Below are 72,089 nucleotides of genomic sequence, written 5' to 3' on the forward strand. Positions count from 1 at the left end.
ATCCAATGTAAACAAAACTGGACATCCAGGAAGAGAACCAAGACCAGAGAGAAACCATGCCAATAATAACCTATGTCATGTCCTTCTACACTCACCTCTAGATGTAAAATATGCAAGTGTGATATCTTTCATAAAACCCCAACCAAGAAACCTTATCAACACCCAAACCATACCATATAACTAATCATGGATGTAAGCCTCTCACAAGAAGATCAAACCCATAAACCATTCCTAATCCAAGGAATATGCCCAATATAAAACCATCTCCTAAACTCAACTAGCATAAAAAAAAATGCAAATGAAAATAACCAATGCTAAACCATCTCTCAAATGAACCCTCTAGAACTAACTCATGTACTTTAGCTCAAGATCCATATCCATGAAAGACAAGCATAAACATAATGGACCTGAGAGAAACAATGGGCTATACCTATTAATTAGAAAACCATCGAGTAGATCAAGAGTGGGGAATGAGAATGCTTATCAAGATATCCAAGTATCCAACCAAGAATCATCTAAGAAAAATCTCCTCTCAAGTCCATATCAGGTCAATGCCCCTTGGACTTCCTGTTGAAACCAAATAACTGTCCCAATAAATACTTCTCTAATGCAAGAGAAATTAGCATCACCACCATCTTTAAGTATCCATGAGTACCTATAACCAATCAATCCATACCAACTCCAAATCAACATAGAAATATCACAAAGTATTTAGCTTATCAATGTACTTAATACCAAAAAAAAAAACCAAGATCAATGTCAAAGTTCCAACCATGGCCTTAGGAATATAAACATGAAAACATGATCTAACCATCTCAATCAAAGAGATAACATGATCCATATGAACATACTATAACATTTCAAAACTCTAAATGTGTATCAAGAGTATATCGTGACATAAAAATGAAACCATTCTAACACCAAGGATAATATGTCAAATGAAAGCATAAGCCACACCTTTACCAAGAACCCCATTAGTCCTCAAGATCCAACCATCTCCATAGACCATAAAAAAACCATCTCCACATACCATGAAGAACCATCTCCACACACCATGAAGATAACCAAGAACTCCATGAGTCCTCAAGATCTAACCATCTTCACACACCATGAAGATAACAAGTGCACCATGCAAATGTCAAAGATATTTTGACAGTAATAGGATCCAAGACAAACTTGCAACATCTGCAAACACTCAATAAATATATCAATAGAAACAACTCCCACTAAATCATGGTACCAAGTCACCTATGGAATCATAAAATCCATCTCCTACATGAAAATACTCTAGGTCTACACATAACCAAAGTGTTAGTACTAAGTGAAACCAAGATCTCCAAACTAGGAAGGTACAAACTAAACCAAGAACTAATCCTGCATTGTCACTTCATCACTGTCAGAAGCTCCCACTAAACTATGTATCCAAGCTATCCATGACATCATGCTGAAAAATCCATCATCTAACCATGAGAATCAACCAAGGCATCAAACCATCAAAAAACTCAAAGTGCACATCATGAGCTTGTCAAAAGAAACCAAATAACCATGATCCTCAACCAAGAAGATATACCACCATAACCAAATCAGGAATCCAAACCAATGAACATTAAGGATGTACCTATATATCCAATCATGTCATGCCAAAATCCATGGCACCATGGTCACATCCATGAACTAGGCAACTAACTCTCAAAGTCTCCAACCTGTCAGCATAAAATAGTCAACAACAATCCTCCACCATGATTGTACTTGGTAACATCTCATCCCTTCTACATGAACACAAATAAATTAGAAAATCATGTGACTTAGGGCATATAAAATCCAAATCGAAGTCACCAACATGAATATGCATCAATAATCAAAGATCAATGGGCAAAGACAACCCATAACTAAGATATAAATGCAACCTATAAGTATAGACCGCTTACAACACTGCACAACTTGTAGACCCAACAAGTCATCATACATATCCAAACCAAACACTGATAGCCATATCATCATGAGGCCAATCTAAAATATGAATTGAGTATACAATGACATCAAATCTTAAATCTTTAAAATATACAATGTCATAAACTCACAAAGCTACCATAGTCAATAAATACCATAAAATTTTTAAATTAATATATTACCAAATAAATCATGCCAAACCTACACCAAATCTAAGCCAATGTGTAGAACTCTCCAAGAGCTTTCTGTTGACAACTCAAAGTCCAACATCTGACTCTGTATGCCCAAGTTATGCCCTAATTTGTTCTCAAAATAAACAACATCTAACTTTTGGTGTCTTAAAACCTAACAAAATATCAAAATAATAGATTCAAACCTACACCAAGTTGTAGTGCTCTGAATTATCTTTGCAACACCTATAAGAAGTTTAAAATCCAATATCATGAGAGAAAGTTATGGCCATTTTACTAAGATATCCTTTTTACCATTTTCATTGTGATTTTTTTTTGTGACAAAAATTTTGACAGGATTAAATTTGATGGCCATCACAGGTTGAAACTAAAAAAACTCTTTCATTTCCACTGAACATGGCCAAACTAGGGCATATTATATATCAAAATTTATGGAAACATTGGCCCAGATCCAATGGTGAGGTCTATTTTTACCCATGAGGTCATTTATGCAAGCTCCCCCTAAAACCCTCATTTAAATGAAACATTCAAAAAACTCTTTTTTCCAACAATTTCACATGCCCAAAATCTACCAACATCCCATAATAATAGCGAACCGAAAACCCCTCAGATCTGCAATAAACAACTCATATATCTTGCCCTTTCTTTTATTCTCTCGTGTATTCTCATGGATTCAATCTAGGGTTACAAAAACACAACCATAGCTCTAATACCACTTGTAAGCAAACCTGCAACAAAGAATATAACCGCTTCCACATAATCCATAATATATCTAAAATAAATATGCAATTAAAATCCACATGTAAGAGAATAGACAACATACCCACAAAAATGTGACCCAAGATATACCATAGGAAACCCTCATTGAGGGAAAATCCTAGCCTCCAAAAGCATCCATCACCATGTATTATTCAACAAAAATAACATTACAATATAACCATGGAAGCCTTCAATGCCATAGCCACAACCAAACAATCTATGTCAACAAGCATGAATACACACATCCCACGCCATGCTTCCAACCTTCACAAATGCTCCCTTGGCTAACCTATCAAGTCTTGTCCCACTTGACTCTTACTTTTTTTTTCATTCTTCCTTCATACACAACAACTACCCTTGTGGCTTCTTATTTAGTAGAACATCCCACAAAACCACCAAGTGGTATTACATAAATCATGTGCTACCTAACCCAGTGACCCCACATTTAATATTAAAAATTTAATTATTTTCCCCAATATCAAATAATTATATCAAATATCATCACAATGTTACAATACAATTCATGAAGTATATCCCATGGGAATATTTACATGTTGCACATCCATCTAGGTGCAACATTACATAATAAAATAAAATAATACAATGTGTGCAACACCCATTATCTCAACAAGAATATGGTTCTTACATCATAAGTTTAACAACTTGAGAACATATCAGAGGCAATAGAGCTATATAGGCTAGATAAGGCTATAGATAATGAAAAGCTAGATCTAGAATTGGCCATTGGACAACTCAAGAAAGAAAAGGAGAAACTCTCTCAATCATTGAAAAGATGGAAAGATTTTGCAGTACAAATGAATGAAAATCTCTACATTGAAGAAAGAATTGAAGACATATGTCTAGAAAGAAATTCATATGAATTTGATGAAGCAATCAAAGACCTATTAGAGAATAATTCAAAATTTCAAGAAGAAGTCAAAACACTAAAAATAGAGCAAGAAATACAATTAGTTAGATTATGTGAAGTCATGGAAGAAAAAGAAAAAACCAAAGAAGTGATAGAAGAAAAGGATAATGAAATTCAACAACTATCCCTTTAGCAAGAAAACTTTAAATTGATCAACTAACTAATGGAAATGAAGAGATTATGAATCTAAGATCAAAGAATGAAAGACTACAGAAGGATCTTAGCATTGAAAAGAAAACCAACGAAAGAATAACAAAATCTCATAAGAGCATGAATCAATTGAATGAACAAAGTCAATATAGACACAAAGGAAAAGTTGGAATAGGATATATAGAAGAAGGTGAATCATCTTAGCAAGGACCTCAAAAGAATAAAAGGCCTACTTGTAATCATTGCGGTAAGATTAGTCATACATCAAACAAATGTTGGAGCAATGGCAAATCAAAATTCAATGGAAAGTGTTATAGTTGCAAAAAGTATAGTCATAGAGCAAGTGAATGCATAGAGAAACCTAATTTTGAAGGAAAATGTCACAATCACAAGAAACAAGGACACAAATCTTCAAAACGCAAAACCAAGAAGTGGAACCTAGCTATACAAATTGTGAAAGCAATATTTGGATAGGATTACAATACATGGTGTAGATGTCACTACTATGGTGAATTTGGGCACATTGGAGAAAATTGTATGAAACATCACATGAGGAAAAGTGATACTACAAAAAGATGTTTCATTTGTATAGAACTTGGACATCTTTCCAAGAATTGTATGAACATAGGTAGAATTGAGGATGAAAAGAAAGCCAAAGACGACAACATTAGAAAGAAAATGAGGTCGCAATGGGTACGAAAATCTCCAAAGAATGTAAAATAAAATCATGAAGTGAATGACACCCAAGTCAATGAGTTGGGTGGCTCAACCATTTCAACTTAGTTCCCTATGGAGATCACTAGAACTGTGATTCAAAATAGTCATCTAACATTAGTTCCAACCAACAAGCCAAAGGATCCAAATCAACATTCAAGATGCACAAGGATCAATGAGCATGATGGAAACAAGGACACCTTACCGATAAAGGTCGTGTCACAAGACCTTACTGAGCAAGGTCAGGTCACAAGACCTTACCGAGCAAGGTTGTGTTGCATATTATTTTAGGTTGTAGAAACATAGTTGGTAGTTCCTACTGAGTGATGGTGACTCTACCAAGCTATGAATGTCTTTCAAGTATTAAAGACTAAACTGAGTGGAGTACAACTTGTCACTGAGTGAGTGTGAAGTATGAAGTAGTAATGATGATCAAATTAAAAAATTTGTTAAAAGGAAGAAATTAATTATATCATTTCATCACGGATTTTATAGAGCACAAAGTGAAGAGCGAATTCAGATCCCTTGAGAAATTTGAGTATTTTTTATTGAAAATTTCTCACATTTCATAAACCCTACTGAGCAATGGCATCATCAAGTAGAAAAATCAAGAAAGGTTATGAAATGTTGGTTCATGGAGTTGACTGCAAGGCACCTACTTTCAAGTTGAGTGTAGTGATTGTAGAGGCACTCGACCCAGCTAGTGCACAGTCTCAACTTCTACCCAAGGTATTACCCTTGCATGACATCTATTCATTTTTCCACTATTCTATTCAAGAAATTGGAACCCTAGAAATTAATGAGGTGTTCAATAAATTATGTGTGGATGGTGTATTGTAACTCGCTCATCAACATTTGGAAACTAAGGATTGGATGCATATTTCACTTTTGCCAAGCGGCTTTCAAGTCAAATGGATTATACTTATCCTAAGCCATGTTCACAATGGGAAATTATGGTTAGACCAACGCATTTAGGTTACAAAGAAAATGATTCACAAAATCACTGGGCTACTAATGTTAAACAAAGAAATGATGACCAATACCCTAGATCAGGCTAAACTAACCAAAAGGACTCTTGTCAAAAGGGATGGAAGAGGCATGAAGCTTAATGACATGATATACATGGAGTTCAAATTTAGAATACATGTGATTTATCACAAAATATATAGCTCTAGTTGATTGAACAATGTATCAGGTGAAGTTGATCTTGCATACAAGGTGGTGAAGAATAATCTATCCTTCGACCTTCCTGAATTGTTGTTGAACCAATTCAACAAGAACATGGAGCACATCAGAGTGTCAAAGAAAAACCATTGTATGTTTTGTTCTCTTTTGACATGTCTATTATTTTACATTAGAAAGTTCTTCCCTTCAAAATGTTCTATAGTATGGAGGAAGGATGTTCTAGTTATTCTATATCAAATCAATAAATATATAGTAGAAATGGGTGAGAATTTTGATAGCATCATGGATAATTATTTTGAAACATTCAAAGAATTCAAGATACCTAGAAATATTTTGGAAGACTATGAGAAAGATATCTATTTCATGGTTAACTGTGACAAAGTATATATTTAGGCAGTCAAATCTAGAGTGGCATGGGTTAAGCCTCTAGACCATGGGGTCAACATTGAAGATACCAAGGATATCATTGAAGCTCTATTGAAGGATATCTATTAATATTCCATAAGCCATCAAAAGATGCATATAAAATTGTAAGAATAGTTTATGCGTGAACTATCAAGTTTGACCACCTATTTGGCTCCCCCTCTCCTTTGGTGATTCATGGTAAGGTAGACATCTTACTAGGGGAGGTAATCACTTTTTCCTTTCTTTCTTTTTCTCTTTTATGCTAATAGGATTGGATCATGAAGATATGTTATTTATAGTATTTCTCTTGTCTTTCTTATGTAATCACTTATGTTTTTATGATATCTTTCCAAATATGATATTAGTGTGAGAAATATTTCTTAGCAAGGTTTCTTATGCTAGTTGATTTGGGTGTGTTTGTACTAACCCTTTTATGTTGTTGTTTTGATTTTCTTTTTGCACTCTTGTGCATGTATGTTGAGTTAGAATCCTTAGCCTATGGGCTTATGTCCTTAGTTAAGTGTTATTTTATCTCATCATGAATCCACTTGGATCTCTTCTTTCTTGTCTTCCTTTACCAAGAGTTTTCATCGAGTCCATACTCTTGCTAAAGTGGGGGCTTATCATCTTAAAATAGAAACACTTACATGTTAAGAGCATTTAGACCTCTGAGCAAGTGGCCTGGGGTCATGTAAAGCACCTTGAATGGGTTTTTGCATGGATTTGGATATTTTCTCCCCATTCTGCTTCTCTTTCTCTATTTCTAACCTATTTTTGACAAACTACTTTGTCAAACGAAGGACTTTGGCCTTTGGGTCAAGGATGACCTTTTGGATCAAGGTCAACCTTGACCCTAACCTAGGTCATGGATGACCTCAAAGTTGACTTAGGGCAAGGTCAACCTTGTCCCTAACCCTAGGTCCCATTTTTAGATTGTAGGAGTTTTAGGATCTTGAGCTTCGAAAAGTTTCTTTTTCCACTTTCGGGTTAGCTATTTCAATTTTCAAAATGGTAGACTCTTAAATTAAATTTAATCTAGGTCTATTCCTAGGGGTTAAGGTTAAATGGGATTTAATTCTCTTATGTCAGCCTTCTCTAGGAGTTTGTGCCCTAGATCTCTATATAACGAAGCCTTCTTTTCTCGTTTTGACATCTACCTTTTTGGACAAAAAATACCTACTTTTCAAGATTAAACAAGAATTCTAATTTCTAGCATTCAAGTTCTCCATTGAAGATTAAGGATTGAAGCATTCAAGCCTTTGAAGGGATTTGGTTCAAGCATTCAAGATTCATCTTTCAAAACCCTAGATCTAGCCATCATGATGATGTGACCTTCCTTTAATATCCTTTTTGAATCTTCAAGAATTATTCATACTTCTTTCAAAGTGGATTCTAAGCATATAATCATGGAGGTTTTGATTTACATTTGTGAATGTTATGTTCAAGCTTTCATATCAATATACTTGTTTACATTTCAAATATAATTGCATATATATTGAATATCATAGCTTCATTGTTAGATTTACTTCTACTACTTGCTAGAATTATCTATTTCAATTCCATTATTAAGGTTCCAAACTGGGGTTTGATTGAGGTAAACCCCTCATCCAAACAACAAAACCATTTTTCTTGTAGATACATGTGTGGAACAATGAATTAGAGAGAAGATTTAGATACCCTTTTCATCAAACTTGTGAGATCCACAAATAGAAATTTTGTCAGAGCAATATAGGTCAAGGTCAACTTTTTAGGGTACAATTGTGCCTTGGGCTAAAATTGTGCCTTGCCAACAGGGTCAAGGTCGACCTCCCTTCAAAAGGACAAAATATTTTTGGGTTTTATTTGTCTCGAAATTTCCAATTTGGAATAGGTTACAGGTTTTCTAGAAAGTACATATAGATAACAAAAAACAACATTTTTATATATCTAAGGTGAGTATTTGTCTTTTATCTATTTTATGATTTCAGCACATACCCCCTCAAAATAGAAAGAAGATTATATTATAACCCCCTCTTTCCCCCTATTTTTCATAACTTGACCCATTTCTGCATTGAAAACCTTTTTGTGTTTAATCAATTTGGATCATTCCTTTTGAAAATTAGGGTTGGGAAGAGGATTTCCATTTTCTTTCTATTCATTTTGGTGAACCCAACATGCTTACCCTCCTCTCTTTTGTGGAATAAGATGCCCTATTGTGCTTTGTGGTGTTATATTTATTTTCATTCATTAGGTCTTTTCTTGCATTAAGATTAGATTTAGTTTATGCTATTGCATTTTAATATTTAAAAATACAAAAAAATTTATTGCATTTTGTTTACTATGAATATGATGAAGATGCTTTGGTGTGTGGTTATGGCATTTATTACCCTTCTTGTAGCATCTCTTTACCATAATCATGATGTTTATGATAACATTATTCATTTGATTATGTTCATGATCTTTCATTCTATTCTTGCTTATGCCTTTGTGAATTTAACTGATACTACTCTTTATATATGTAAAACTTTCATTTAAGATTCATGTGGTAGACTTATTGTTCTTTTGGATTATGTGAAGGATCCGGTAGATGATACACCATCTCCTAATCTCCCTAATCTAAATCCTATTATCCCTAATGTAATGCCTTATTCTCCATCTCATATCCTTATTTCTTCTCAAATTTTTGAGGAGGTTCAAGCTATACTTCAAGATATAGATGTGTAAGACTTCTTTGATTTACCTTCTCCTTTGATTCATGATGACATTAAAGGAAAGAGTAAAGACACTTCTTTAAAACCTATTATTCTATCTTATACATTTTTTTCTCATAAGCATGATAAACAATCACCTCTTGTAGAAGATTTACATGATATTTACACTACATGATATACAATGATCACTAAACAAGGTTATAAAGGTTTAGGGCTTGGAGTTAATGAGAATGGTATTAAGTATCCAGTTCATATACCATTTGAACTAGATTTACATGGTGTTGGTTATTCAAACTCTCAAATTATAGAAGGCGACGTTCATCATCATCCTCATCATAAACTTCTTCCTCCACATACTTTAGATAACTTTGATATTCATCAAGAGTTGGCTAAACAGGTGTATGTTGAATTAATGAATTCCAAAAAAGAAATATTTATACCTATACCAAAATATGCCTTATCTAAGTACAAATATTCTTTTCATTATCATAATACATATGTACTTTTTGATTATAGACATTTTAAATTGTATGTTCGTGACCAAGATGCTTTAGGAATTATATCTCATTCTCGTATTGTTTTATGATTCCTTCATAATTTTGATATAGGGGATTCCCCTCCTATTTATATAATATAAATTTCTTTTCCTCTTGTCTTTAGACTTGGGGGCAAGAGTTGTATTTTCACCCAGTCCCTTAAGATCCATTAGGCTTTTAGCATATTTTGTGCCTTGAGCTCAATCGGTATTCTTTCTCTTCTATCTCTCTATAGTTTTGTATTATGTTTTTAATCATTCATAGAGTCTATTCAAGATATATTTTCTATGATGTTTGATTTGCAAAGGTCTTCCTTTTCTTTCTCCTTGGGGAGCAAGATTCTTCCTTCTTTCTCTTTATGTAGGGAATTGCTTTCCTTAGCTTAGTGGTACTTATTTATATTGTTATATTATTTCTTCATATTGACAGATGTTTTGACCACAAATTATCTTTTTATATGAGAGGTGTCTGTCCTAGGTCATCACATCTTCTTTAAGTTGAAAATTATATTCTTTATAAATTCTTACCCATATCTTGGTGTTAGATTTGTTTTCCTCATTCCAAAGATTCCTTTTCCTTTTTCTTGAAGGGGGCTTGATGATTCTATATTTGTTTTCATTTGATTTGAAAGATGATATTTTATCTAAAAACACTCCTCTATGGTGAGGGTCTTGTTGATAAAACCTTTTTCTTTGAGGATCCCTTTTCCATAAATGACATATTCTTTTCATGATTATCACTATCATGTCTAGTAGACAACCATGATAAGGAGGGGGGCATATATAGGGTCTCCTTTGTATTATAGTTTTTATTTTATATGCTAAATCTTGGAAGGTAATGCACATAAGTTGCTAAATCCTAAAGAGACATGTATTTTCCATTATATATATATATATATATATATATATATATGCTAAATCTCAGAGGGTAACACACATAAGTTACTAAATCCTGAGAAGGCACACATTTCATATTCATAGTGATACAAGTAGGTGGATCTATGAATATTCCAGAAGTCGAGAGAAGACACATTTACAATTGAAAGCAAATTTTATGGGTGAACTATTAGGTTTGGCCACCTATTTGGCTCCCCCTCTCCTTTGGTGATTCATGGTAAGGTGAGCATCTTACTGGGGGAGGTAATCACTTTTTCCTTTCTTTCTTTTTCGCTTTCATGCTAGTAGGACTAGATCATGAAGCTATGTTATTTAAAGTATTTCTCTTGTCTTTCTTATGTAATTACTTATGTTTTTATGATAGCTGTCCAAATATGATATTAGTTTGAGGAATATTTCTTAGCAAGGTTTCTTGTGCTAGTTAATTTGGGTGTGTTTATACTAACCCTTTTATGTTGTTGTTTTTATTTTCTTTTTGAACTCTTATGCATGTATGTTGAGTTAGAATCCTTATTCTAGGGGCTTATTTCCTTAGTTAAGTGTTATTTTATCTTGTTATGAATCCACTTGGGTCTCTTCTTTCTTCTCTTCCTTTACCAAGAGTTTGCATTGAGTCCATACTCTTACTAAAGTGGGGGCTTAATGCAACATCTTAAAATGGAAGAACTTCCATGTTAAGATCATTTAGCCCTTTGAGTAAGTGGTTTGGGGTCATGTCAAGTTCCTTGAATGGGTTTTTGCATGGATTTTGATCTATTCCCCCTATTCTGCTTCTCTTTCTCTATTTCTAGCCTATTTTTGACAAACTACTCTATGAAACTGAGGACTTTGGCTTTTGGGTCAAGGATGACCTTTTGGGTCAAGGTTAACCTCAACCTTGACCTAGTCCATGGATGACCTCAAAACTAACCTAGGGTAGGTTCAACCTCATCCCTGACCAAAGGTCCCATTTTGAGATTCTGGGAGTTTTGGGATCTCGAGCTTTGGAAAGTTTCTTTTCCCACTTCTAGGTCGTCTGTTTCAAGTTTTAGAATGGTAAACTCTTAAATTAAATTTAATCTAGGCCTATTCCTAGGGGTTAAGGTTAAATAGGATTTAATGCTCCTATATTTGTATTCTCTATATAACAAAGCCTTCTTCACTCATTTTGATATCTACCTTTTTGGACATCCACTTATTATGCAAGAAAGAACCTAAGAGTGCATATAAATGATTACTATCTATGAGGAACTACCTACTTTTCAAGATTAAATAAGAATTATATTATTCAAGCATTCAAGTTCTCCATTGAAGATCAATGATTGAAGCATTCAAACCTTTGAAGGGATTTGGTTCAAGCATTCAAGATTTATCATTCGAAACCCTAGATCTAGCTATCATGATGGTGTGATCTTTCTTCAAGATCCTTTATTTATCTTCAAGGTTTATTAATACCTCTTTGAAGGTGGATTCTAAGAATACAATCATGGAGGTTTTGATTTACATTTTTTAGTGTTATGTTCAAGCTTTCATATCAATATACTTGTTTACATTTTAAATACAATTTCATATCTATTGAATATCATAGCTTTGTTGTTAGATTTACTTTTGCTACTTGATAGCATTCTCTATTTCAATTCCATTATTAAGGTTGATTCCAAACTAGGGTTTGATTGAGGTAAACCCCTCATCCAAACAACGAAACCATTTTTGTTGTAGATATATGTTTGGAATAGTGAATTAGAGAGCACATTCATATACCCTTTTCGTCGAACTTGTGAGATCCGCAAAGAAAATTATTTGTTAGAGTAGTGTAGATAAAGGTTGACTTTTCAAGGTATAATTGTGCCCTAATGTAAGATTGTGACTGTGAATAGGGTCAAGGTCAACCTCCCTTAAAAAAGATAAAAGATTTATGGGTTTTCTCCATCGAGACATTTCAAATTTGGAACAAGTTAAAGATTTTCCAAAAACTACATACAGACATCAGAAAATAACATTTTTATATATCCAAGGTGAATATTTGTCTTTTATCTATTTTATGATTTTGGAACACACCTACTCAAAATAGAAAGAATATAATATTATAGCCCCCTCTTTCCCCCTATTTTTCATCACTTGATCCATTTCTGCATTGAACACCTTCTTGTGTTTAATCAATTTGGATCATTCCTTTTGAAAATTAGGGTTTGGAAGAGGGTTTCCATTTTCTTTCTATTCACTACTAAGCTATTCAATGGAAGTGAAGAAGATAATAATGTTAACTGAACTATGTTATGTTAACAAGTTCTATTGTATCTATCGAGCTCACAATGTTAACAATGTGAATCTAGTGTCGATTGAACCATGTAGTATCAACTGAGTGATTTAGAAACTACCATATTTCTTAGTGTTCACTGAGTCATATAGTGCTAACCAAGTTTGAGCTACTTGGAAGTGATTAGTATGGACCAATCTTCAAGTTCAACTGAGTGCCAAAGATTTTTGAGTATTGACAGTATTTTCCATGTATCAGAACATCACCAAGTTTTTCTTCAAAACCTGAGGTACACTAGTTGGGCCAACATTGTGAATTATGATGAAATTGGTATTGTAGCCAACTCTAGTAAGTTATTATTTGGATTAGTATATATGTAATGCATTGTGTCATATCCAAATAGGTATGTAAAGAAAAATATGAGCAAGAGTGCAAATTGAAGAAGGCTCCAATAAGTATAAGAGACAAGATAGACTTATCTATCATAGTTAGGTAAACATTGTACTAAAATGAATCTCATTCAAAAAATCAGAGTTATAGATTAGAGATTAGCCACTGGTTCATCCTAACAGGTGCATCAGTCAAATCCTTTAATAGGGTAGACTTAACAATATTTTTCTAAATCTCTTAACCGAGTGCATACTTCATTATATGTTTGTAAATCCTTTAACAAGGTGGACCTCACTATCCTTATTGCTCCTAATAGGGAAGATCACTAGGAGTGGTCAATTGTAAGCCTTAATAGGTTAACTTTATACTGCAATACTGTAAGGAAACTTAGGTGTGGAAACAACTTCCTACACTAATCCCTTAAGGAAAGTATTGTGCAAATTCCTATTAATTCCTTAGAATTTCAGATTCAATATTATGTAAACAATAATATTGCAGTCAACCATGAATATAGAAAACAAATAGAGAAAGAAAACACATAAACAAAAGATATGTCGATGGGGAAAAACCTTTTGGTAAAACAACCCTACCCCTCCAAAACTTACACAATGTATTATCTTCAACACAAAGGTTACAACACACTTGCAATGCAAGTTCTTTCAAGACATGGAAGACAAATCTAGTCACAATAAAACACTACCAACAGTGCACTTTTTACTCTCTGCTATCTACAACCCTAAAGTCACTTATATCATGTGCTTTCCATTTTAGGGAAACTTCCAAAGAAGAACCATATTAGGGTTTTTACCATTCTCCAGAAAAGTAGGAACCTAAATTTTTTCGAGCTGATGCCCCAAACCCCATGCACTAGATGGAGACTTGAGTGCACATTACTCAATGATTAATTGTTAGATGTCTTTACATCTTCATGTATCATCGTATCTTCCAAATATAGCTCTTACGCATCATAGGAATCTATCATAACCATTTTAGTCATGATCTGCTTACATAAAATTCAAGATGCTGACACAAGCAAGTGGAGTGACACATCAACATGCCAACTAGACATATACAATCAAACTTAATTACATTATTTGCAAAAAATACATTTACAAAACAAATAATAATAATAGAAATTATCCAACGTTGAGACACCCTATTCCTAACAAATACTAAAGCTTGTGGGTATCATCCCCACCCTAGTTTTACTTTCTATTTGGAAGTTTTTTGGGTCACCATATCTTGTATCAAAGTGTTATGAATGTTTTATTACTTTCATTATTTCATGCATGCAATTAGATCAAAATATTATAGAAGTAAGATAAAATTTTATTGGTTCTTGATTCACCCCTCCTCTCTTAGTAACCTTGCCTACCTTATATTTTCAGCACATCTAACATGGGTACATTTAGGAATGTCCTCATTGCCTCCTACATAAAATGAATCCAATATTAAAAAATTCCCCCTGAAAAGTAATAGTTCAAGTGAAATAAACACATGAAAAATGAGAGAGAAAAAGAGGAATCTACTTACCAATAGGTGTTTCCATCGCATATGTGGCCATGCTATGTGTTGCTGACATTGCAATCGACATTACCTATGTGGTTTTGTTCCTCATAGTAGGAAATGGACTAAACATAGGATCAATACTAGGCGCTAAAAAATAAGATTGTTAGAGAATAAAAAAAATGGGCAACCATGGACAAGATTGTTAGAGCTATTAAAATATTTATTGTTTGAGAAAAATACAAGTGTAGGATAGCACATGCGATGTACTTGAAGCACCTAAAGTATCTTCATCTAGGGCATGGCCCTTTAAAATATTCTGCATCCTCTATAAAAATAACATATATGCATTTTATTTAATGACATAAATAAAAGAGTATACTATAAAAACCATTATTTAACTTTTCTTATAATTAAAAACTACGTTAATACTTAGTATATAAGTCTAAACTAGGTGCATGAAATCATCCTCTCTAAACTAGGTGAATTTGAGGAGTCTGAGGTTGAATTGATGCCAATTGAGTTAATTCTCTTGATAGTGCACACATGACCTTTTGTAGTGTAGCCACAGGATCAATGAATAATGTAAAGTCAACAATGAATGGATCTTGCTCATCCTACAACTCCTCATAAACTAATTGTTCCTTTCCCATTTCCTAATCAACACTTGTTTTTGAGAATAATATTATTAGCACTATATTTAAAATCAATCCAAAATAGTAGTAAAGAATAAAATATAATAAAAAAATGAATTAACATATTTCTTGTATCTAATTTGTACAAAAACAATGAGTTTTTCCTATTGGAAAGAGGAAGTCCCTTGAGATTCATTATCACCATGCATATCATGTGGCTGTTGATCCTTACTATAGCCTTGTATTTCAAAAAAATAGTATTGAGATATGTTAAAACACATGTTATTATTCTAAGTTAGCAAAAAATGAAAATTAATGGTGTGTTGGATTCATTGATTCGAGTTGATTTTAAATGTGTGTAGTACATACCATCTCACCCATGATAGTGGCTTTGTCTGTATCTATGCGATCCAAATTTTAATCAATAAGAATCTCTTCATCTCCACATATTGAATTACCACACATAGAAATATTTTATTTCCATCACATGCCTCAAATATACAATTGGGTTGCTTCTTAGTTGATGTAGGTCGTGTATTATTTATAAAACTTGCAATATTCCATGATGCTTTTTTCTTTCTGGCAATGTATATAGCTACTATTTTACTTTGTTCACTGAATTTTTGTTGTATATAATTTTCTGTGATTGCATACCTACACATACATTTTTTATCTAACAATCTGCATCCAACTACTATAATCATACCAAGGTCTGATAGACTCCATCAATTCAAAAACCTTCTTGTAAGAGACCTTTATTCCATCTATGGAAAATAGGCCCAAAACATGTAATGGGGATGTTGCTATGCAATATAACCTCTCTAACACAAAAATTAGTATTTATTGGAGGAAATTCATTGAGGACCCATTTTTAATGTAGATTTTTGTACCTAAAGGGCACATAAAAGTCATCTTCACTCTCATTATCATAAGAACATGACCCCTCTTGAGCAAGGAAAAATGTCATGCACTTATTGGATTTCTTTCTAATGTTTTGACCTCGAGTCGATCTCCTTGGTTTAGACATACTAAATGTCTCACTCTCTTCTTCCATTCCTACATTTTCCTCAGTTGAGGAAGATAAATTTGACAAATACCTATTTGTTGGTACATGCACTCCATGAAATGAGAGAGATAGGTGGTAATGAGAGATATTTTTCAAATAGTAAAATACATTAATCTCTATGGGGTGTACTTCCTTATACCTGATGATGGATGAGACTGTGTGGGATGCTTGTGAAAGGGCTTTAGGTTTTTGCATATATAAATAAGTTGTCTTATATTAGCTAAAAAATTCATGATACATATACTCAAAATTACATTGAATATTAGCATCACATATGAATTATAAACATTAAAAGGTACATGACAAGTTAATCAGATCAATCATTGATCTATCAAGAACTCAATATTGAATAGCATAGGTATTGATCACATAACTATACATTTAATTCATGTCATTGATAATCAAATTGTTAGAAATGATAGTTCACCAAGATAACTGGGGGGGTCCGGTGAATCAGTTATCCAATAATTATCAACCTTAAATAATCTTAACCATTCAATCAAAGTAAACAACAAACATACTTAAATGCACATACACAATTACACTAAATATGTTAACTAGGGAAACCCTTGATCAGAGGGAAAACCTCGATGGGAATGATGTCCATAAGATGATGCACTAATATAAATATTCCTTGTTAGAGGATGGACCCTATTAGGAGTCTATTACAACATTTAGTACATAGGGTCCTTATTAGCTGAATTTGAATCCCTATTAAGAGATTCCAACCCTATTATGAGTTGTTCCAACCCTGTTAGGAGTTGTAGTAGGTAGAAGGACCCACTTTTCAAATAGCTTCCAAAGAAAAACCACTGAACTCACTATCCAACTGATCTTTCAACTATTCCTTGTAGAATAATTGTCTATACTATACTTTAACCTCTTTCCTTTCTCCTATCAATTAGACCAATCATTGTCAAATCTTGTAGACTAGGTCATGAACCTTAGATCCAAATATTGAACCTTGGATCCTATAATAAAGACTTGGCAATGAAGTTTTCTCCAACTTTGCTTTGCTCTTCTTATCTTCACATTTCTCTCTTCATGCTTCTTCCAATCATTCCTTCCTCTCATACATGATAAAGGAAAATGTCCTTCCTTAATACCAAATTGATAAAACAATGCCCTGAGTCAGCTATTACACCTTCTCAATTAATTATTATAGGACCTCATTAAGAACACATTACACTTAGCGATACCAATAATCTTACACCTTGTAACTTGAATAAATTTCTATATGTGTGATATTATGATGAGTGAGCTTAGCTATGTCATCTCTAAAATATCTTCTTCACATCTTTAACTTTAGCTTCCTAGAATAACAAATCTGCTAAGAGATATAACAAGTTTACTAGAACATGCTTCTATAGACACTATCTCAAAATAGTCTCCATTGAAACTTGCATAACTTCTTCCAAACTTAATATCTTAGGCTTTTGAGGTTAGCTATATATACTAGATATTACAAGCTAGAGTTTTCATTGCACCAAAAAATTGATTTGTCAATGTTTGATACAACCACTAGACTTATAGAACATAGGACATGGTTAAGCCATGTCATGAATCTTGAAGGGGAACATTTGTGGTTAGTCCAAAACTCTTACCTTTAGCATTACGTGATCATATTCAAACCTATGACCAATCTTTGATACCACTTGTTACAAGTTAGAGTTGTCGTTGCACCAAAAGATTGACCTATCAATGCCTAATACAACCACTAGACTTATAGAACATAGGAGGTGGTTAAGACATGTCACGAATGTTGAAGGGGAATATTGGTGGTTAGTCCAAAAATAGACACTTAGTAGTATCTCCCTTTAAACCTTCTTTGTGGAAATTCTCAACTAACTATCTATACCGACTTGATCTTTACCACTGTTCTTCTATCAAATACCATAGAAAACTGGTATGTTGACATTAATGAAAAATAATATCATGAATGTAACATATCATCATGATAATGATCTAATCATTTTTCTACAATACTCCCCCATATAAGTATTTTCAACATTCATGCTTCCAACCATCTCCCCCTTTGGCATTGATTACAACATAGATAAAAAAATCTAGCTCCAAGAATACCAACAATAAAAGATTGTTATCATTTTTTTTCAAATCCTCTTCATCAATCATTTGAAATAGAAAAGATAGGTTTTTTTTTGCAAAATTTGATCTTTCTAATTGATCCCAACCACTCCAAGTTAATGCTAGTTTTTAAACAACACAAAGGACACTCCTCCCACCATCTGATCACCCTTTTTGAGGAGTTTTAGCATTAATTAGCACTATTCTCATCACTTTAGAGTTTTCTCTAGTTAGGGTATCCATGATTTTTATGCCTCTGCAAGTGTACCAAATCAAATCTATTGTTTGGATCATCTTGATTATTCTCTAGTCACTTAATGATAGTGGTTGTGGAGTAACTTCAGTTAGAAATATCTGAGTTATGCCTAAGCTATAAAGGCATATTTTGTAATCCTTATAAGGGTTGATCTTTCTATGATTCTCTAGCATTGTTCTATGCATACTACTATAATTTCTCATGCCTCTAAGCCATTGTAATCCTCTGTTGAGTCTCTTTTAGCCATTAACACATTGTGCAAGATTTCTTTTCCTTTGGCTAATGTTCTTGTCTCTATTTTGCATTTGCATGATTGTATCTACTTTTGGCATTTGAATGATATTAAGTGAAGTATCTTCCCATATCATTCTTTTGTTGTCTAATCTACATGTGGTTGTTGAATTAAGAAAAGTTTGAATCTATATTCTTTAAGCTTATAACTGGGTAACTATGCATTCATGGGTAGATGTAAGGTCAAACACTCTATTTTGGTGCATCAACCCTTAGGTTAGAGTAGGTAGATTTTCTTTCATGCATTCCTTCTCCCTTTTCCTCTTCAAGAGTAGTTAGGTTCACCTTGATAGTAAAGGAAGTTGACCTTCTTCGGAGACTCAACCTCACAGTTTAAGTCCCATTGCTTAGAGGTTGTTTCCATGTTTCACAAGGTTGTCCTTAGGTAAAAAATTTGGACAAGGGTGCTTTGTGACAATAGTAACCTACAAGTTTACATAATTGTATGATCTAATAAATGCATGCATGATGAATTTTTTTATGGATATGGGTCCACTAAGTTGTGAAAAGTTTTATTTGTATATCTGGACCTTGGATAACTAGTTCACCCCCCCTCTTAGTTATTCTAAAAAATTCCAACATCTAGCTCAACCCCCCCCCCCGCCCCAACCTCCAAAGGTACACTAGGCATTGAGGCTTGCCCCATTTGACATAACCACCTAGAGTTTGAGATAGACTAACTATTCTAAAGGGGCCAAGTTATCTCATAAAGAGGCCACCATTAACATCTATAAAAAAGTTACAGATCTTGCTTTTTCAAAAGGGAATATTGATTTTAATTTTTATATGTAAGACTTATTGAATGTTGATTTAGTGTATTGATTATTAGAGTACTAGTAATCTCTAATGTTTTTGATTGAATATAAATATGAAAGTTAAAATTAATTGAAGATGCATTTTTACTTTTATCTTGGAAATTTTGAATATTGAAAATTCAAGCAAAAGTGAGCCAAGGTAAATGGCTATCTATTATATCAATAATAAGTGTAGTCTTAGCTCTCTTATCTATGCACATCCTACTTGAGAAAATAACACATAGGTTCTATGTAATTTTTTATTCTTATCCATTTAAATATAATCTATTTAATTATTTTGGAACATTTAGTTGTGTTTTGAATCCTCTTAATTGATATTATTCTAGGCTTCAATTATAATATGTAATTATGTAAAGTAACTAAAATGTGAAAGAATGCAAAGTTGAGAAGTGTAGGGCTTCAAAAATGCAATTGGTTCTTTTTTGGGCTCCTAAAAAACAATAACTTTAGTGTAAAATAGTAACTATGCAAATGTCCCAAAAAATTGATTCTTTTAGTTTGTTATTGAACTTGTACATTTCAACCTTTTTTTTAATTTACTATATGAATCTCCTTTCTTTAAAAAAAAATTACTCCCATCAATGAACACTATCTACAAATTGTACTTTTCTTTTTATGGATCAACTAGTAATATCATTTGGCAAACCACTTCAAAATTTGGGGCCAAATTGCGATAATAATTTGCAATGGGAGTGTAATTTGTGTGTGATTTTCATTTTTTTTAAAAGTGTCCACAATGTCATCACAATATCAATGGGAATGTCATTATTGTGGCACCCGCATGATTATAAACAAAAAAAGAATGGTCATTTGTCATTTTCCCAAATCTAGCTCTGCGCATGAATAGGAGCTAGGGAAATTCTCTTTTCCAGTTTCCTTTTCCCCTTGCCAAAAGGAAAATAGAGCTGATTAAATAAGAATATTTACTAGCATTCAACCTATAATCAAGCTAGGTAAATCACATTCCATGAGACCACATTTCTGTTAGGTTTTCTTTGCTTAAAAAAGTTAGCTAGTCGGGCATTTTTTTTGTATGAGAAAAGGCATTCTTGAAAAACCCATTTATTTTCATTATTTTTTTGTAAATGGATTGGCAGTGGAAGAATTGAAACAAACTATTTTTTGTATTGTATCTCTTGTTAAGTTATTGAATGCTTAATGTGTGAGTGTATCTCTTCTATCTATTTCACATTTGAAAGAGCGATGCTTAGAAAAAAAACTCCTTGGCCATCCCTCTCAATAAAAAAAGGTATTTTAGGTTGGTTATAATAATCATGTATTTTCCCTAACTTTCAAATCAATGATTCCTCAAAGAAGAATAATGGTGACTTTCTGATGCAAACATATTGGGAAACAATGTAGATGATGGATATTAACTGAAAAATTTACACACTTTTTTGTGTGATTAGGTGAGTGGATTGATCAATGAATTCAATGCATGAAAAAATTGGGTAGTTTGGATCACCTCGTGTTTTGGGACCACTATAAGATATTCAATTCCATTCATTCAAAAGCATCTCCAAAATGAAAACAATGCCTTAAACTTAAATATTATTAGATCCTTTTCATACATGCATCATATGCTTATCAAACATGAACCATTGATGTATGCATCTCTTCCACTCGCCCTACTATGGTTATAAGAGAAACTAGAATGATGTCAATAAGGAAACTTTTTTTACACTTGCATATGCATTTGTATTTGTGATCTATACCTCCCCATAATTATATGCTTATGGTGGACAATGAATGGAACAACTTGAATTGCTTAATTATGTTTAAGTGAATAGATGAAAATTAAGTGCATTATCAACATGTCATTGCTTGATTGTATTTTGATTTTTTTTACCTTTTATACAACTCTATCAACTTGAATGATAGAAAATGTTCTTTCTTTACTCTTCAACATTGTTGATACTTTTAATTATTTTTGAATAGATAAATAGGTATTATAGGGACCTTGAAACCCAAAAGTAGCTACAAACCAAGGCTAATAATAAGCAATAAATCCCAGCCAGATAAAATGAGTCTAAAGGCTGAAAATAAGCACAAGGCCCAGCCAACAAAAAGGGCTAGAAAAGATAGTCTATTGCAGAACTAAGAAAAAGCCAAAACAAAAAGCCAATAGAACAACAAAAGTACAAAAGATAGAACTAGAGGACTACTCTTCATTCTTCTTCTTAAAATCCTACATGGTCTGGGTGGCCTCATAAATCTTTTGGTTCTCCTTGGCCTTCTACTCCTAGACTTTCTTTGTTTCCTTGTCCAAACTAGTAAAGGTAAAGTCAGTAGCCATATCATCCTCAAACCTAGCTCTTTCTCTATGCATTCCTTCCTTGTGTACCAGTAGGCCTCTATATTTGATCACACCAGTTAAAGAAAGCATATTGTCATTGATCGAATTGAGGAGAGAGATCATCTAACTCGCTAGATTGTGATTGTAGTTTTCAAGATTCTTTATTCTCCTCTCTACTAGATTGGCTCTATCACTCTGATCCTCCTAGTTCTCATTTTTAGTTTTCCTATTGTTGCCCTCCAATTGACACACCTTCTCTCTGACCTCTTCTAGCTCATGTAATAGCCACTTGATTGATCTAAAATTATCAATCATTTTGTTATGAGCATTTTTTAGAAGGTTCATTCCTATCTCCCTTGTATTATCAGAGATGGCCACAATAGCTGGATCAATGAGCTCTTCTAGCTTGGGATCTTCTTGATTCTCCACTAGAATCTGAGGGTTCATCACTTCTCTATAAATTCCCAATGTCAAAGTCCTAACATTGAAGTTCCTCCAAGATTTTCTCCTATTTTTAACAAGCACTTCCCCCTCTTTAGCACTGGAATTATCCATTCCCTTCTCCTTGGAATGAGATTGAGGGTGGGGGTGAACAGGGGAAAGGGGGAGAATCGAAACATTCGGTTCCTAATTCAAAACCCTTGCTATATCCACATTATCCCTCTTCTATTTTTTCCCAGCATGGTCCTCTATAATCTCCTCTTCCATCTCCTTGTCTTCATCCTCAGAGCCCATGTCCTTGTTGATACTTGTAATTGTTTATTTACCATTGTTGCTAATGATATTTCTTACCTCTATTATTTTTATTCTTTGTGATCAATCACTGCAAGGAAACATACAAACTAAGGTTCATTTTTCTCCATTTTCTAGATGTTGTGATCTACTTATATGCTGATTTGATTATGATTTTCCCAGTGTGATTTTTATGTATCCTCCTTGGCCTAGATGGCCATTGAACATTATATAGTATGAAACTTTGTCAATCCATAATTTGTTATCTTAATTGAACTTTTTAGTTGTGTTTCCTGTGAGACTAACATTGTTTATCCTCAGTGTGATAATAGTTAGATGTGTTGTCCATTTTCCTAAGGCCCCATCTACAAAATCATGCATATCATTCACCTTTGTAAGTATTTTTTTGAAAGTTTCAATTTTGTTATACCTTTCTTTAGCAAGAATTCAAATTGTTAGTTATAATGCTGAAATAGTGAAAACAGACCAAACAAAGCTAATTAAGATGCAAAGATGATCTAATAGATTGTCATATATTCCTAGTTTATAATAAAAGATTTAGGTGATGTTCTAATACTAAATTCTTATGTTTCATTCTAGAATACTTCTATTGCTAAAATGAAAATGGATAAAACTATGTGTCAATCAGCATAAGGGTTATCATCTTTTCAAATTTTGGGAGTTCTGTATACACATCTTCTTTTAACATAATAAATGTGGTTTGGGGGATATTTCCATATTGTGAGGTCGCCCTTTTGAATAACCTTCTCTCAACATAGATGCTTTGCAATAGCTTCATTTGTATCTTACTCTGCTTTCAAGTCCTCTAGAGTTTTTGTCCAACCCTTGTAATATGTTTCCCAATATATAGGAGGACCAGATAAAATCCAATAGCCACTAGACTTCAACACCCTATCCATTTCCAGTAAGTAAATGCCATATGGTGGGAAAAAGTATAGGTTTATCAAAGAAAAATATATTATTCATAGTTATCTGTCTCCCACTATGTATGATTGAACTGTGTAACATAACTATTTGCATGACTTCACCTAGATAGCTTAGAAAAACAAATTTCATCCATTACTAAAGCTATATTTAAGAAACAAGTTGGATTGATATTATTACCATAGTCTTTCCATGGAATAAGAAAATGATCTTGTTTTATATGGCATCCTATTAGAAGACATAATACCAATCATTTTTGAAACATCATGTTGTAGAGAAAATTGTACTTGTGCTTCATCTGTATCTCTTGACGCAAATGACATTATTAAAATGGTTTTCTTTAGTAGGTGCACACCCCAACTAGTAACCTAAAAATGATTATGAAAGAGAGTCACTTTCCATTTCTGGTATTTATTATGTGCAATCAAATGAGTAGGCAATTTCAATTTCATTTAATTTATACAAAATCTAAATATATACCTTATTATGTGTCTAGGTTAGTACAAAGAAAGACAATGGAATAAATGAGAAATTTTAACTTGTAAGAAATCAAGTGGTTTTTGATCTACTAGTCAACTGCTTTGATCAATGAACTTCTACAAATTTGGACCACTTTGTGTATCCCTTATTTTTACATTACATTGAAAAGTTACATTGTCTTGAAGGCACAAATACATTTCTGCAAGCCATGTAACCATCACATGCCATGAAATGGAAAATTTTAAAAGTATTATGTAAAACATTTTATGCCTCTTGTCTCTATTTCATGCCTAAGTGCTGTATTTAGAACATAGCACTAGTTAAAGAGTTTAGTTTTGTAGCTACCAATTGCACTTACTTAGAAGTATTTTAAACACTTTTATCAATTTTACTTTTATAAATGATGCTATCATGGCATCTCATGCAATAACATTTCTCTAAGGAGACATTGCTAAATAGTACACTGTTGGAAATGAGAATAGAGTAACTGAGAGGGGGAGGGGGTGAATCAGTTACTACAAAAACTTTTCACAGTCCCTAAGATGTTTGAATATACCCTTGATCTGATTAAAAAAAAAAATGCTGAAACTTGATAATGCAGCAAATGACAAATATTAAGAACTGATATGTTATCATGCACAAAGCAATTTAGCAATTAAGAATGCAGGAGACACCGAATTTAACGTGTAAACCCAATATGGGAAAAACCACCAATGTAACTAGATACTATTTTTCACTCTTCTGAAGTGAGCCTTGTTAGGAGCCAACCCTGTTAAAGGTTACAAAAACACACTATTAGGTGTGACCCTGTTAAAGGATTTAATCACCCTATTAGGAGTGGCCTTGCTAGAGGTCTTTAGAACAATTCAACTGAACTGTCACCTTGTTAGAGGATTTATTGAATGGTTGTTAAACCAACTCTGTTAAGAGATTTTGAATACACTGTTACAATTGTTAGAAAGCAACAATGAAATGACCTGACATAAGGTACAACTTATATTTGCTGATTGCAGATCTCTGTTATGCTTGACTAAATCCTTACTGATCAAATACAACTTTGCAGCTCCTTCAACACATCTGATCCTTCATCAGAATTTTCTCAACATTCGCCTCTTCATACTATAATTCACATTCATAACTTATTTTTCATAATCACACACTTTAATTCATGACCATATATACCTTTCAGATTATCTTAGTCGGCTCAAATCACTGATTAAAACAAACAATTACAATAGTCGGCTAAAAGTAATTAATTAGCAAATCCCTATACTGGCCGACCCTGCATGGTGAACTTTGTTCAGAAAATAATTCCTGTGTTAACTGATTGAGCTCAGTTGATATAGAAAACCTCATGACAATCCTTCAATCACCGGGAGAACTCGGTAAGTACTAAGTTTCCTGAGATAACCGAGTGAGCTCGGTGGAAACTAACCTTTGGAGATCGAGTGAAGCTCGGTTAACACTGACTTTTCCATGATTCATTTGATGACCAAGTAAGCTCGGTGGAAACTAACCTTTGGAGACTGAGTGAAGCTTAGTTAACACTAACTTTTCACATTTCCTTTGTTGACCGAGTTAGCTCGGTTAACACTGTTTTCCACATTTCCTTCGATGACCGAGTTAGCTCAGTTAACACTGTCTTCCACATTTCCTTTGAAGACTGAGTGAGCTCGGTTGGCACTGTAAATTGCATTGCAGGCTGTCTGAGCTTGGTGAACTTGAGACTAATGACTGATATAACATTTTTTTGACATCAAGGACAACATTATTCAATAGTACACAACCTATTCTCAAGTCACTCACATTTTGTACATGTATACTATTGCAAATGTTATCAACTACGTTCATGCCATAGTTTGTCTCATTGCTTGTTGGCATTTTTTCAAACATATTAGCTATGGGTATGTGATTAAAAAAATTATCAGTATTTCCTTAAGCACTTAGTCAAACTCGTATCATGATCTGCATAATTTCATGTTTTTGTCGAATGATTATAGATGAGGCCAAATATTGCTTTTATTTCATGATAGTTTTAAAACACTTTGTTGATACTCTATTTTATCTTTGTCAAAACATTTATGGACCTATGTTTATCGAACCTATGATAAACCTATGGGTAGATACTATGCCATATTTTGCTAGTATTATATATATTATGTAGTATTTCATATAGTTATCAAAATGTGTATTGTTATATTTGAATTTAATTTGAATAATGTTTGTTTGCAAACATGTCTCTGCATAATAACCTGAAAGATGGTTGGAAGAATTCAAAGATGAGTGCCACTAGCATTCAAGGAGAAGAGAACACTAAGGAGTAGCCATGGTGGAGGAAAGTTGTAATAGTTCTCGAAAACATGACAGTGAGTAAGTAGGAGCTATGAAGACTTATTGCCTTCTCTGCATTTATTCCCATGGTGAGCAGATGTTCAGACTTTATTATTCCTGCCTTAAGCTGTTATTTCTTCTTCCCGCCTTGAGTTGTTATTCTCCTTCTTTCTCTCCTACAGATTTAAAGCTAGGTTATTTACTTTTTTGTTATGAGAATAAGTGTTGATCTCCTATATATAGGAATCAACCTAAGTGTGTTAGTTTAGCCAATAAGAAGAAAGAGTTTACGAGAACAGATTGTTAGCCTTTACAGTGAGTTGTGTTTTTATTGTTATTTTTGAAATAGCTTTTGGCTTCTATTTTGTGCTATTAGTCTAGTGAAGCCAATCAAGGGGGCCCACTTGGAAGGTGGATTAGATTAGGATAGAATAGATTTATTTCCAAGCATTCTTAGTATCATAAGTAGAAGTTGTAAGTTCCTTCCTATAGCATCGCACTTCATGAATGTTTTTGCAACATATGTGAGAAAAATTATAGTGGATGAACTAAGTTGGAATATTTGTTAGCCTTTCATTGTATTTCCGGTATTAATAGAGTTAAGTGTGTTAGTTTCCTACAACAATAGTGTAAGTTCTTTTCCTTGCATTTTACTTTCCTGGAGCATAAGCTTAGTGACTCATTAAGAGACCTAGTGCACATACTGTGCTGACCATTTCAAGTATACATCCCTGGGTTGACAAGATTAAATGCACCTCATAGTGGGAAAAATAGTCCTTAGTTTGAATATATTATTCTAAGCATGGCCCAAAGCATGACTATGATACACCTATTGTGAGGAGGGCCATTTTTGGCACCATTTTCAAGGATGGTGTCAAGCTAGGAACATTTTTGAGTCATAGTTCTTAGACAATTTTTTTATATAAATTTCTAGTTTTGAAGCTTCTTTCACTAGTGTGAAAAGTTTAATTGTACGCATCAAAGAGGAAGATGATAAGATGAATATGGAAGATTTCTTCCACGAGAGTCTATTAATTTGAATGAAGAAATTGAAGAAGAATAAGTTGAGTTACCTTTTAAAGACACAAGACCTATTTTTCCCATTGCATCATCATCACGAGCTGAACCAATAGATACAAGAGGTCTTCAACCTTTTATTGAAGTTTTGGCCATTTTCTTCATAACACTACTATGAATCCACTAGTTGTTAATCATCTAGTACCCAATATCCCTTTTTAGTAGCAACCAAACAACCTACTTTTCCATTTCCTCTCCCAAGCCTTGTAAATATTGATAATCTCAAGAATATACCTATAGCCACCCTTCTAAAGTTCTATGGCCTTGCAACCGAAGACCCTGATACTTTTTTGTTTGAATTTGACATACTTTGTCATAGTTTTGACTACAACACTAATTCCCATAAGCTTAAATTGTTTCCAGCAACATTGAAAGAATTAGCTCTACAATGGTTCATGGGCTTAGAAGCCAATGCAATAGGAAGTTGGGATGAAATGCTAATTTCTAGATAAGTACAAAGAGTATTGCAAAACATCTAGTTCAAGAGGAGATGATGTCTTTAGGATATCCTAGGAGGAAGAAACATTGGAAGACTATGTTTCACATTTCTTATATACACTACAGAAGAACCCTCAACATGTGGTGATGTATATCAAGCTTCCTAGGAAGACCTCATGAAGATCTATTAGAACTATTCAAGGTCAACCATGAAGAAAGGTCGAGGACCTCATTCCACAGTCACTAAAGGAATCAGTCAAGGCATTTCAAAGCTCAAGATATCTAACCTATTGTCAGATTTCAAACAAGATATCATCAACAATTTTGCTACACATCTTGACATAATGATTGCAAAGAAGAAGTATGCAGAAGCTAAGCTAAAACTAGCTAAATATTGCCCTCATTGCTAGAAGCAAAAGAAGAATTGCTAATGTAAACTAGTTGCAAGCATGGAGAACCAACATATTCCAACTGAGTACATCAAGATAGATGGAGATGATGAGAAAGTATTCTTTGTTTCGCAATGCCAAGCATGGGCCCAATGTCAAGGTATGCCTCAGAACCCTTTGCAAAATTCAAATTGATATGGTAATCAATGGAAAAACTGTAATCCCCAAGATCCTCTGCAAAATCAACTGAATTGGAACAATGCTGGGCAAAATAACCTAAAACAATCCCAATGGCCTCAGAATTCCCAACCACCTTGGCCTAACCAACAGAGTAACCAATGGTAGAACCAATAGAACTACTGGAAGAACTAGTAGAAGTAATGGAAACTACCCTAGGGGAATTTTTAGTCTACAAACCAATGGAGGGGATCTCAACAATGGCCTAACCAAAATAGTGGTACTCCACAATTACCACCTCCAGTTCAGCAACCTACTCTAATGCCACCACCTACAAATCCTAGACCTCAAAATTAGACATAGTTACTTTCATAACCTCAACCAAACCTAGATAACCAATAGCCACAGTAGCCCATGTATAGTGTTGATGCTCAATAATATCTTGATTACGCTTTAGGTGTTGTAGATATACATATGAGATCTGGTACAACTTTACTAGCACCTAAACCACCTCTTATAACTGAAATACCAAATCCTCCCGCAACATCAAAACCCTCAGTTGCTAAAACAGTTGACCCAACTAATGTTACTATGTCAACCCAAGCTCAACTAGAAGTGGAACCTCCTTTTCTAGAAAAGCTTATACAAAAGAAACCTGAACAAACAGAGGAACAACCTTTTAATATTGTTCATAAGCTAAAAAACATGTACATGTCCAAATACCACTATTTCAAGCCATTAAGATGTTCCAGTTTATGAAAAAGCCATTAGAGATGCTTGCCTAAAGAATCCTAGAAGGAAGAAAAAGGACCCCACCACAGTCCATGTTGTGGGACAATTGGCTGACATCATGCTAGAGAAATTGATCCCACCAAAGTATTCTAATCCAGGAAGTCCAGTAGTGAATGCCAGTATAAATGGTCAGTTTGTTAAAAATGCTTTAATAGATCTTGGAGCTGGTATAAATTTCATGACCAAGGATACTATGAAGAAGTTGAAAATAGAAGGACTAAGGGCTACACCAACAATTATGCAACTTGTAGATAGTTCTACTGTCACCCCTAATGGGATGATAGAAAACATAGTTGTAACTTTAGATTCTCTAGAATATCTTATAGAATTCATGATTTTATCCCCCAAAGTTAATCTATCTAGTTACCCTATCATCCTAGGTCAATCATGGTTAGCCACAGTTGATGCAAATATCGGTTGTAGATTAGGGAATATGACCATATCAAATGACCAAGCATAAATAAATTTGATTTATATCCTCCAGCCCAACCATTACTAGATTTGAGCACATCTGTTTGGCTAAATTTAGGGGATGAAGAAGAAGACTTAAATTGTATAGTATAGCTCATGATGTTACATAGACAGTCTTTTATAAAATTGCAAGAGGAAGATTAAGTACTTCAGAGTATCCTCACTAACAGTTGTGTGGTAGAGAAAGATGTATCTAAAAGTTCTATGTTGGAATTAATCACATATGAAGAATGTGATAAGAATTATATTTTGCTCAAAGAAGCAAATATTCTTCATCCACTCTTACCATGTGAATTAGAAGAAAGTCCAATCTCTAAAGCTATTATGATAGAGTCCACCACTACTATTGAACTGACTAAAGGTCATAATCTCCATGTTAATCCCAAATTAACACCCACACAGATGGAACAGTTAAAATAATTATTTTAGAGGCATGAAAAGGCCTTTGCATGGGACTATAGTGATATGAAAGGGTTGAGTCCTACACTATGCACCCATAGGATATACATTAATGAAGGATGTCTACCACTCCATCAACCATAGAGAAGGATAAATCCAAGCCTTAGAGAAATAGTTAAAATTGAATTACAAAAATTTCTTGAAGTTGGTTTTATTTATCCTATATTTGATAGTAGATGGGTGTCACCCCTAGTCATAGTGCCTAAAAAATGAGGAAAATGGAGAATTTGTGTAGATTATAGAGAATTGAACAAGGCAACCAAAAAGGATCACTTTCCTTTACCATTTATAGACCAAGTTCTAGACACTCTAGCTAGAGATAAGTATTTTTCTTTTCTAGATGGGTATTGTGGTTATAACCAAATCAATATTGCTCCTCAAGATCAAGACAAAACCACATTTACATGTCCATGGGGGTTCTTTTGCATACTTTGTTTTACCATTTGGTCTATGTAATGCTCCTACAACATTACAATGAGTAGTTATTAACATCTTTGCTAATATATCACATGATTGTATGGAAATATACATGGATGACTTCACAACATTTGGAGTCATTTTTGAGAAAGAAATGGTGAATCTTGAAAAGGTTTTGGTAAGGTGTCAAGAACATAATTTGGTACTTAATAATGAAAAGTGTTTCATGCTCATGCAGGAAGGTGTGGTACTTGGTCATTTCATATCAGCTGCAGGAATAGAAGTGGATCCAGCTAAGATAGAGGTAATTCAAATATTGCCCATACCTATAAAATCAAAAGATGTAAGATCTTTTCTAGGTCATGCTAGATATTACAAACATTTCATAAAATATTTCAGCAAAATAGCTAGTCCCTTGTATAAGTTACTTTTGATTACAACCCTAGTTTTACAAGGCATTGATTTTAATTTACCTTTTCATATATATACAAATGCCTCTGATTATGCCATAGTTGCAGTCCTAGCACAACAACCCAAAAATCTTGAAAATGCAATCTATTATATTAGCAAGAGCCTTCATGGACCAGAATTAAACTACACAGTGACAGAAAAAGAGTTGCTAGCAGTAGTTTATGACCTGAACAAATTTCAGCATTACATAACTAGCTATTCCATATTTGTTCATACTAATCATGCAACAATTGAATATCTCGTGAATAAACATGCTATAACTAGAAAATTAGCAAGATGGTTATTGTTGTTACAAGAATTTAATATAGCTATTGTTGATAAGCCTAGAAAAGCCAATGTTGTAGCTGATTACTTATCAAGAATCCATCATGATGATACTGACACTACTTTGGTAGATGATGTATTTCCAAATGAGCATTTATTTTATATTGGTGCTCAAACTCCATGGTATGTGGACATTGCTAACTACATTGTAGCCAATAATATACTAGAACATTTTTTTTGCAAGGAAAAGAAACTTCTTGTAGAGAAAACTTTTCATTTCTCTTGGATAGATAATCTCTTGTTTTACATTGGACCTAATCAAATTATGAGAAGATGTGTGAGAGAAGATGAGACATATGATATTCTACATTCATGTCATAATGAACCATGTAGAGGACACTTTGCAAAAAAAAGAATAGCCTTGAAAATCTTGACAATTGGTTATTATTGGCCTACACTTCACAAAGATGCAACCAACTATACTAGAAAGTGTGACAAGTGTCAAAGGATGGGCTGACCAACAAGAAAAGATGAAATGCCTCTTAATCCTCATATAGCATTAACACCATTTGACAAATGGGGCATGGACTTCATTGGTCTAATTGATCCTCCATCTAATGGGAAATCCTATATTCTTGTGTGCACTAATTATCTAACAAAATGGGTTGAAGTCAAGTGTAATGCCCTGCCAAGAGATCCAAAGAATTAACCTAAAATTTCACTAAGTTTTCCAAACAATTTTTTTTTTTTTTAAACATGAAAGTAAAACCATTCATAACATTCGCGAAAGCAATAATAATACCCATTTAAAAGTAAACATAAACATACATAATAGATTACATTCTTCATGAATCCCTTAACGTTGTATCACATCTAAATTAACTATTCATCTAACATCACCTCCTTAGCAATGATACATCCAATGTTCATAAACAATATACAAGTGTCCTTTTTGTAATTACATTTTGGTTTAGCTCAATCATCCACTGTACATGTTACAAGGTATGAAAGGCTTAAAAGAATATACATCTGTGTAAATAAACTACATCATCATACTAGCTCTAATCCATGATGCAATAACATAAATGAAACCACAAACCATACATGATACATCATCACAAAAGATATAAACATCCATCATAAAAGATACACATATATTACAAACATAAATAACTAAGTGCATTGTTCCTCCCAACTGTAAATAGAATCATTAGACCATCATGGATCCTAGCCATCCCTCCGTGCATAACATCCCAAAGCACCAAAGAGATCATCGACTATTAACATAGTAGGAATGTCACTCCTAAAACATCCTACTAACATGCAAAGTAAAGCATAAGATAACATCATCCAACATATGCAAATCATCAATGTGAGGATACATGTCCACCATCATAATCCATTAAGATAGATGCCAACAAAGAATGCTTCAGCTATGGTGTCTCAAATGGATCTCATATGATAAGAGTGATAAAGCACTACCACCCGACCACGTGGAACCTAAATGGTCCACTCCCACCGCGCTGAGGAGATAATCTCAAGTCCCAAATAGGTTATCAAAATCACATAGCAAAAAATACTCTCTAAGTCCAGGAATCCTAAAAGTATACTAACTCAAAGGTTCTAATCAAAAAACTAATATCTAATCCCAGAGGCACACAATGACATGTAGGAAACCTACTCTGCAAGCGGGAAAGTGTCATTGCATATATCATGTAGAAGTTACCCTTACAGTTAGCTATACTCCACGGGTCCCTACTGATCCTCATGCAGCCACTAGTATCCTCTCATACTAACAAGGCATACTATGGAATGCAAGGTCACATCCAAGCATTCTCTCTACTCCCATCCTAGTCTGTACTAGCACTTGAGGCATGGGCGAGAACATAACAATTATCTTTTTAGGTTCATTTAATCCCCATTTAGTGTAAATGTTATCACTTATTAAAAAAACTTACAATGAGTTACCTTGGTAGCCACTTAGGGCCTCGGCCCACATTGCAAGCCACTTCCTGACACTACAAGTAGATAACCTACCCTAAGCTCATGGAATCATAAAATCACCCCAGTCCTATACAAGTGACTGGAAAGAAATACCAAAAGATAATCCACAATAAGAATCATCAAATATCCACAATAAAAGCATCAAATCTCCATGAGCATCTAAAAAGCATCCATAGATAATCATGATCACAACAATTCTCTATTGGCAACTGAAGGCATCACTGATAATCAAAAGTATCCATTGGTTCTCAATAACAAAAATATATCTCAAAATCATACTGATCAAAGACTCCAAAATGGTTGAGTCAAAACATGTCACAACATGACATCATCAAGAAATAAATCAACATTTCAGTTTTATTAAATATTAACAAGTTATTATTATTGAACTATTAATATGAATATTTGTGTATTGGATTGTAGTTGACTTTTTACGTACAAACTATTGTTAGTTATTATTCAACTAATTTTCATTGGGTTTTTGGTATGGTTATGTAATTATTAATTAAATTAATTAATTAGAGTTAATTAAATTAAATTAATAATTAAGATATGTAATAAAGTTTTAATTGATATGCTAATATCGATTCCTCTAGCGAAGTTGTGAAGTATTTACATCAAAGTTGACAAGTCGTACTCTCATGACTTGAATAATGACTTTAGATGTTTTAATGGTTATTGGTAATGATTTAATGAGTAAATATTTATTCTTTAGTTATTCTTAGAATGTAATTTTAATAATGGAAGGATAATGTTATCGAGGGAATAAACGGGTTGACTTGTAGGACAAATGATTAAGCCTATACACTTGAAGTATACTTGCAAATAGAAAACAGAAAACCTCTACACTTTATTCAGTTATGTAATTTTAGCAAACAAAAACATGTGTCTGCATTTTTTTTTCTCTATGCTTCTTGTTTTGAGTTTTTGGGTTGACTAGTGTTGACCAGTCTTAGGTTGTTACCAGAGGCTTGGGGGTTTATGAGATGTGATGGAATGTTGATCTTATTTGGTCTCGATCTTTATAAACCCAACCATGGTAATGTGATGGCATGCTCTATGAGATGTTTGTATTTACTGATTGTTATTGCTCATCAGTCTTCTTGAGTGAAGCTGAGTTATATGTATCTAAGACACTTGACTTAACCATTTTTGAGTCATCAATCAGTTATCTTTGGATTACTTTCCAGTCGCCATGATGGGATTGAAATGTTGATTTATTTCTTGATGATGTCATGTTGTGACATATTTTGGCTCAACCATTTTGGAGTCTTCAATCAGTATGATATTGAGATATATTTTGGTTATTGAGAACCAATGGATACTTTTGATTATCAGTGATGCCTTTAGTTTCCAATAGAGAACTATTGTGGTCATGATTATCTATGGAGGCTTTTCAGATGCTCATGGAGATTTGATGCTTTTATTGTGGATATTTGATGATTCTTATTGTGGATTATCGTTTGGTATTTCTTTCCAATCGCTTGTATAGGATTGGGGTGATTTTATGATTCCATGAGCTTAGGGTAGGTTATCTACTTGTAGTGTTGGGAAGTGGCTTGCAATGGGGGTCAGGGCCCTAAGTGGCTGCCAGGGTAACTCATTGTAAGTTTTGTTAATAAGTGATAACATTTACACTAAATGGGGATTAAATGAACCTGAAAAGATAATTGTTATGTTCTTGCCCATGCCTTGAGTGCTAGTACAGACTAGGATAGGAGTAGAGAGAATGCTTGGTTGCGACCTTGCATTCCATAGTATGCCTTTTTAGTATGAGAGGATACTAGTGGCTGCATGAGGATTATTAGGGACCCATGGAGTATAGCTAACTGCTAGGGTAACTTCTACATGATATATGTGATGACACTTGCCCATTTGCAGAGTAGGTTTCCTACATGTCATTGTGTACCTCTGGGATTAGATGTTAGTTTTGTGATTGAAACCTTTGAGTTAGTATACTTTTAGGATTCCTGGACTTAGAGAGTATTTTTTGCTATGTGATTTTGATAACCTGTTTGGGACTTGAGATTATCTCCTCAGCGTGGTGGGAGTGAACCATTTACGTTCCACGCGGTCAGGTGGTAGTGCTTTATCACTCTTATCATATGAGATCCATTTGAGACACCATGGCTGAAGCATTCTTTGTTGGCATCTATATTCATGGATTATGATGGTGGACATGTATCCTCACATTGATGATTTGCATATGTTGGATGATGTTATCTTATGCTTTACATTGCATATTAGTAGGATGTTTTAGGAGTGACATTCCTACTATGTTAATAGCCGATGATCTCTTCGGTGCTTTGGAATGTTACGCATGGAGGGATGGCTAGGATCCATGATGGTCTAATGATGCTATTTACAGTTGGGAGGAACCGTGCACTTAGTTATTTATGTTTGTAATATATGGGTATCTTTTATGATGGATGTTTATATCTTTTGTGATGATGTATCATGTATGGTTTGTGGTTTGATTTATGTTATTGCATCATGGATTAGAGCTAGTATGATGATGTAGTTTATTTACACAGATCTATATTCTTTTAAGCCTTTCATACCTTGTAACATGTACAGTGGATGATTGAGCTAAACCAAAATATAATTACAAAAAGGACACTTGTATATTGTTTATGAACATTGGATGTATCATTGATAAGGAGGTGATGTTAGATGAATAGTTAATTTAGATGTGATACAACATTAAGGGATTCATGAAGAATGTAATCTATTATGTATGTTTATGTTTACTTTTAAATGGTTATTGCTATTGCTTCCGTGAATGTTATGAATGGTTTTACTTTTATGTTTTAAAAAAAAAATGTTTGGCAAACTTAGTGAAATTTTAGGTTAACTCTTTGGATCTCTTAGAGGGGCATTACATCAAGGCCATGAAGCATGCTTGTGATGAAAAACTTGTTGAATTTTTGTATGAAGAAATTTTTACTCGCTATGGTGTACCCAAAGAGCTAGTCACTGACCAAGGTGTGAATTTACCTCTAATCTAATCTCAGAGTTGATGAAATAGTATAACATCAAACATCAAAAATCCAGTCCTTATCACCCTCAAGCTAATGGACAAGTAGAGGTCACAAATTATGAATTGGAGAACATTCTAACAAAAACAATTTATCTACATCGTAGGGATTGGACCAGTAGACTACAAGAAGCAGTTTGGGCTTACAAAACAACTTGGAAGACTACTACAAGATTTACACCATTTGAGCTCCTATATGAAAAGGTAGTAATGCTTCCAATTGAGTTTGAACATAAAACTCTAACGACATCATTGGCATTGGATATTGAACTTCTTGTAGCACAAAGAGAACATCTTCTACATCTTAATTCTCTGGATGAAATGCACGAAGCTGCTTTGGAACATATTGAACTAATACAAAAATAAAGGAAACAATGGCATGAATCTCATATTATCAGTAAACAATTTCAAGTTGGCGATTGGGCACTACTATACGATTCTAGATTTAAAGATATGCCAGGAAAGCTCCAGACAAGATGGCTTGGACCATATGAAATTAGTCATGTCTTTGACAATGGAGCTATTCAATTAACTACCATTGATCCAGTACCTTCAAATTATTAGTCAATGGTCATAGCCTCAAATTATATAAATGGCCCCAAACCAAAGAGGACTTCCTACAATAATTTCAGCAGTTAGATTCAAATACAAACAAGGCAACTCTTCCTGTAGCCCAAGGTGTTAACCTTTTGACTATATCTCTTCAACATTAATTCCTTTTTGCATGTTCATAATAAAGACTTTATGTCCACATAAAGTTCACTTTTTCATTCATTTTCTCCTTCCACCTCATCTCTTTACCTTCCACCCATCCACCTCATCTCATTTTTTTATCTTCCATCCACCCACTTTCCATGTAATCAATTTCTCATGTTTTCAATAAACCCCATGAGATGTTGATAGATGCTGCCAATGCTAATATCACTTCCACCACCTTTTTTTTTAGTATGTTAAATGATCAGTTGATAGGTATAACATTTTCAAATTATTATTCACTTATAGTTCGTAGATTTTGTTAATCATATTTAATATTGCATAGTTTATATGATGGCGGCATTATGCCAGTCCCTTACCCATACTAGGTCTGACAAGTGTGGACACTTATCCATATTTAGTATGGGGTAGGGAAGGTCACTAATATCTAATGGCATTTCTATTTATCTATAAAGATTTTTCCAAATCTTCATATTTCCTTCATTGATGGAATTTAATTTCCATAAGTACACAAATAAGGTGTCGTACCCCTTATTTTTTGAATGATTTTTTGTGTTAGGCTATGATCTAACTTCTGATTAAACTTTATGTGATCTGAACCTCATTTTCAGATGATTCTCACACATATTCATGATTTACCTTCATTAAAAGCCATATTATTGTGCATAACAATTTGTTATGACATTAATTGCCTATTAAAAAAAAGAAATGTGAGTTGAGTTTGTAAAATAACAAAGCAACTTGAATTCAAAAGGGGGGAAAATAGAGCAAGCAGAGAAATGTTGGAATATTCAAATAGGAAGAATGCTTCTGAGAGGGGGGGGTGAACCAGAAGTATTGGACTTTAACCATTAAAACTTTTAACTGAAAGTAGATTGCATGCATATAAACATATCAAACATCCATGAAAAAAAAACAAGTACCACCACACAACACTTGAGATTTTGGTAACCCAAAAACCCTCCAAGAATAAGAAGGTAAAAATGGGGTGGGGATGATACCCAAAAAATTACTACAGCAATAATGTTTGACCACTTCTGATGATCTGCCATGTTAAAGGCCTACCCTATTAAAGGCTTTACACTGTGTCAATAGTGACCTGGTTAAAGGATTTACAAACACTTTACATGAAGTGTTACCCTATTAAAGGATCTAATCACCTATTTAAAGGATCTACAAAATAACTGTTAAGCTAACCTATCACCATAGGGTTTCCTTTCTAATACAATTGCTAGAGAGTATTAGGTATAATAAACCTGATAGATTAAAATCCTTGATTGCTGAATTCAGGCACTTGATCTGCTTTCTCTGATCTTGATTCTATGAAATCTAATATTTGTTCGTATTCCTTGTTTAGTTCTGATCAACTGAATATTCAACTGTTGCTCTCTTCCTCTAAGTCTTTTTACTCTTTACTCTAAACTCCAGTATAATTTCCCATACACTCCTTTATCCATCACCAATACAATGAGATTTTGTCTTCCTTATAAAGACATTTGAAGACTTAGGATTAGATATGGATCTACGATCCATATTGAATCTCTTTTTCCTACTCATTCCTTGCACTTTTCTTATTGGTTGCATGCCTTCTCCATTTTTCTTATTGGCTGCATGTGGATTGCATAGGAAATAGAAAAGATTTGATCTTATCACTTAAATCCTTCAAGATTCATCATATGTCATCCATGAAAATGGTTTACATCTGAAGTAGTGAAGTTAAAAACTCATATGTGCATTCTGTGTTACTCAACACTTACTGATTCCTAATGCTCAACACATATAACAAACTAGTTTACTCGACTTCTGTTGTATTTCTATTTTTCTCAACATTGTCTGTGACTTGGTACTTAAATATCACTTGGCACTTGATCTTCACTCGGCACCTAAAGGCTGCTCGACACCTGTTGGATTTCCTGACTCGGCTCATGTTGTGGCTCGACATACGTAGTGTGCTTGGCTCCAATGTAGAGAGTGGTTAAGTGTGTTGGCACTAAAATGTCAAAACCATTCTTAGACTAAAAATCTCCCCCTTTGACATGAGTGACAAAAATAGTTAACTAAGCATTATTTATCTGACCTTATGAGTACATTCACTAATCTGCTCGGTATATACAGAGGTTTTAAAAAATTGATCAAAATTTTGTAACTTACAATCTATACCTAAAAATTATTGTAACTCCCCTTGAGTGGATTGTGCCATTACCTGTGCTGTCTTGGTAACCAAAATTTTGTGCTGTATTAGCTTATCTCCCCCTTTTTCTATCTTGTCTCCCCCATTCTCTTTATCTCCCCCTTTTTAACACTTATGTTAAAGAGTACTAAGGGTTAAGAACATATTTTTCCAAAAATGTGCTATTTACCTCCATAATCATCCTGAAAGCTGTATCCCAATTATGCAAAGCAATTTCTAATGACTTGTGCTAGGTAGTCCTGTAGCAAGGTGAACAAGTCCATCTAAAGTAGAAAGATTAGGATCTTTCTTGAGAACAGTTTCACCATAGACCTATTCTTTATGGAGTACTTCCAAATGTGGGGTAATGGAGGATTGGAGCTATATTAGTTTGGTCTTGATGGTGGCCTCTTCTTCTATTAACACAACTACTTCTTTCTGGGTGTGAAGTGTTTAATTAAAGTACTTCTCATTGTGGGCTAGATCTTTGGGTAATTGCATGCTTGAAATCTTTAGATTCCTCTCCAGGCTCATTATTCTTTGGCTTGTCTCCTGTGTGAAGTATGAAAAGTCACACAACTTTGTGTACAATGAGAATATATTCTCAAGTACCTTTTTCACTTTGTCAAGCATTTTTGCCAATTGAACTTGGGAAAGTGCAATTTCACTCGGTATTTTCTCATTTACTTTCCCTTGGAATTTCCTTTCAAACCATTCCATAAGTTTTACATTTGTTTCTTGGTCTTCATTTGTCACCTACTCAACAATATCTAATAATTGCTCCATTATATGCTTTGACTCATCTGGTGACTGCAAACTGAAGGCATCCATAAAGATGTCCTTAATCTCATGTAATGTTTGCTTTTGTTTATACTCCTTCCTGAGTATCTCCTGCCTCTTTCTTCTATTCAATGCTTCCTGCACCTCATTGATTTGATCAATGCTTATTGTTTTTGAGTCATAAATTGGTATGACTATCTCCTCATCTAATTCAAGGTCTCCATAGTGAAGCATCATTGTAATTTTTGTAGTACTTGATCTTGGTGTTGATATTTGCAGTGGCATTGCATCATTTCTTGGCTATTTTGAAGGAGTTCCCAAGGTAGGCAAATTTATCAATGTTTGTATTGCTTCCTACTCTTTAGGGGTTTCCTCTACTTCCTTCTCCTACTATATACTACCTTGATCAATTATAGAAATGTGAGGAAGTGCACCTTGTGTTTGTGCTATAAGATCAGCTGTAATAGTCTGTCCTGTTTGTTCTACTTCTTTGTCTCCTGCTGCACTTGGCTTCTGTACTATGGTATCAACTATTCCTAATGAAACAACTATTTGCATTTGAAGTTGACCACTAGTAGCTATAGAGATGATGGAAGGTGGTTCTTGTGGATTCACCTTATCTCTAACAGTGTCTTCTACTAACTTTTGTAATTCATCCACACTGACCAATACTGGATCTATACATAATTTTTCTTGTTGTGTGGATTGGTTAAGGATTCTTTTGAGATCCTCTGTAGTTAGAGGATTGATGTTCTAAGCAGAAGTGTCAGGAACATCCTGTATAGTTATAGTTTCTACAGGTGTGATGGGTACATGAGGAGGGCTAGAAGGTGGCAATTGTGTGTCTTGCACACTCTGGTCTTGTTGCTACTCCTACTCAACTATTGCCATTTCATCCTATTTTTGTGTCTCCTCCTTCTCACCTATTTCTTTATCCTCTCCATCTTTCTTTTCTTCTCCCTTCTTCTCTTCTTCTCCTTTTTCTGTATTCTTTACTTCTTCCTCCTCCTTCTCACTAGGCTCTTCATGTTGTGTGTTTTGTCCCTCAAGGGGATCTTCTTCTCCATCTTTGATAGTAGTCAAGCCATATTTCAACTTCCATATTTTTGTTGACTTACTGACAACATTTTCAATCTTGTTTTGTAAAATATCAAAGGCTCTATGCTTTCATGTGAAATTGCCACTATATTTCTTATTAGCCTTTGTTATTTGACCTCTTGTTAGGTCATGCATCACCTGTGCTAAGGTAGCTTCTCTTATCTCCTTTTCAAATTTTAGAAACAATGCCATTTGTTTTCAATTATCTCATATAATTCTTTAGGCATGGTATTGTCTAGCTCTAGAGGTGTAGTTTTGAATTCAACTATCATGGCATATACCGATTCTTCTATTTTGTTTTGCTCTTCTTTACTGAGCTTGTTGAAGTCAATGCTTTTCAAATTAGTAAAATCTGCATTCTTAATATTTTCAAAAATTATATCTAAGGCTGATTTGGGAGGATGACTTACCACTCTGAATTGGCTGATATCTTATGACTGTGTTCTTTCCTCCTCATTAGAATCTAGTTGTGCTACATATTTTCTTCTTTTTCTTGGTGCTTCACCAGTCTGTTCAATAGCCTTCTGCTTCTCTTTGATTTGTTCCTTGGCCTTTTGTGAAGATGCCCTTGTGGTAGCCCTTGTGACTGGTATTTGTGGCTTGGCTTGAGTTGGCTTAGCACCCTTCTTTATTTTGGGCTGGGTTGGAGGCTGTGCTATTGCCTTTCTTTTCTTTGGCTCAGCTTGGGTTGGTTCTTCCTCAACTTCTTCTTCCTCAACGCCTTCCTCCTTGTCTTCACCTAGGCCTTGAGTCAATTCCATTTGGCCTTGCTCTTGTTCATCCTCCTCCTCCTCCTCCTCCTCCTCATCATCTTCTTCTTCTTCTGCTTCAGCCTCAATTCCTTCACCAAATTTCTTCTTAATTTTCTTCACCAATTTATCTTTCTTCTTCATTATGGAGGTAGTCTTTAACTCCATATTCACCTTTGACCTTACCACATCATAAGTGCCAAAGTGTGGGGCACTCTTGTCTATCTCTTCTACCAATAATGTAGTTATTGCTGCAAATGCTTCATCTATGTTGATCTCATAACCAAATGGTCTTAGCCATCTCACCCTTGGAACTGCTACTTGGATATAGGTGAAATCAATATCAACTAAGAAGCATATATCATTAGTATGTCTTTCCAATAAGGAAACTGGTATTCTTACCCTTTGCTTCATGGATTTCTTGAAATCCTCAAAATAGCTTGTCATCAATGTGTCAAAATTGTCTCCCATTTGTTCTATATATTCATTAATTTGGGCTATGATAGTTCTATCATTTCTCCATGTAACTTTGCCAAAAGAAGGAAATTCATTCAGAACATAGAAGAATATACAAACCAGAATTGCTCCAAATTTGCATTGGGCACCCTTTGTCCGTCTTATAGCTGCTAGGTTTTCATTAATCTGTTGTAGTTGCAATTTTGCAAGATCATAAGTATGATCCCTTTTCACCAATTTGTAGCCTACTTCTACTGCAATACATGGCACAATGTTGAGTCTACTAGATTGATATAATTTATCGGCAATAATTCTAACAGAAAATTCAACGAGAGGATCTTAAGTGGTGTGAATTGTCATTCCTCTTTTATTCCACTGGGCACCTGTGTGTTTCTCAATAACCTCCTTGGATTCACTTCTCAAGGTCTTGTACCGATCTAGGGTAGGATATCCAGTTACCCTATGAATGATTCTTTTCATGATCTTGATGGGAAGATCTTCTAGCCACAGACTACCATCATGAATTCTGCTTAACACAAGTCTGATCCATTCTGTCTTAAATACGGTAGGAAAACTCAAAACTCGTGTTAAACCCTTCCTTTCAACAATTTTGTATTCATCCTTCAAAACTCCATCTATACACAACTTCTCATAGGCTTCTCTTATTTCCATATCTCCTATGGCTCCTATCTTACAATTATAGCATCTTCTTACGTCCTGAACAATTACAACTTTTTGGGGTATGCGAGAAAGGGCTCCGACGAGATCGTTCTTGTATGTAACTTCAATGATGGGATGAAAATTAGGTTGCTTAACCTCATTAGATACTAGCTAGACTTCAAACGATTCTTTATCATGGGTTTTCTTAGAACTCGAAGCCATTTGTACAAACTAGGGTTTCCTTTACACAAAAATATGAAACTGCGTAGCTCGGTACAAATGAAAATACCTCAAGATCGATGAAAATGCATTGTAAGATGTTGGAATCTACTTGGAATACTAGATTCTCTACTATGAAGTCACTCCGCTCTCTTTCTCTCCTTTTCTTCTTGATTGCGATGAGGAAGAATGATTAAAATCATGATAATACACCCTATTTCCATCACATTAAATGCTCAACTGTCGACTTAGCTTCTGAAGGATTTTTAACATTACTCAGCTTGCACTACATTTCAACTTCACTCAGCTTCCATTGGAGTTATCTAACTCGGCATTAGTTATCAACTCGGTCACTGTTAGGAACTCGACATGTACTAGAATTTTACTCGGCATCCAAAGACAGCTCGACATCATCATTTAAAATTTTGTCTTAGCATCTTGTCTCATGTAGATTTATACTTTGCATTGCTTCTTCATGGTTTAGGGATGATGTATGATGCTTCCTTATATGTATCAGCCCCGTAGGCTCATCTTGTGATTAATTGGATGAGAAATGATCACTTGACCTTGTGGGTGAAGTGACCCTTCCATTGGATGTACTTGATTCATTCTTTTTTTGCCATGTCTTCTTCATGTTTATTCTGATGTGTTCTTCATCAATCTTTTCTTTGCCCTTATTTACTTCAGTCTTGGGTGCCTTTGACCTTGTAAGATAGTTTTTGCTGATATGACCAATTTTCAGGCAATTGAAACATGTGGTTTGGTTCAACCATCTTTTATAGTTCCCCTTGAAATGTGTTCTTATGTAGTTCTGGGGTATATGCCCATATTCTTCATAATAATGATAGCTATACCTGGTGTTATAGTCCCAATGGTAGTGACATTCATTCCCTTTTGTTTTTGTTGGTTGATTTGATGACCACATAGGCTTTGATCTGCATTCAAATGCTCTATGTCCATACTTCTTACAATTATGACAATGTCCATCAAATCTTTGTATCCTTGTGACTTTGGACCTGCAATCTTGTGTCATATGTCCTTGCATGTTGCACTTGTGACAGTAACCCTTGCTTTTGGGTGTGTTTGGCTGATTGATTCTTCTACTCCTGCAAACATTAGTAGTATGCCCCTTTTTATTACAGTAATGATAAGTGGGTTTAGAATCCTTACCTTTGTCACTTGTTTGCTCAACACTCTTTGATGATTCCTCAACTTCAGTGCTATTGTATCATGTGCTGATCTTGGGAATTTCATCAACTGTTCAAAGTACTTGATGGCTTCACTTGACTTGTTGAGATTCTCTGCTATCTCTTTTTCTCTATTCAATTCATTCTATAGTTGTTCATTCTACATCTTCAAAGTAGAGATCTCAATATCTTTCATATTGAGTTCATGATGAAGATTCATCATTTGGGCAAGTGTATCCATCTACATGTTTGAGATCCATGTTAATTCAATACATTTTTCTTCAAGTCTATTTGCAAGATTCTTTTTGTCATCTTACATCATGACTCTATCCTCAACTGCTCTTTTCTTTTGTTCAATGATTTCACGTAACATTATGGCCTATGATTCATGTTCCATCTTGAGAGATCTTATCTCTTCTGCTTGAACTTTGTTTTTCTCCATCAGTTCTACTATTGCTGCATCAAACTCTTTAGTGTCTCCATTGGCAAACACTTGTGTGGTATCAATCTCCCTGTAGTTTATATCATTTTTATCTATGCCTATATCTTTCTTTCTTTTCAAGGATTTTCTTAATTCCACTCTAGCTTCTTCTACCTTGTCTAGAGCGAGATGCACATCTATCACCTAGTTCTCAATGACCTTTCCAAGTTTGAAAACTTCCATCTTTAGATCTTTTCTTCCAAGTTGTTAGGCTTCTTTTTGAGAGAACTTAGCTCTAATACCAATTGTTGGAATATTCAAATAGGAAGAATGCTTCTGAGAGGGGGGGGGGGGGGGTGGGGTGAATTAGAAGTATTTGACTTTAACCATTAAAACTTTTAACTGAAAGTAGATTGCATGCATATAAACATATCAAACATCCATGAAAAACAAACAAGTACCACCACACAACACTTGAGATTTTGGTAACCTAGAAACCCTCCAAGAATAAGAGGGTAAAACTAGGGTGGGGATGATACCCACAAAATTACTGTACCAATAATGTTTGACCACTTCTGATGATCTACCCTGTTAAAGGCCTACCCTGTTAAAGGCTTTACATTGTGTCAATAGTGACCTAGTTAAAGGATTTACAAACACTTTACATGAAGTGTTATCTTGTTAAAGGATTTATTCACCTATTTAAAGGATCTACAAAATAGCTGTTAAGCTAACCTATCACCATAGGGTTTCCTTTCTAATACAATTGCTAGAGAGTATTAGGTATAATAAACCTGATAGATTACAATCCTTGATTTCTGAATTGAGGCACTTGATCTGCTTTCTCTGATCTTAATTCTATGAAATTTGATAGCTATTCATATTCCTTGTTTAGTTTTGATCAACTAAATATTTAACTGCTGCTCTCTTCCTCTAAGTCTTTTTACTCTTTACTCTGTCCTCCAGTATAATTTCACATACACTCCTTTATCCATCACCAATACAATGAGATTTTTTCTTCCTTATAAAGACATTCGAAGACTTAGGATTAGATATGAATCTACAATCCATATTGAATCTCTGTTTCCCACTCATTCCTTGCACTTTTCTTATTGGTTGCATGCCTTCTCCATTTTTCTTATTGGCTGCATGTGGATTGCATAGGAAATAGAAAATATTTGATCTTATCACTTAAATCCTTCGAGATTCATCATATGTCAACCATGAAAATGGTTTACATCTGAATTAGTGAAGTTACAAACTCATATGTGCATTCTATGTTACTTGGCACTTACTGATTCCTAATGCTCGACACATATAACAAACTGGCTTACTCAGCTTCTGTTGCATTTCTATTTTGCTCGACATCATTTATGACTCAGCACTTAAATATCACTCGGCTCTTATATCATGCTTGACACCTGAAGTCACTCGACACTTGATCTTCACTCAGCACCTGAAGGCTGTTCGACACCTGTTGGATTTCCTTACTCAGCTCATGTTGTGGCTCGACTCCAATGTAGAGAGTGGTTAAGTGTGTTGGCACTCAAATGTCATAACCATTCTTAGACTAACAAGAAAGTGTTAAGAAAATGGGTGGACAGTTGCAAAGGAGAGAACCAATAGAACATCCTATGTTGCTCTCAGATGTAGAGGTTGTAAGAAGGTTTAATGCATGTGGATGGCTAGGGTATTTGTTGAGTTTGACTGCATATAATGAAGAGGTAGCCATAGAATTCACAAAGACATTTGATGAGGGTGAAGCTTCCATTTGGTGTTTAATAGTGATTGCTACAAAGGAATGCATTGCTGAAGTAACTAGGTTCCTTGCAGTTGGAGAATATTACCCCAACACACATGATGCAAGGTCAGCAAGAGCTCAATTTACTAGACCGACTGATCCTCAAATGGACATTACAAAGAAAGGTTGCAAGAGAATTTCATTGTCACCACCATATAATGAATTAGCCATGCATATTATCAACTACTTTACATGTGAAGGAAGATTCTCATACTTGCATGCACATCATTTCAAATTACTTAGTTGCATAAGGCATAATCTTTTGGTAAACATTCTAAATTTATTTTATAACATGCTCTATATTAGTGTGGAAGAAACTTAGAAAGGAAAAGATAATTCTATTACCCATCATGCCCTAATTAAGTTACTTATAAAGAGGCTGCTTAGGGATGTGTCTCCCATGACATGGGATGAATTTGTACAAGCCAAAACTATGCAACCCCAAGCTGCCCCTAGTGAACAACCTAGTGAGGAAAATGTCCCCACCAATGAGCCTATTGAACAAAATACCCAAGAGGCTGAAGCTAACAATACCCAAGAAAATGTGCAAGAAACTATCCCTATTCAAGAGATCATGCCTTCACCTATGCAAAAGACCCTAAAACCTACTTCTAACAGAGCCAAGAGGAAATAAAAACTACAAGAAGAAATCTCTATTCAAGAAAAGGAAGAGTCAAACCCTAAAATTGTGAGACAAAAGAGAACAAAGAAAAGTCCTACAAAAACTACTCCTGTAGCAGAGACACCTAAAGGGAAAGGTAGGAAAAAGGCTGTGATACAAGAAGAAACCCCCATAAGTAGAAGCCCTAGGATGAGAGGGAAAGTTTCTAAAGATTCTACTTTGTCCAAAACATCTACTAAGGAATCCCCTGTACAAATTGTCTCTGATCACTCTCCTCCTCATCCTAAGATTACAAGCATTCCCAAAAATCCTACTGAGGAATGTAGGGATGAAATCAAAGTAAATCTAGATGATACCCTAGCAGACCAACCAGGTACTCCAAGCTGTAGGGATGAAACAGTTCCTAAGCAAGTTGATCCAAACATTGCCCTAGTTCCCCATAAATCAACATGGATTACTGGTTTTGTAGAACATTTATGGAAGGAACAAAGAAAGAGGAAAAGAAATCATGAAGAAGATATCAGTTCTATCACACTATAGAAACTCCTTTTTGAATTGTATGGACAACATGTTTTTGCTGAGGCCTTGTGGCAAGAAGAGAGGAAAAAGATGAATAAAATCATAGCATCTCAAGGTGAAGAAATTGCAGATTTAAAGGAATAATTAGCAAGTCAAAAGCAATGAATGGATCATGCCCTCAAGTTGGTTGATCAAGCACTTTCTTATAGACCACTACCAAGAGTTTATGCTCTCTATTTAAAAGAACAATTTCTTTTGTTTCAATTAATGTTAACTTTTAACAATATTAATGCAAAGTTTAAATCAGCACAAGAATTTTATGGACTATATCAAACTCTGCCACCTTGGTAGCAGAATTTACTTTGTGAGTTATATGTTCATAATTTTTTTATACCTTCAGAGACTCAATAGAACTCATTGCTCTATATAGGGGATATACATTTAAGAGCCCTCATGTCCTAGATGTCCAATGAAGCAAACTATGACAAGAAATTGAATAACTATAGGGATGAGGAAAGAATAGAACCCTTTCCTTTAAGAGTCAAGAGTAGCAAGCTAGATGAAGTTCTAAGGGATTAGTTCTCATTAACTTATAGAAAGAAGAATCTAGAAGTAAGGGATAGGATCTTTGCTGCTAGAGCTAAGGTCAATGATGATTATGAGAATTTTCCTTACTTTTCTTTCTCGAGAGCTATGACTAATGCTAGGAGTAGATGGGCTAGATTGTCTAAATCTCTTAAAAAGTCAAAACCACATAGTATCATCAACTTGGAGGCAGCACTTCATAGATTTCCAAAATATTTAGAGTTAGGAAAGCAGGCTAGACCAGAGTTGTGGTGTCCCCTAGCCATATAGCCATATAGCCTCCAATGCTCCTGTGGCCTTTATATGACATTAACATCAACAGACTTGACAAGCTGTAGGAAGATCATAGAAGGAAAGTTTGGGAGAGAACTAGAGGATTTTAATATACCTTCAAGAGTAGTAGGAAAAGAAGTACTGAGATTGGAGAGTTTAGGTCATTAACAAGAAAGTGCAATGCTTGAGAACAAGCACTAGTTTAGCAAGGGGCGAATTGTGAGGCCAAATATTGCTTTTATTTCATGATAGTTTTTAAACACTTTGTTGATACTCTATTTTATCTTTGTCAAAACATTTTTGGACCTATGGTTACTGAACCTATGATAAACCTATGGGTAGATAGTATGCCATCTTTTGCTAGTATTATATATATTATGCAGTATTTCATATAGTTATCAAAATTTGTGTTCTTATATTTTAATTTAATTTGATAAATGTATATTTGCAAACATTTCTTTGCATAGTAACTAACCTATTAGTAATGAAGCTGAAAGATGATTGGAAGAATTCAAAGATGAGTGCCAACAACATTCAAGGAGAAGAGAATGCTAAGGAGTAGCCATGGTGGAGGAAAGTTGTAACAGTTCCAGAAGACACAACAATGAGTAAGGAGGAACTATGAAGACTTATTGCCTTCTCTACATTTATTCCTATGGTGAGAAGATGTTCATACTTTATTATTCCTGCCTTAAGTTGTTATTTCTTCTTGTCACCCTGAGTTGTTATTCTCCTTCTTTCTCTTCTGTGGATTTAAAGCTAGGTTATTTACTTTTTTGTTATGAGAATAAGTGTCGATCTCCTATATATAGGAATTGACCTAAGTGTGTTAGTTTAGCCAGTCAAAAGAAATAGTTTATGAGAAAAAATTGTTAGCCTTTACAATAAGTTGTGTTTTTACAGTTCCATGTGTTATGTAATGAATTTTTGAAATGTAATGAAATAGTTTTTGGCTTCTATTTTGTTTTAGTAGTCTAGTGAAGCCGACCAAGGGGGGCCACTTGGAAGGTGGATTGGATTAGGATAGAATAGATTTATTTCTAAGCATTCTTAGTACCATAAGTAGAAGTTGTAAGTTCCTTCCTATAGCATTGCACTTCATGAATTTTCATGTAGCATATGTGAGAACAGTTGTAGTGGATGAACTGAGTTGGAATATTTGTTAGCCTTTCATTGTATTTCTAGTATTCATAGAGTTAAGTGTGTTAGTTTCCTATAGTAATCATGTAAGTTCTTTTCCTTGCATTTTACTTTCCTATAGCATAAGCCTAGCGACTCATTAAGAGACCTAGTGCACATACTGTGCCAACCATTTCAAGTATACATCCTTGGGTTGACAAGATTAAATGCACCTCATAGTGGGAAAAATATTCCTTAGTTTGAATATATTATTCCTAATCATGGCCCAAAGAATGAGTATGATACACCTATTATAAGGTGGACCACCTATGCTTCCACATGTAGGTTATTGTAGGTTACTGCCAAATCAACTTTGAAGAAATGTAATCATGAAACATAAGAGATTCAATAACACAGTTGACACAATGATTTTACATGGAAACCAAATTTTGGAAAAACCACCAGTAACATGCTACTAATTCTCACTCTTTTGAAGTGATGCCCTATGAAAGGCCAACCATGTTAAACGTTACAATACACATTGTTAAATGTGACCTAGTTAAAGGATTTTGATCACCCTATTAGGAGTGAGCCTTGTTAGAGGACTTTAAACTATTCACTTGAAATGTCACCTAGTTAAAGGATTTACTAATAATTGTTAGGTCAACCTTAATCCAAAGGATTTAACCTAGACTGGTACAATGATTAGAAAGTAATAGTAAGGCTTGATCTAATAACAAATTACAACTCATTTGTAGATTACAAATATTTATTTTAGTCTTCCATTCTACTTAGATTTCACACACTTTAGCTTTGATAGCTTGTTCACCCTTTAAGCATTCATACTCTTAAGCCTTCTTTCTTTTCTTGCCAATAGAAGTCTCTTATGTTTGGCCACTAGATGAAAAAATACCCTAGACTCCTTGTCTTCCTTAGGTTCTTAGATATTACCCACCTTTCTTTTGACCAACCATCTCTATAAATAGACAATTAAGGTTTTTTTTCCATTCAACCTCTATCATCCATTTTAGGGTTAGGTAGGACTACATAGGATTCAATGAATCTACCCATTATTTCATTTGAGTCCCTTCTAGAAGCTTCTTTTTCAATCCTTTTTGAATTCACCTCAAAATGGTTTACCATAAATTCTATGCCACCAACTCATCATAGTTATCTTCCACAAACTTCACAAAATTCAAGAAAACAAAATAGTGGGCTCAAATTCATCAAATCTTCAATTTAACATGAATACTAGCACTTGGCATCAATATGTTGTCACTCAGCTTCCAAACTATTCTTCCACTCATCATCCACTAGATAACATAGGAAACACTAAAGTTTACTGGTGCTTAGCATCAACTAAACTTTACTTGAATTACACTGTATCACTCAACATACATTGAATTTCCACTTCTCTTGGCTTGCACTATTCTTAGCACCTACTGTCCCCGTAGTCAAGCTTGGAATACTCAATTTTTATTACTTGTTCTTCTAGACTTAATTAGTATATCCATCCTTTGTAGCCTTAAATAGACTATCAATACACTATAACATCATTGTCTAAACTTATCTGTGTACTCCTTTTTCATACCATAACTCAACCTTTCTTCTAGGTGCTTTTGTTACCTCATTTGATCAAAACCTCTTCATCAATCAAACAAATGATAGTACTCAAATCAACTAGGAAATTGTCTTACTAGTAATTAGTAGGCTTGACATCAGTAACAAAAATATAGTTGAAACACATTCTCGTACCCATGTCAATCTATTTTCAACAATCTCCCTCTTTGGCATTGATGGAAAACTAGTGCCAACAACAATACCAAAAAGAAAATAATTCTTTGTATTGAAATCTCTCCCTCTATAAGCAACTTTCATCTTCTATATAGGCTGCAAAATTATGTTATGATCAACAAAAAATTAACTCATCCTTATGACTTTCTCTTACTAGGTAGATGTATGTCTTTTAGTCATTTTTCCCTCTGTAGTAATCATCAGGTACATTATCTCCCTTTGAGTAGATATTTCATGTTTCTCCCTTATTCTAATTTTGTTTGGTATTTTGTATTTCTCCCTTTCTCCATTTCTCCTTTCTCTATTTCTCCCTTTTCTATTTCTCCTACTTTTAAAACAATGCAAAAGACTTGTCATCATAATATTTAGATGTCAACACTTTTAGTTTCTCCCTTTGTCACCTTTGATGTGAGTAGTCAATTGTTCTAGCTTTTAGATTACTTTAGGTATCTCCTAAACTGAAATCCACTACATCAATGTCCAAGATATGTTAATCATTTTAGTTGATGCAGGGCACTACTCATGCTTTTTAAATAGCCTTAGATAGGGGTATTACCCCTAGTTTACCTCTTAGATACTCATGAGCATCCTTAGATAATATTTTTGTGAAGATATTAGCTATCTACTCTTGTGTATTCACATATTCCATCTACATCTCTTTGTCTTGAAATAACTCTCTCAAGTAATGATACTTGATTGAAATGTGCTTAGTCTTTGTATGCATCACAAGGTTCTTTGATATATTTATAACACTTGTAGTATCACAATAAAGTATCATAGGTTTAGTGATTTCTTCCTTCATACCTTTGAGTAGCAGTTTGATCATTACAATGTTTGTGCAATTTACTATAGTAACAACATATTCAACTTTAGTAGCAGATTGACATATGAAATTTTGTTTCTTATTGATCCAAGTTACCAACCTTTTCCTAAGAAAAATGCTCCTGCACTAGTTTTCTTTCAGTCATCAACATTTCCATCCCAATCAGCATCAATGTAGGCTCTCAACCCAAATTTCTCATTTTTCTTGTATAGACCATAGCTTGTAGTTCCTTTCATATATTTCATTATTCTATTAATTGCCATCAAATGATTTTCTCTAGGATTAGTAGAGAATCTTGCAGCTAGCCCAACAAATAATGCAATATTAGGTTTTCTATGCACTACATATTGCAATTTGTCAATCATAGACATATACAATGTTTGATTCACCTCAGCTAAGTCGTCATTCTTTGACAACTTTTGGCCTATTACCATAGGTGTACTTATTGGCTTGGAATCTTCCAATCTAAAAGTTTTCAATATCTTCTTTACATACTTAAACTAAGTAATGTATATACCATATTTCATCTAATGTACTTGCAAAGCCACAAAGAACTTGATCTCTCCAAACATAGACATCTAAAATTCTTTCTTCATTTCATTTGCAAACACTTTACATAAAGTATCTTGTCCTCCAAATATGGTATCATCAACAAAAGTTTTAGACAATAGAATACATTTTCTTTTTTTCTATCTTCAATTATAGATTGACATTATAGATAGTCCTCTCAAATCCAATTTTCACAAGATAATTTTGAAGCCTCTCATAACATGCTCTTGGGGCTTGCTTTAAACCATATAAAGCTTTGTGTGGTTTACATACCATGTTCTTGTTGTTAGCATCAAAAAATTCTTCTACCTGTTCAGTGTAAACCTCTTCTTCTAATATTTCATTTAGAGATGTAGATTTCACATCCCTTTGATAAACTTTCAAACCTTTGTATGTAGAGTAAGCAAGCAAAGTTCTTGCTCCTTCCTATCCTATAATAGGGGAAATTTTTTCTCCATAGTCTATCCCTTCTTCTTGTATATACCCCTTATAGACTAATCCTTCCTTATTCCTTGTGACTTCACCAATTTCATCTAACTTGTTTTTGTTCACCCACTTGGTTTCAATCACATTTTTATCTTTAGGTCTAAGAACTAGATTTTATGTCTTGTTCTTCTCAATCTATTCAATCTCTTCTTTCATGGTTTTACTCTATTCCTCATCTCTTAAGGAATATTTTACTATTTTAGGTTCATGCATACTAAGAAAACATGTATTACTTCTCATATTGTTTCTTTTCATTGGTCTAGCATTTGTATCTCCAATAATTTGTTCAACAGGGTGATGTCCCTTGACATATTTTGACAATCTTGGTTTTGCTCTATTTTCCTTATTAGGTTTATCAACTTTTTAATCACTATGTACTACTATATTAGGTAATTCAATATCTCTTTCATGTACACTAATCTCAAAAATAGAATGTGCCTCAACTTCATTCTACATCTTGACTCCTGACTATAGATCAGTTCCTGAATGCAACTTGACATTCAGTGTATGTGACTTGGTAGTCACTAAAATTTGTTGTTGATTTACAACATGTTCATTAGAAGACATACCTTCATGAAATTATATAAAATACTTTTATTCCTAAGGTTCCTTCATAGATTTAGCCTCATGTACCTCTGTATATTTATCAAACTTCACATTTGCATTTTTTGCAACTTTGTTAGTGTTAGTATTTAAACATTCATAAGCTTTACTTCTTGTGGAATATCCAAAGAATATACCTTCTTCACTTTTAGCATAAAATTTTCCATTTTTAAAAAATATTTGAGAATATAGCACTTGCTTCCAACTACCTTAAAATATTTTACATTGGGTGAGTATCCATACCATAATTCAAAAGGTGTTGAATGAGTACCTTTCTTCACTTGCACATGGTTCAAGGTATAAACAACTATACTTATAGACTCTCTCCAGTATTTTTGAAATATTCTTCTCCATCATGAGTGTCCTAGCATAGTCCATTATAGATCTGTTCCTCTTTTCAACAATTCCATTTTGTGGAGGAGTCCTAGGTGCAGATGTTTGTCTTTTGATTCCTCTATCATTATAGAATATCTCAAACTCATTTTATGTAAATTCTCCTCCTCTGTTAGATCTCATACATTTTAGGATTTTACTTGTTTCCTTCTCAACCCTTGCTAAGTACCAATTGAACATTTTGAAAGCATCAAATTTTTATTTTAGAAACATAACTATCATCATCCTAGAATAATCATCAATAGATAGCATACTTATCACCTTTGTAGCTTTGCACATCAATTGGTCCACACAAGTTAGTATGAACAATCTCCAAAATTCCTTTAGAGGTGTGAGTCTTACTATTAAAGCTAGGCTTTGTCATTTTTCCTAACTAATATTATTTGCAAATTATATTATCAGGCTTCTTCAATTTAGGAAAACCTCTATCTCTCTTCATGTTATTGACACTAACCAAGTTATCAAAGTTAACATGACATAACCTCTTGTGCCATAACCACTGGTGCAAGGATATTTGAGACACTTCAAAGAACCAAGGACAACTAAAGGACTATAAGCATGAAGACAAACCAATTATATCATGGTGGAATCAACTGGGAAGTTTTAAAGCCTATCATGGCATAAAAATGTAAAACATGTAAATCCTAGGTCTTAAAGGCTCAAAAAAGAGACTAAATGGACATAAGGATGTAAAAGGGATCACAATAGGATATATTAGTATTTAGGAATTCTTAATAAGACCATCTAAGTCATCTGGCAAAGCTAGATTAGTTTATTTTCTTTAAAAAAATCCAAAAATTGTAATTTTGTTAATTCAATTTTTTGAATTACAATGGTTAGCTGGATTTTGGAGGGAAAAGAGTTTTCATTCTATTTTGGGCATTTAATCACTCCTAAAACAACCAAGGGTGGTTAGGAAGGTTATAAGGAACTTTATATATTGTGGAGGAGTCACTTGTACGAACAGGGAACAATATTTGTACAGATTGTTCACAAATTTGAAAGAAAAGTCTTCATTTTTATGGATTTTCTCTTTGTTTTTGATGTTGTTTGAAATCCATTGAACCTTGGATGATTCAAGGGCATTGATACATGTTTACACACTTCATTTTATACTTTATTTAAGGGATTCTTAGTAGTTTTTGCATGCATTGGTGCTGATTGCAACAACATTTTTAGATTTTCCTAAAGTGAGTCTTGACAAAAACCTTAAAAGAATGGCCATTCCATGAATGCATGCCTAATTCTCATGGACTGACATTAACTACATCTGTATTATACCGTATTAACCCTATAACATGCATTTTTGAAGGAAGGAGATGAGTTTCTTGGTGATCACCATGCTGATTTGAAGCATTTTGCATGGAAATTTCTTGGTTTGCTACAGAAGTAGGAGTTTGGCCTTAAGGAGGGGCTATTTTTATGTTGGAATTCATCTATTCATGTCAAAGACAAGGTGTTCCAACATTTGGTTCTCAAAGAAAGTGTTGGATGAGTAGAGATTGACAAAGCACTAGATTTTGAGGGTTCGAGGGCATGATTTGGAGCTTTTTTATTTACAGAGACTATACACTGAAATTGGTTGCATATTCCTCTAATTGGGTCCATTTTATGAAACTATAGAATGTTCTAAACTTTGGGGATAAGTTTATTCATATACTTCCTTTGTAAAGTGACCTCTTTTTTTATGTTGAAAGATAGAGCTATTGTGTAGAACGACCATATTGGTCGAAAATAACCACCCTTAAGGTTTATATATGTTATGCATCTCTATAAAGGGTATCCAAATCTGGTTTTAATTTTCTAGATTCTTTGTAAAGTGTTTGAGTTAAGGGCTAGAAACTGTTGTTGCTATTATGATTTAAGGTTGAGGCCTAGAAAGGCTAGTTTTGGGTTTGGAGTGTTGGGTTTTGTTGAGAGCCCTAAAACTAATTGGTCCACCTTATATTTGATATTTTGAGACCATTCAATCACCTTGGAACAATCCATAGGTCTTGGTTAGCTATCTTAGGTGTTGGAGGCTTTGTAAGTCATTTCCTTGCATTGGAACATTGTGAATCTTGTGTATTCTTTGTTCTTTCTATTTGGACCTTGTAACCCACCACCATCCATTGCATCAAGTGGTATTAGAGCACTAGCTAGTAAGTCTTGTTGAGATAATGGGTGTTGCACACATTTCATAATATTGTGATATTTTATTATTTTATTTTATTATGTAATGTTGTGTTTAGATGGACGTGCAATATGTAAAGATTTCCATGGAATATTCTTGATGAGTTGTATTGTAACATTGTGATAATATTTTATGTAATTATTTAATATTGGAGAAAAGAATTAAATGCCCAATATTAAATGTGGGGTTAGTGGGTTAGGTAGCACATGGTTTTAGCACATGGTTTATGTAATACCACTTAGTGGTTTTGTGAGACTTGCTACTATATAAGCAGCCACAAGGGTAGTTGTTGGTGTGACAGAGAGTAAGAGTTAGAAAGGCAAGAGTCGAGCGGGACAAGGCTTGACAAGTTAGCCAAGGGAGCATTTGTGAAGGTTGGAAGCATGACATGGGATGTGTGGATTCATGCTTGTTCACATAGTTTGCTCGATTGTGGCTATGGCCATGAAGGCTTCCATGGTTGTATTGCAATGGTATTTTTTGCTGAATAATACATGATGGTGGATGCTTTTGGAGGCTAGGTTTTTCACTCAATGAGGGTTTCCCAGGGTATATCTTGTGTCACAATTTTGTGGGTATGTTGTCTATTCTCTTGCATGTGGATTTTAATTTCGTGTTTATTTTCAGATGTATTATGGGTTATGTGGAAATGGTTATATTCTTTATTGCCAATTTTCCTTACAAGTGGTATTAGAGCTATGGTTTTATTATTGTAACCCTAGATTGTATCCATGGGAATGCATGAGAGGATAAAAGAAAGGGCAATATATATGAGTGATTTATTGCAGATCTGAGGGTTTTGGATATGTTGTTATGATGGGATGTTAAAATATTTGGGCATGTGAAATTGTTGGACAAAAGAGGTTTTTCGGATGTTTCATTTAAATGAGGGTTTTTGGGGGGTAGCATGTAGAATTGACCTCCTAGGTAAAAACAGACCTCACCATTGGATTCGGGTTGACATTTCCATAAATTTAAATATATAATATGCCCTTTTTTGGCCATGTTTAGAAGAAATAAAAGAGTTTTTTGGTTTTAGCTCATGATGGCCGTCAAATTTAATCCTGTTAGAATTTTTGTCACAGAAAAAATAAAAAATGAAAAATCTCAGTGAAAATGGTAAAAAGATAGTCTTAGTAAAATGGCCATAACTTTCTCTCAGAATATTGGATTTTAGAGTTCTTATAGGTTTTGGAAAGCTAATTCAGAGCACTACAACATGGTATAGGTTTGGTTATATGATTTTGACATTTTGTCAGGTTTTAAGAGCCCTAAATTTATATGTTATTTATTTTGAGCATGGATTAGGGCATAACTTGGGCATACAGAGTCAGATTTTGGACTTCGAATAGTCAACGAAAAGCTCTTGGAGAGCTCTACACATTCGTTCAAATTTGGTGCAGGTTTGACATGATTTATTTTGTGATATATTGATCTGAATAGTTTATAGATATATTTTGACTATGGTAACATTGTGAGTTTATGGCATTGGAGATTTAAGATTTGATGTCATTGTATACTCAATTCATATTTCAGATTGGTCTCATGATGATATGATTATTAGTGTTTAGTTTGGATATGTATGATGACTTGTTGGATCTACAAGTTTTGCAGTGTTGTAAGTGGTCTATACTTATAGGTTACATTTATAGCTTGTTTATGGGTTGTCTTTGCCCATTTATATTTTATTATTGATGAATATTTAGATTGGTGGCTTGGATTTGGGTTGTCTATGCCCTAAGTCACATGATTTTCTGATTTTATCTTTATGTAGAAGGGATGAGATGTTGTTACCAAGTATATTCATGGTGGAGGATTGTGGTTGACTATTTTATGCTAATAGGTTGGACATATTGAGAGACAGATGCTCGGTTCATGGATGTGATCATGGTGTCATGGATTTTGGCATGGAATGATTGGATATACAGGTACATCCTTGATGTTCATTAGCTTGGATTTTTGATTTAGTTATGGTGGTATATCTTCTTGGTTGAGGATCATGATTATTTGGTTTCTTTTTAGGAGCTCATGATGTGTACTTTGAGTTCTTTGATGGTTTGATGCCTTGGTTGATTCTCATGGTTAGAGGATGTTTTTTCATCATGATGTCATGGATAGCTTGGATACACAGTTTAGTGAGAGCTTGTGACAGTGATGAGGTGACAGTGCAGGATTAGTTCCTGGTTTTGGTTTGGATCTTCGTGTAGGAGATGGATTTTATGATGCCATAGGTGACTTGGTACCATGGTTGAGTTGGAGTTGTTGGCATTGATATATTTATTGAGTGTTTGTAGATGTTGGAGGTTTGTCTTAGATCCTGTTGCTGTAAAAGCGTCTTTGACATTTGCATGGTGCACTTGTTATCTTCATGGTGTGTGAAGATGGTTAGATCTTGAGGACTCATGGAGTTCTTGGCTATCTTCATGGTGTGTGGAGATGGCTCTTCTTGGTACATGGAGATGGTTATCTTCATGGTGTGTGGAGATGGTTGCATCTTGAGGACTCACAAGGTTCTTGGTAAAGGTGCGGTTTATGTTGTTATTTGGCATGTTATCCTTGGTGTGAGGATGGTTTCATTTTTATGTCATGGTATACTCTTGATACACATTTAGAGTTGTGACATGTTATAGTATGTTCATGTGGAGCATGTTATCTCTTTGGTTGAGATGGTTAGATCATGTTGTCATGTTTGTGTTCTTGAGGCCATGGTTGGAACTTTGACATTGATCTTGGTTTAGTTTCTTGGTATTGAGTACACTGATCATAAGCTGGATACTTCATGATATTGCTATGTTGCATTTGGAGTTAGTATGGATTGATTGGTTACAGGTGCTCATGGATACTTAGAGACAATGGTAATGCTGATTTCTCTTGGATTAGAGAAGTATTTGTTGGGACGGTTGATGGTTTCAGAAGGAAGTCCGAGGGGCAGTCACCTGATATGGACTTGAGAGGATATTGTTCTTAGATGAGTCCTAGTTGGAGACTTGGGTATCTTGATGAGCATTCTCATTCCCCACTTTTGGTCTACTTGGCAATTTGCTACTTGAGAGGTATAGCCCATTATTTCTCTCAGTTGCATTATATTTATGCTTGTCTTTCATGGATATGGATCTTGAGCTATCGTACATGAGTTAGTTTTGGAGGGTTCATTTGAGAGATGGTTTAGCATTAGTTATCTCCATTTTCATATGTGGTTATGCTGGCTGAGTTTGGGAGGTGGTTTCATATTGGGCATTTTTCTTGGTTTAGGAATGGTTTATGAGTTTGATCTTCTTGTGAGAGGCTTACATCCATGATTAGTTATATGGTATGGTTTGGGTGTTGTTGAGGCTTCTTGTTGGGGTTTTATGCAGGAGATCATACTTGCATAGTTTACATCTAGAGGTGTGTGTAGAAGGACATGATACAAGTTATGATTTGCATAGTTTCTCTGGTCTTGGTTATCTTCTTGGATGTTCGGTTTTGCCTACATTGGATTTGAGACCGGTTAGAGATTGTGATCACTGGTTTGTTCTCATGTATGTCATGTGAGAGATGACATGGTTATTTATTTATCTCTTTCCTCTATTGGTTGTGGAGAACTTGGGAGAGCATTGGAGACTTGTTATGAGAGTTATTCTTGCAGGATATTGGATTATGTATTGTGGATGTCCTTGATACTACATGGATTCACTTCTTTGAGATGTTATGAGTGGATTGGTTATAGATTTGACATTATCTTTTGCAGTGGGAGCTTCTTGGTATATATGTGGTAGGTATTGCTCTTGAGGCTTGTGATTGCAGGTTATAGATTGGATATGTCAGTGATATGAGATTCACTTGGCATACCTTTGGAGGTATGGATAGTTGGATGGGTTTGGCACTTTGCTGTGGGTGTTATTTCAGCTATGGATATTTTGACAACTACGGATACATGTGATTACCTTTGGATCAAGTTTTTTTTGTGCTTGGAATTTTAGTTGGTACAGGATTTTATGATCTTCTAATGCGATAGGTTGGGTGGCTTTCTCTTTGGATGGCTTCTATGCATGCCCAGTGGCAGTGGCATAATAGGAGGTGAGATCATTCATGTTTGAGATGCTGGATACTTTGATTTTGTTGCGGGTACCAGGATGGAGCACTTGGTGTATTTTGATCCAAGATGATGGATGTGCTAGGAGGGATTGTTCCCTTGTTCATTTTTGTGGCCACGGATTGACCCTATGCAATGTATACAATAAGTGGGAGATTGTTGAGATAATGGGTGTTGCACACATTGCATAATATTGTTATATTTTTATTATTTTATTTTATTATGTAATGTTATCTTTAGATGGATGTGCAATATGTAAAGATTCCCATGGAATATTCTTGATGAGTTGTATTGTAACATTGTGATAATATTTTATGTAATTATTTAATTTTGGGGAAAAGAATTAAATGCCCAATATTAAATGTGGGGTCAGTGGGTTAGGTAGCACATGGTTTTAGCACATGGTTTATGTAACACCACTTAGTGGTTTTGTGGTACTTGCTACTATATAAGCAGCCACAAGGGTAGTTTTTGGTGTGACAGAGAGTAAGAGTTAGAAAGGCAAGAGTCGAGCGGGACAAGGCTTGACAGGTTAGCCAAGGGAGCATTTGTGAAGGTTGGAAGCATGGCATGGGATGTGTGGATTCATGCTTGTTCACATAGTTTTCTCGGTTGTGGCTATGGCCATGAAGGCTTCCATGGTTGTATTGCAATGGTATTTTTTGTTGAATAATACATGGTGATGGATGCTTTTGGAGGCTGGGTTTTTCCCTCAATGAGGGTTTCCCAGGGTATATCTTGTGTCACAATTTAGTGGGTATGTTGTCTATTCTCTTGCATGTGGATTTTAATTCCGTGTTTATTTTGAGATCTATTATGGGTTATGTGGAAATGATTATATTCTTTATTGCCAAGTTTCCTTACAAGTCCTTGAGCAGGGAGAAAAACTAATTTCAAACATGCCTCCTGAGGTACAAATGGCTAGGGATATGGAAGAGTTGAGACAAGAACTTTAAAGGGAAAGAAGAGAGAAGAGGGAACTTGAAGTATCTAATGAGAGGGAAGAGAGATAGTTAAGAAGAGAAAGACTACAAGTGACTGCAAGGATTGAAGCCTTGGAGAAGGAGAGTCATGAACCTAGAAGGGAAGTGATCCATGAGGAAGATCTTGGAGAGAACAATGATGAAGCATGAAATCATAATACAAGACAAGAATGAGAGGATCATGAAGCAGCATATGATCCTGAAGACAAAAGATTTTTAAAGTTGATAAACATAGTACAAGGTACTAGATTGAAGATGGGAGTGGATTTACCCATCTATCATGGAAAGATGGAGAGTGAAGAAGTGCTTGGATGGATAGAGGCACTTGAAAACTATTTTGATCTAGAGGACATAGAAGAGGACAAGAAAGTGAAAGTGGCAAAGGGAAAGTTAAGGGGAACAACCCTTACTTGGTGGAAATGTTTACAGAATAAAAGAGTGGCTAGAGGCCTAGATAAGATTTCAAATTGGGATAGGATGAAGACAATGGTAAGAAGTCAAATTTTACCATCAAACTTGGCTATAGAAATGAAGATGAGAAGGAATAACTTGAAGCAGAGAGACATGGATGTCATGTCCTACACTGAGAATTTTCACACCCTAAGCATAAGGGGAGGAGTTGAAGAAGAAGATGAAAAAGTTGCAAGGTATATGAGTGGACTAAAGTTCAATATTGAAGATGAGATTCGTTTAAAAATTCCTAGGACTCTTGAGGAATGTTTCCAATTAGTTATCAGGGTAGAGGAGAAATTGAAAAGAAAGAGTGAGAGACAAAACAATAAAGGAGAATCTTCCATGCAAATAAGAGGAGGAATAAATTAGGCTAATAATTCAAGCAATCAAGACAAAGATAAAGGGTCCACATCTTAGACAAGAGGAGGTTATAGAGGCGGAAGATTTGGAGGTGGAAGAGGAAGTGGAGGCTACAAAGGAAGATGTTTCCATTGTAATGAAGTGGGCCATCAATCATTTAAGTGTCCTAAATGGATTGATTCAGATAAAGGCAAAGAAAGGAGAGTAAACCTATCAAAGGAGGAAGAAAAAGAAGAATCTAACATAATACTACCTAAGGAAGGGGAATGTGTTCTTATTAGAAATGGAGGATCAGCGTTACCACTAGCACAAGAAGGTATCTTTAGATCTAGATGCTTGGTAAAAGGTAAGGTATGTATTTTCATCATTGATTCAAGGGCACATAATAATCTAGTTTCAGTTGATATGGTTTCTAAATTTGGTTTGGCATTAGCAAAACATACTAATCCTTACAATGCCACTTGGGTAAACCAAGAGTTGAATGTAAAGATTTATCAAAGGGCTCTTGTAAATTTTTCAATTGGTCCATATCAAGATCAAGTTTGGGGTGATGTTATGTCAATGAATTGTGGGCATATGATATTAGGAAGGCCTTGGAAAATTTCTAGGAGAACCTTACATGATGGATATTCTAACACATACATTGTGAATAAGGGAAAAGAGAAATATAAGTTACAACCACCCACTTACAAAAGCCAAGAACCCATCACTATGTGTTTTTCTGATAAGATACCATTGCAAGGTTAGCATAGAGACAAGAGGGACACTAGTTGGGAAAAAATTCACAATCATAGGCCAAACTATCCTAGAAATTAGAATATCTTGGGAGTATTAAAATCAAGGTTTGAGGGTCATGAGTGCATAAAAGTGGGCACTATTCACTATCCTATCCTTGGGTAGAAACACACTATTCAAGGGAAGAAGTTATAGGTGCTTGGAGGGCAAAAAAGGTGGCACAAAGACTCATCAAGAAGTTCTAGCAGTGGCACATCCCATTGGTCCAAAGGAGTACATCAAACATAAACATGTTGGTTTTTATTCTAATTCTTTTCATAAAGTGTATGTAGGTCAGAGGAAGAGGTTTATAACATTGGGAGATTTCATGCAGCCATCAAAATAGCAGTACCATGAAAACAATACCATTTTTGAAAATATCATTGTTGGGGCAAGAATATTTTTAAAGGTGGGGAGTATTGGAGGCTTTGTAGGTCATTTCCTTGCATTGAAACATTGTGAATCTTGTGTATTCTTTGTTCTTTCTATTTGGACCTTGTAACCCACCACCATCCATTGCATCAACCACACATCATCAAATTCTACAACTAGACAAGTAGCATTATTCATATCAAGGTAGAATATATTACCTCTAGTTTGATCTCCAATTAGTTTACCATCGGTTTCATTAATCTTAGCTATCTCATTTTCAATCTCAACCTTGCAACCTAAATTGTTCAGTTGTGATTTATAGTTAAACCATTCAAAATAGTAAGCATTGTCACATAAAATATTTTCTATGAGTTTGATAGATCCCTTTCCTTTTATCACACAGGGTGCATCATTACCAAACCTTACACTATTTCCATCATAATAATTTAGGGAAATGAACTTACTTTTATCTCCAGTCATGCGATGTGAACATCTACTGTTAATGATCCATATGTTGTTCTTGTTGACACAAGACACTAGTGCAGTTGCCTCATCCTCATCAGAATCATCTTTCATTGAAACATACACATCATGATTATTAGATCCATCATTGGTTTCCTCTTATGCAATGTATCAAGACTTATTGCCTTTTTCTTTGTAATATTTTTTGTCCAAATCTCTCTTAATTGTGTACTTGTCTCCACCTCTATACTTCTTTCATGAACATCTAGCAGTAATATGACCAACCTCATTGCAATTAAAACACATGATAGGTAACTTGCCTTTGTATTTACCTTTACCTCTATGAAATAGTAGTGCTTCAAGTTATTCTACATCCTCCTTATCTATATCACTATCACTGGAAACATATTTCTCCTTTTTCTTCTTCTTCTCATTAGGTTCCTTCAATGATAGCTTATCTTTGAAAGCAAATTCCACATTGTCAGATTTGAAGTTGTCAAAATTAGATTGCTCAAAAGCAATGAGCCTACCTACTAGACCTTCTAGAGTTAGATCAGAACTTGGTATACACCTTTGAGTAGCTATTTGATCCATACAATGTTTGTACAATTTATTGTAGCTGCAACATATTCTACTTTAGTAGTAGATTGAGATAAATAGTTCTATTTCTTGCTAGTCCTAGTAACTAGCCTTTTTCCTATGAAAAATTCTCCTACACTAGTGCTCTTTCTGTCATCAATATTTCTAGCTCAATTAGCATCAGTGTAGGCTCTCAATTCAAATTTCTCATTCTTCTTATAGTATAGACCAAATGATTCTCGTTATAACCATCAAATGATTCTCCTTGGGATTAGTAGAGAATCTTGCAACTATCCCTATAAATAATGCAATGTTAGGTCTACCATGTACCACATATTGTAACTTTCCAATCATTGACCTGTATAAAGTTTGATTTACCTCAGCTAAATCATCATTTTTAGACAACTTGTGTCTTATCACCATAGGTGTGCTTACTTACTTGGAATCTTCCAATCTAAAAGTTTTCAATATCTCCTTTATATATTTTAACTGAGTGATATATATACCAAATTTCATGTGATGTCCTTATAACCCTACAAAGATCTTGATCTCAACAAACATAGATTTTGGTTATCATTAGTCCTTTCAAATCCAATCTTCATGAGATAGTTGTGTAGCCTTTCATACGATGCTCTTAGTGCTTGCTTCAAACCATATAAAGCTTTGTGTAGTCTACATACCATATTTTTGTTGTCAACATCAATGAATCCTTTTGGCTATTCTATATAAACCTCTTCTTCCAATATATCATTTAGAAATCTAGAGTTGACATTCATTTGATAAACTTTGAAACATTTGTATGTAGAGTAAGCAAGTTGAGTTCTTACTCCATCCAATCTTGCAACATGGGCAAATGTTTCTCCATAGTCTATTCACTCTTCTTGTGTACATCCTTTACAAACTAAACTTTCCATGGTCCTTGTGACTTCAACATTTTCATCTAACATGTTTCTTATTGACTAGGTGGTTAGCACCTCTTTTGGGGTTCACGACATGGCTTAACTACCTCTCATGGATCTAGGTAAGTCTCTTGTTTGTGATGTTCGTTGATAGCTCAAGCTTTTGGCACAATGAAAAACATACCAAAAATTAGTATTAGAGCCTTGGGTCATGGGTTCAAATCTCAAGAGGTCTCCTTCATTTTTTTGGTACAAAACCCTAAGTTGGTGCTGAGGGGGAGATTGTTGACTAGGTGGTCAGCACCTCTTTTGGGGTTAGCAACATGGCTTAACCACCTCTTGTGGATCTAGTTAAGTCTGTTGTTTGTGATGTATGTTGATAGCTCAAGATTTTGGTGTAGCAACAAACATACCAACATTTTTATATACCCACTTGGTACCAATCACATTTTTATCTTCTAGTCTAGGAACTAGGGTCCATGTCTTATTTTTCTCAATTTTTTCAATCTCTTCTTTCATGGCTTTACTCTAATCCACATCTTCTAAGGCATTTTTGACTATTTTAGGTTCATGCATGTTAAGAAAACATGTATCACTTCTCAACTTGTTCCTTGTCATTGGTCTAACATCTTTATCTCCAATGATTTTTGCAGTAGGATTGACATATTTTTACAATCTTGGTTTTTCTTTGTTTTCCTCATTTTGTCTCTCAACTTCTGAATCACTAAGTACATTTCTATTATATAGTTCAAAACTTCTAACATGTACACTGATCTCAAAACTAGAATGCATCTCAGTTTCATTTTGTAACTCAACACTTGAATGTAGCTTGGTTCCTGAATGCATCTCAACATTCACTTTATATGACTTGATAGTCACTAAAACCTGCTATTCATTTGCAATCTATTTTACAACATCTTGAACAATAAACATACCTTCATATAAATATACAAATGATTTGTATTCCTTTGGTTCCTTCATAGGTTCAACCTCATGCACTTCTATATATTCATCAAATCTCACATTTGCACTTTCTACAGATTTGTTAGTGTTAGTATTTAAACACTTATATGCTTTGCTTCTTGTAGAATAACCAAGGAATATATCTTCTTCACTTTTTTCATCTATTTGACCATTTCTAAAATCTTTGAAAATGTAACACTTGCTTCCAAATACCTTAAAATATTTTACATTGGGTGAGTATCCATACCATAGTTTAAAAGGTGTTGAATGAGTACCTTTCTTGACTTGTACACAAGTCAAGGTATAGACAATTGTATTTACAACTTCTCTCCAATATTTCAAAGCAAAATTCTTCTCCATCATGAGTGTCCTAGTACAATCCATTATAGATTTGTTTCTCCTTTTAGCAATTCTATTTTGTGGAGGGGTCCTAGGTGTAGATGTTTATCTCTTGATTCCTCTATCATTATAGAATATCTCAAACTCATTTGATGTAAATTCTCCTCCTCTGTCAGATCTCAAACATTTTAGAATTTTGTTTGTTTCCTTCTCAACTCTTTCTAAGTACCACTTAAAAATTTGGAAAGCATTAGATTTTTGTTTCAAAAACATAATGATCATCATTCTAGAATAATCATCTACAAGTAGCATAATGTACTTATCTCCTTTGTAGCTTTACACTTCAATTGTTCTTCACAAGTTAGTATGAATTTTTTTTAATATTCCTTTAGAGGTATGAGTCTTACTCTTAAAACTTGACTTTTTCATTTTTTCTAACTGATATTGTTTGCAAATTATATTTCCAAGCTTCTTTAATTTTTGCAAACCTTTGACTCTTTTCATGTTACTAATACTAACCAAGTTATCAAAGTTAACATGACATAACCTCTTTTTCCATAGTGACACATCATCAAATTCTACAACTATACATGCAAAATCCTCCATGTCAAGATAGAATATATTTCATCTAGTTTGATCACCTCTTTCCTCTAGTTTGATCACCTCTTCCAAGTAGTCTTCCATTAGCATCATATATCTTGGCACTTTGGTTCTCAAATCAAACCTTACAACCTAAGCTACTTAGTTGTGACATACTTAACAAATTTTAGTTAAGTCCTTCAACATAATAAGCATTGTCACATCAAATCTTTTCTGTTATTTTGATAGAGCCTTTTCCTTTTATTAGATAGGGACCATCATTACCAAACCTTACACTATTTCCATCAAAATAATTCAATATAATGTACTTTTATCTCTAGTCATGTTGTTTGAGCACCCATTATCAATGATCCATTTAACATTTTTGTTCACATAAGACAATAGTGTAGTAGCCTCATCTTCCTTAGAATCATCCTTGATTGCAACATACGCCACTTCATCATCATGATCATTATATTCATCTTTAGTTTCCTCTATAGAAATGTAGCAAGAATTCTTTCCCTCATAAATGTAATCTTTGTTGTCTTCATCTCTTCTACTTTTGTACTTGTCTCCACCTCTGTAGTTCTTCTTCTCTGGACATTTAGCAACAATATGACCAACCTCATTGGAGTTAAAACATATGACATTTCCTTTACCTATATGAAATCTACTTACTAGTAGTGCCTCAAGTTGTTCTATATCTTCCTCATTTGTGCCACTGTAATTGGAAACATATTTTACCTTTTTCTTCTTCTTTTCATTAGGTTCTTTCAATCACAATTTGGCTTTGAATGTAGATTCCATATTTTTAGGTTTGAATTTATTAAAGTTAGATAGCTCAAAAGTAGTGAGCCTACCTACCATACCTTCAAGAGTCAGATTAGAAACTAGTGTACATCTTAGTTCTTCTATTGTAGAAACTCTAATAGCATAAATAGGCAACCGTGTTCTTAGAATTTTGCTAAGTACAGTTTCATCATCTATAGTACTAGTAGCTCCTCATATTGCATTAACAACATCTTTTATCCTAGAACAATATTGAGCAATATTTTCACCTTCTCACATTCTCATATCATCAAACTTACCTCTAAGACTTTCAGATTTGGCTCTCAAGACATTTGTATCTCCTCCATAGATGGCGTGAAGTGCATCCCACATTTTTTTTACACAATTATAACCATTGATATCATCAAACTCGACATAACTTAGGACAGAGACAATCTCCAACATTTCCTTTTTGTGTTCTTTCTTCTTTTTTAGATCTTTAGTAGTTGGGAGTCCAACATGGTCAACATGCTCTATGGTGATGGTAGATTGTGCATGATCACCAACACCTACAAGATGTAGCTTCATCAAATTTTTCCATGCTAGAAAGTTATCTCTATTAATCTTGGGTACCTCTCTTTTTGACATTTTGATCTTCTTGCTTCTAGCACCTTCAAGATAGTCCTCTTAAGAAGATGGCTCTGATACCAACTCTTGGAACTCTTTAGAATAACTAAGAGAGGGGGTGAATTAGTTATCCAAGGTCTAGATGTACGAATAAAACTTTTCACAACTTAGTGAACCCATATCTATAAAACATTTTCATCATGCATTCATCCATTAGATCATACTATTACTTAAACTTGTAGGTTACTGTCAAATCAACTTTGCAAAAATGTAAATATGAAACATAAAAAATTCAATAACACATTTGATATCATAATTTATGTAGAAACCCAATTTGGGAAAACCCACCAGTAATATGCTACTAATTCTCACTCTTTTGAAGTGATGCCTTGTGAAAGGCCAACCTTGTTAAAGGTTAGAATGCACACTATTAAATGTGACCCAATTAAAGGATTTCAATTACACTATTAGGAGAGAGCCTTATTAGAGGACTTTAGACCATTCACTTGGAATGTTACCTGGTTAAATGATTTCAGAAATGACTATTAGGTCAACCTTAATCCAAAGGATTTTACCCTAGACTGATATAATGATTAGAAAGTAATCGTAAGGCTTGATCTAAAAACAACTTACAACACACTTATAGATTATAGATCTTTGTTTCTGTCCTCCATTCTTCTTCGCTTTTACACACTTCAACTCTAATAGATTGTTCACCCTTCAAGCATCCATACCCTTAAGCCTTCTTGCTTTGCTTGCGAATGCAAACTCTATAGTTTGGCCTCCATATGAAACAATACCTAAGACCTCTTATCTTCCTTAGGTTTTCACACTTGCCAACTAGCCAACTATTGTTTCATGCCTTGTATTCCCTTATAAAGAGAATTTGAATCTTTTACTATTTGTCCTCCATCATCTATTTTAGTTTTTGAAGGATTAGATAGGATTCAATGAATCTACCCCTCATTTCATTTCTTCCTTTCTAGAAGCTTATCCTTTAATCCTCTTTGAATTCACCTTAAAATAGTTTATGTTGAATTTTGTACCACTAGCTCATCAAGCTTATCTTCCACATGGTTCACACAATCTAGTAAATCAAACTTGTCAACTTAGATTCATTGAATTCATGATCTTTTTCATAATGTTGTCCCTTGACATTTACTTGCTTCTAATGCTTGGCAAAAATTTCATTGCTTGACATCCTCTATCAAATCACTCAACATGAACTAAAGTTTACTGGTACTTGACATCAACTAAACTTTACTTGGTTTATACTATTTCACTCAGCATACACTGAATTTTGACTTTACTCAGCTCCTACTGATTTTTTTCTTGGCTTGCACTAAATTTGTTCGGCACCTACTATCCACTTAGTCAATCTAGGAAAACTCTATTCTTTTCTCTTATTTTTCTATAATTTAATTAGTGTATCCATCCTTTGCAACCTTAAGTAGATAATCAATGCATTATAATATCACTATCTTCACTAATCCTTGTACTTATTTTCCATATCATAACTCAACCTTTCCTCTTGGTGCTATTGTTACCTCATTCAATCAAATCCTCTTCATCGATCAAACAAATGATAGTACTTAAATAATATAAGCAATTGTCTTATGAGCAAGTAGCAGGTTTGACATCAGTGACAAAAAATTGATTGAAACACATATTCATACTCCATTCTATTTTCAATAGGGGAGTGTGTTGGGTATAAATGATCCTAAAATGAGATGGAAAGGTGTGCTAATGGATCAAACAGATTTTGGCCCCACACCTAATGTTACCCCTACTATTATGTATGAGGACTCTAGTTTAGAGATCTTTTTGCCAGACATGTTTGTAGAAAATGTTTCCAAAGGCTTCTCTGAGCCTTTTTGGAAGATTCTTATCCTTTAGACCTTCCATAGAGATGGTTAGAAAATGGTTCTCTAATAGGTGAAAGTAAAAAGGCTTGGATATGCTTGTGGTCATAGTGGGAGAAATGTTCCTATTTAAATTTACAAATGAAGAAGATTAAAACTAGATTTTTGCAAGTTCCTGGAGACTAGGGAAACATAATCTAGTTTTGGCTAAATAGAAACCTAGATTCAATCTAGGAGTGGATTTATAGAGAATGGTACTAGTTTGGGTTCATCTTCTAGGCCTTCCACTAGAATTTTGGGATACAAAAATCTTTCAAGGGGTCAAGGACTCCTTCAATTACTTTATTAAGGTGGGTGTTGTTACCCAAAAATATCTTGGTTAGGGTTTTCCCTAATTTGTGTGAATATGGTTGTCAAAAATACCCTCCCAAGCTATATTGTCTTGAACTCAAAGTGGGGAAGTTGGAGGAAATTTTTCAGTTATGAGAATGTTGACTTATACTTCCAAAAATATAGACAATACAACCATGTAGCTTTTGAATGCAAAGAGGACCCCAAAAAAAAGGATAGTGGAAAAGAGAAAGAAATAATAAAAGAGGTAGGTTTCCTAAAGGGGGTGAAGGAAAATCCTCAAAGATGAACCAAAACTAGTCCCTATGGAAGGGGGATAAGGAGGGGTAGGTCATCCAAGTGGACAAAAAGGATTAGATAGATAAAGCTATCTCCAAAGTAGTTAACAAGGAAGCATCTAACCCCTTGGAGGGAGGAGAAGTCAAATGGAGGCTATGGTGGAAAGGATGACCTAGGCTTATGACCTCTTAGAGGAAAGAGAATTTTAGATGGAGGTTAGTGAGGAAAGGGTGACATAGTTTGTTCAGGTATGGGTTCCTTAGACTATTGAGGAAAGGGTAACACAAGCTCAACTGGAGGAGGTGTGGGTGGGGATGGGTGACAAATATGGGTTTTTTTGCTCCTTGCCACATGACACTCTTAATGTTAATCTTCCTTGTATAGAGATTTAACTTCCCTTAGAGTTGGGCTCTCCATCCTCAATTCTAGGTACCATTTTGGGGATGGATGAGGGGTGACCGCAAGAACCCTAGCAAAAGGGGTGTGGTGAACCTAAGGCTGATGTGGGCTTAGGGAAAAGAACTCGAAGGCCTCTAACAAGCATTGTAAGAGCCAACGTGACCTCTTGGGACATTGCTAATGGGTCATAGAGGACCTTGGACGACACCCTAAGAGGTAAGAAATGAAATTAGTTTAATTGGATATTAGGAACTTCAACAACCTAAGGAAATAATTTTTTTTGAGATCTATGATCAAAGATCATAAG

This window comes from Cupressus sempervirens, chromosome 7 (assembly GCF_028749045.1).
Source record: "Cupressus sempervirens isolate cs-2001-9-10 chromosome 7, ASM2874904v1, whole genome shotgun sequence".
In the NCBI taxonomy this organism is placed as follows: Eukaryota; Viridiplantae; Streptophyta; class Pinopsida; order Cupressales; family Cupressaceae; genus Cupressus; species Cupressus sempervirens.